This window comes from Pleurodeles waltl, chromosome 4_1, assembly GCF_031143425.1.
Source record: "Pleurodeles waltl isolate 20211129_DDA chromosome 4_1, aPleWal1.hap1.20221129, whole genome shotgun sequence".
Lineage (NCBI taxonomy): Eukaryota > Metazoa > Chordata > Amphibia > Caudata > Salamandridae > Pleurodeles > Pleurodeles waltl.
Window position 1 is genome coordinate 822,130,575 of NC_090442.1, and position 72,089 is coordinate 822,202,663.

The window sequence follows — 72,089 nt, forward strand, 5'->3', positions numbered from 1 at the left end:
TAGTTCCTCAGGTGGGTGTCTCTCCCACTGGTTCTGGAGGGGGCAACATGCCCTTTGCTTAGTCCTGGGGAGTGCAAGGCCACAGTCTCTCAGATGGGTGTCTCTCCCACTGGTTCTGAAGGGGGCAACATGTCCTATGCTTGGTCCTGGGGAGTGAAAGGCCACAGTTTCTCAGGTGGGTGTCTCTCCCACTGGTTCTGGAGGGGCCAACATGCCCTGTGCTTGGTCCCGGGGAGTGCAAGGCCACAGTTTCTGGAGTGGGTGACTTGCCCACTGGTTCTGGAGGGGGCAGCATGCCCTGTTCTTGGTCCTCAGGAGTACAAGGCCACAGTCTCTCAGATGGGTGACTTGTCTACTGGTTCTGGAGGGGCAACAAGCCCTGTGCTTGGTCCTGGGGATTGCAAGGCCACAGTCTCTCAGGTGGGTGTCTCTCCCACTGGTTCTGGAGGGGGCAACATGCCCTTTGCTTTGTCTTGGAGAGTGCAAGGCCACAGTCTCTTAGGTGGGTGGCTTGCCCACTGGTTCTGGTGGGGGCAGGCCGCACAGCAGCCCATGGAGGCTGGATCATATGGCGTCCGCCGGCGTTGACGTCAGCACAGTGGTGGTAATAATGGGAGGCTCTTGCTCAGCCCCTGCACCCTCCGATGGCTGCACTGTGGTGGTGATGGTTGTGGGAGGCTCCTGCTCAGCCCATGCACCCTTGATGGCTGTATGTGGTGGTGGTAGTGGGAGGCTCCTGCTCAGCACCTGCACTCTCCGATGGCTGCACTGTGGTGGTGGTGGTTGTGGGAGGCTCCTGCTCAGCCCCTGCACCCTCTGGTGGCTGCACGGTGGTGGTGGTAGTGGAAAGCTCATGCTCAGCCCGCACCCTCCAATGGCTGCACTATGGTGGTGGTGGTTGTGGGAGATTCCTGCTCAGCCCCTGTACCCTCCGATGTCTGCACTGTGGTGGTGGGGGTTGTGGGACGCTTCTGCATAGCCACTGCACCCTGCAATGGCTGCAATGTGGCGGTGGTGGTTGTGGGAGGCTCCTGCTCAGCCCCTGCACCCTCTGAAGGCTGCACTGCAGTGGTGGTGGTTGTGAGAGCTTCCTGCTCAGTCCCTGCACCCTCTGATGTCTGCACTGTGGTGGTGGTGGTTGTGGGAGGCTCCTGCTCCGCCCCTGCACTCACTGATGGCTGCAAAACCATGACTGGTGGTGGGGGCTTTGTGACAGCTGCTGGTGCAGGGTCTTTTCCCTTTTTGCTGGCTGGTGCAGGCTCCTTCCCCTTCTTGCTGGCTGGTGCAGAATCCTTCCCCTTCTTTCTGCTGGTGCAGGCTCCTTCCACATCTTGCTGGCTGGTGCAGGCTCCTTCCCCTTTTGCTGGCCGGTGCAGGCACCTTCCCATTTTTGCTGGCTGGTGTAGGCTCCTTCCACTTTGTGCTGGCTGGTGCAGGTTCCTTCCCCTTCTTGCTGGCTGGTACAGGCTCCTTCCCCTTCAGTATTTGTGGCCTGGAATCCTTTCCATCATGAGTAGGTGCTGATGAAACTGGGCCCATGGACTGTTTGGCTGAGGTGCTTGGCTGGGTTCTTCCTACCCTGGCCATATGTGCAGGACAGGGGAGGGGTAGGGAAGAGGTCAATGGTGGAAAGGAAAAGCTTTTTAGGGACATTGGGGTGGGAAGAGGGAGAAGAAATGGGAGTGGAGGATGAGGGAGTGGTTGTTGGAGGTGCTTGTCTGCTGGATTTGGATGCAGGTGCATGGGTTGCATGCTGTTGTGAGGTGGATGGCTGTTGGGTGTCTGAGTGCTTGCGTTTGTGTACTTTAGGAGGGGGGGACAGACACGTTGGGAGAGGACACAAAAGACGTGTGCATGGATGTTGTGGAGGTGTCTGCCATTGAGGTATGTGTCCTGCTTGGTGTGGTGATGATGCAGGTAGTGGATGATGATGTAGTGCATGGAGGTGTGAATGTAGATGTAACTGGGTGGGTGGTGGAGGAGGTGCAGGAGTGGGAGACTGAGGAAATAGTGGATGTTGTTGTGTCTGCAACTGAATGGTGTTTGTGTGAGTGCCTGTGGGATGAAGTGTGGTGCTTGTGTCTGCCTGTGACACTCTTGGGTGTTGTCCTGTGTGCATGCTCGTCTGGATGTGTGCTTGTGATGGGTTGGGGTTGAGGAGAATGGGACTGGGAAGTGGAAGTTGGAGGGGGGACAGTTGAAACAGGGACAATGGCTGCCATCACGGAGATGGCCAGAACCTGGATCGATCACTATTGGGCCGCCAATCCTCTGTGAATGTCCTCCAGGAATGCATTAGATTGCTGCATCTGGGCTGCCAGCCCCTGGATGGCATTCACAATGGTTGACTGCCCTACAGAGATGGATCTCAGGAGGTCAATAGACTCCTCACTCAGGGCAGTAGGGCTAACTGGGGCAGGGCCTGAGGTGCCTGGGGTGAAGGAGATGCCCACCCTTCTGGGTGAGTAGGCATGGGCACCATGATGAGGGGCTGCTGGGAGGGTGGTGCTGGTACAGGAGGTGGCGGCTGTACCTGTAGCTGGGGTGGTCACAGAGTTGTCCGCCACCACCAGGGAGCTTCCATCAGAAGAGGTATCACTGTCCGAACTGTCCCCTCCAGTCTCTGCCATGGTGCTCCCCTCGCCCTCCGTCCCACTGGTGCCCTCAGCGTCGGTGGACTCTGCATCCAGGGTCCTGTGGGATGCATATCCCTCCATCGCCGGTGCCTCTGCTACTCTGCCAGATGATGTTAATGCACATAAGGACAGGATGACAAAACAAGAAAAGGGGGAGAGAAAGACAAAGCATACACTAGGTCAGTGACTGCCCCAACACCACCATTGGCGTACACAGCACCCTCACACACAGGGAACAGGCCTACACACTGTGCATTGCACTACCAGTGATATTGCTAGCCACGAAGGCATGAGAAGGAGAACACATCGCCAACTGCAGCACACCTGGGATCCACCCAACCCTGACCAGTAGTGGATGCTTACAAGCTAGGTAAGCAGTATTTCCCCTTCAGACCCTTAGCCAACAGAGGATCTACACTGCTATGTCTGGCCTGGCCTAGGGGCACCCACTGACATACACCCACCACCTGGATACCACCCCTCCAGCCATTTCCCTCAATGATGGCCACTGTACTCACCCCCTTGTGGCTGCTGTGATGCCCTCAAGTGCCCTTTCCAGCTCTGGATAGGCCACTGCGAGTATGCCGGCCATTGGGGGGTGGCCAGGGTCCAACGGGCACCCCTTCCTCGTTGGGAGGCCATCCCCAGCTGGTCCTCTGCAGTCTTCTGTGCCCAGCATCTCAGGTCCTCCCACTGCTTGCGACAGTGAGTGCTCCGCCTACCATAGACCCCCAGGGCACGCCAAATACCCTTCTTTTGATGGGTACTGACCTGTAGAGGCAATACAGACAGGCGAACACCATTAGACAAACAGTCCAGCCTGTAGCACGAATGACCCACCATACCCATTTCCATCACTATTGGCACACACATAGCCCAGCACTCAACGTGTATCCAGCCAAGAGGACATCCCTCCTTCCTTTCACAATGCATTCACACACCACTCCATGCATTCATGCCCCATGCATCGGGTATGGTGTGGGCCCTAAGGGTTAGTGTGTGTCTAACAGTTGTCCCTCGATATTTGCAGGTGACTCTGGTTATCTCAACGTCTCTTGGCTACTGTCCCCTGTGGGGAATCCCAGGACAAGGGCAGAGGAACGTTATAATGAGGCACATGGGTGAACCAGAAGAATCATACAGAGCACATTCGGCCTCCTTAGGGCTAGGTTTTGTTGCCTCCATCTGATAGGTGGCTCCCTGTGCTACTCACCCAAGAAGGTCTGTCAGATCATCGTGGCATGCTGCATGTTGCACACCCTTGCCTTACGTTGCAAGGTGCTTTGTCTGCAGGAGGATGAGGTTCGAGATGGGTGTGTGGCAGCAGTGGAACATTTGGACAGTGAAAATGAGGAGACAGAGGATGAGGATGAAGACAACAGAAGTGCAATAATTTGTCAATACTTCCAATGACACACAGGTAAGACAGTGTAACTTCACTTTTAATTGACTGTTTTGTGTTTGACATTGTCACTTGCAGGCTGATTTTCCCACTTCTATGGCCACTTACTTTACCCTCTGGCATCTCTATGAGCAGATATTTGTGTCCCACTATCACTCCTGGTGTGTTGAGTGCAGCCAACTACAGGTCATTCATATGTATACAATACTGTACAGTTGTATTGCAGTGTTTAAAGCTTGTGAAACAAATACATAGTTCAATTATTTGACAGACTCCATACTTTTCAAATGCTGTTTATTTAAGTGCTAATAAGTAGAGGGTGATGTGCAATGGGCTGGGCTGATGGGGGAGGAAAGTCCAGGATAGAGTCCAGTCCATGTGGATCACAGGTGCATTGTCCAAGGGGGCATAGGAAGTGGAGCAATGGCAGTTCGAGGTGGACAGGCTGACATGGTGGGACACAAGGGTGACAATCAGGAGAGTCTTATTTCCTGGTGGGGTCTTGTCAATAGTCTCTGGCTTCGGCCTGGATCGCAGGGAACATTTGCGTGGTGGTTCTCCTTCTGCAGGTGGAGGGGTGCTGGTGGCCTGTTGGTCCTGTGGCAGGGCCTCCTGTTCACTAGCCGCAGTGGAGGTGGAGGGCTGTTCATCGGTCTGGCTAGTGGTAGGGGCCCGATGGTGTGCCACTGCCTCACTCATACTGTTGGCCATGTCTCCCAGCACCCCTGCAATGGAGACCAGGGTGGTGTTAATGGACTTCAAGTCCTCCCTGATCCCCAGGTACTGTCCCTCCTGCAGCCGCTGGTTCTCCTGCATCTTGTCCAGTATCTGGTCCATTATCTCCTGAGAATGGTGTTATGCCCTCAGGATCTTGGTGAGTGCCTCCTGGAGAGTTGGTTCCCTGGGCCTGTCCTCCTCCATCGCACAGCAGTCCTCCCAGCTTCCCTCTTGTCCTGTGCCTCTGTCCCCTGAACCGTGTGTCCACTGCCACTGACCCCAGGTTACCGATCGTCCTGTGTTTGTGGGGTGGCCTGGGGTCCCTGTAATGGTGGACACACTGCTGATTGACGTGTCCTGGGGACAGAGGTATGGGCCTGCTGGGTGGGTGCTGTGCTGGTGTTTCCTGAGGGGGGAGGCTCTGTGGTGGTATGGGACTGTGCCTAGGTAACCCACCATCCGGAGATCCCTGATGGGCCAAGTTGGTCATCCAGATCCAGGCATCCAGAGCTGCTGTCATCACTGTGGGCCTCTTCTGAGGGGGTCTGGATGTTGCTGGCACCTGCTCTCCGGTGACGTTGGCTGGGGGACCTGTGGGGATGTAAATGCAGTGTTATTGTTTCTGCGTGTGACATCTTGTGCATGGGTGTGTTGCCCACTAGGGTTGTTATTGCCCTGGTAGCTTTGCCTTGTGTGAGTAGTTATTTAGTGGGCTTGCTGTTTCACTCTAGTGTGCATGCTTTAGTGATGGGTGTCCATGCAGGTATGTGATGGGGGTCCATGCATTGGTAGAGCATGCAGGACTTGGTATTGGGAGGGCTGTGTTGTGATGATGGGGTGTTTGGGAGGTGGTGGAGTGATGGGAGTGAGGGTAAGGGTGGGGGTATGTGATGGGATGCAGGTGGGGGGTGATAGTAATAGAGATTTGACTTACCAGAGTCCAGTCCTCCTCCAACTCCTGCCAGGCCCTCAGGATGCATGATTGCCAAGATTGCTCTTCCCATGTTGTTAGTTGTGGGGGAGGAGGTGGGGGTCGACCACCAGGCCTCTGTACAGCTATTTGGTGTCTTGCTGCCATGGAACGCACCTTCCCCCATAGATCGTTCCACCTCTTTCTGGTGTCATCCCTTTTTCTGGGGTGCTGTCCCATGGTGTTGACCCTGTCCGCGATTCTCCGCCATAGCTCCATCTTCCTAGCAATGGATGTCTGCTGCACCTGTGATCCGAATAGCTGTGGCTCTACCCAGATGATTTGCTCCACCATGACCCTTAGTTCCTCCTCTGAGTACCTGGGGTGTTGTTGTGGTGCCATGGGTGTAGTGTGAGTGGTGTGGGTGAGGATGTGTGGGGTGATGTGTTGGGGTGTGTGATGTAAGATGCTTGGATGGTGTTTAGGTGATGGTGGTATGTGGCTGTGGTCTTATCTGTGGTCTTGCTATCTCTCTTGTGGCACTTTTTTGTAAAGGGTTGTGAGTAATGTGGGTGTGTGTTTTACAGTGGTGTGGGTGTGGTGTGTGTATGGGTGTCAGGTGTGTGTTATTTGAATTTTCCTATGTAGTGTTGTTTTGTGTGTGTGTGTATTTTGAGCCTAGCAGTATGTAGCACCAATGGTTTACCACCATTGAGTGTCCGCAGCAGTGATTCGTGGGTCATAATGTTTTGGGCGTAGCTCTGTTGGCAGAACGGTGTGGGTTTTGCTACCACCAGTTTATCACTGACCTTTGGGCTGGCGGACTTGTGTGTGTGGCTGTATAGTGACGGATTGCTATGTGTGTGTTATAATATGGGTAGCGGTAATTCGCTGCGGCGGCAGTATGTTGGCGGCAGTCAGCATGGCGGTAAGCAATACTTGCCACCAATGTCATAATGATTGTCATAATTAGAAGAGGATGCACCTATGGCACAGTACAATGAGGATAGTTTTTCATCACATAATCAGCATGCATGCTAATTTTGTTGAAAAGGGCACTTTATGCTGAGATTCTAATGGAAGGAACTGCTGTGAGCTGTGACTGAGATGCAGTCCTGCTGATCCCAACTGTTATCCTGAGAAGGAAGATATCCTTGCTGAGAGAAGTGCAGGCTTGCCCATTTAAACGGGTGCATTCATTAATGCACTGAGGCCGGCTTCCTGACACATAATACCAATATATGGGGGTTAGATCATTTCAAGAGGTCTGGAGATGACTACTCCTGCTATGCTCTCTCTAGTATAGATGTAATAGCAAAAGATAGGAGTAATATTAGGAACAATTAACATGGTTCGATTGTTTCACCATTCTACTAATGCTTATTACAATGGGTCTCAACTGTCTAAAAATCACAGCTCATATTTTATTTACAAGAATAAGATATTTTTAAATAAATATTTGAAAAAGGATTTTCGTATCTTTTCTTGTGACACCTTGTAAAAGAAACAAATTAAAAGGATAGATCTGTTTCCATACATTTCTTTGGAATTGGAGTGGTCATGTTAGAGGTTACCAACAGCATGTATTACCCTGAGAGGTTAGGGCTTTAGATGTGGTCTTGTGAGCTAGCCTAAGAAACCAACATTGACTGATGATATAATTAGAATTCTGCCCTGATTTAGACGGGTTACTCTGTCATAATGGTGGCAGATAGCCTGTCCACCGAAATCGAAATTCCATAATGTTCTATGGGATTCAGATTTAGACAAGATATCTGTCACCGTTGTGACTGAGTAACCCGTCTGCGAATATCCAAATCAGGCCCTAAGTCTCTAAATTGTGAAGTTTTTATTGACATAACACACAGTTCTATTAAATTGCTAGGAACAGTATACCACACCCACTAAACGCAATTAAACATCTTCTTGGAATTTAGTGAGAGGTTGTTTTTGTTGTTATTATCATTACAGACTTTCCACATTATGTGCATATTGTTGCTTGATGAAAACCTTCCTTCAAATTCAACTTGTGGGGGGGGGGTGAGATGTGCTTTGGTCCTTTTTAGCCTGTTGCTGAGAACGTTGGCTAAAACTTTTACATTAGAACTGAATAGAAATATTGGACAATACCCTGAGCATGCCGGGGCGGAATTCTTCCTGGTTTTGGGAAGTAGACTAATGATTGCCTTGTTATGGATCCTGCTTCCTGAATAATTCATGAGAATGAATACCTTTTGAGCAATCTTAGGCCCATATTTATACTTTTTAGCGCCATATTTGTACCACTTTCTGACTCAAAAACGGCGCAAACTTACAAAATGTAATTGTATTTTGCAAGTTTGCGCCTCTTTTGCGTCAAAAAAATGACTCAAATGTGGCGCTAAAAAAGTATAAATATGGACCTTAATTTCTTAAAAGTCGATTGGACCCTGATTTCCTATTTGTGATTTCTTCTATAACGGTGAGGATTTCATTGAGAGTTATCTCCCCTTTCAGTTCATTGCAGATATCATCAGGCAAACGTGGTAGCTCTAACCACAGGATAAGATCTGGTTCTCTAACTACTGGGTACCTGCTTGTTGAGATCACATAAGGTCCCAAAATCATATGATAAATCAGATGGGTGTGAACATAATAAACCATCTTCCTTTCTTAATGCAGAGATGGCCGATAGTGATTCTCTTTTTCTGAGGCATCCAGCCTTTTCCCTATGTTCATAGTGACTTCGCCATATGCATGTCCAAACTTGCTCAGTCTGGGTTGTAAAGAACATCATTAAGTCATACTTGCCCATTGAAAGTTTGACCAGTGTTAATGTTGTATCATGCCAAAAAGTCTCTATCCATAGTCTCTAATTCTCCCTGTTTTCCCTCCTCTGTTTCTGAAGTATTGCAGACTTACACATGTGGAAACTCTTAACACTACCTTTAAAGCTGCCCTCTGTACCTCATTAGAGGCTACATACTCAGTAGACTGCGTAGTTCCACTTATCTTCAGGTTGCCTATATCTATATGAGTTCATCAGCCAGAATCTTTGAGGGTGGAGAACTATCATGCCAAAGGAGAAGTATGAAACCACAGAAATATATGTTATAAAAAATTGCTATAATTGAGATCAATATAGACCCAAGCCGCACAGTAAAACATGGGCGTGGAACCTTTCAGGCAGTATAAACTGGTGAATGAAAATTGTCTTGCAATATTTAATTATGTGATTTCCAAAATCTTCATGTTTCGTGAAATTCTTTGATGCTGCCTGATTTGAATACAATTTATATTTTATCACTTCCAATGCATTTCAGACATGTCCTTCATCAGGGGTATATATTCAAGTGACATCCAGAAAGTAACATATATATTTTTTTTATTTTATCTTTGCGGAAACAAAGAAAAAGGTTACGGGGCTAAAAAACATAGTCCATCATCTTCATGCAGTAATACAGAATTAGCAGTTCATGAGCCCTAACTTAAAAGTCGAAAATAGAAGAAGAGAGGGGTCTCATGCTTTACATTTGTACCACCAAGAAATCTTGTTAGTTCCAAAAATCCTAATGGAACAAATGTACACAGTGCCCATATTTACGTGGTGCAGATTTGGAGGTATTTGACCAGATCAAATGTATAAAGAGACCATATACAAACCTAGCTCACAAAAACTCCATGGAATGAATGTACATCAACAATGCAAAAGTAAGACCTCAGCAGGACATGAAAAAAAATAAAGAGCTTTCGTATAGTTTGGTAGATTGCATTTTACCCATTTGAACAAAAAAAGTAAATGAAGAAGAAAATGTGGCCATCTTTAAACTTGCTTTGACAAACATTCAAAATTTAACAACTGTTTATCATTCGACATGTGCATAGAAATGATCATGTGAAACCTGTTAAGATAAAAAGGGAAGAAAAACATTGTGCCACATACTGTAAAAAAACAAACACTATCCATTAGCACACAAAATTAGGACTAAACATAAATGTTCATTAACAATGCTCTATTTACTTATCATTCAGGTAACAAGACATCTCCATACGGTCACTCAGAGCTTTAGGTTGGAGTGTATTTTATATTTTAATCCATATAATTCCGTTTGGAGAAGTCTTTTCTTGCAGTCAAATTCTGGATTATAATCTACTTTCTCTATGATTTGGAACTTGAGCCGAGATGTATTATGCTTAAATGCCTTGAAATGGGTAATCATTGAGGATTTTTCTGAATTTTTCTGAATGGTGATGTATGTTACTTTTATTCTCTCTGATACACAGTTATATTTTCCTTTCAGTCATGCTGATATACAGTAGCCTCGAAGGGCACTTCAAGGACTAAATACAGTTATTAGTGTTACACTCACGCGTATATTTCAGTTTTATTCTCAGCTTGTGAGGATGGAAAACAACCGGAGCGGTAAACAGGTTGTTACAATCCACTCAGTTATGACATAGAAAAGTGCCAGGTTTTGAAACAGTTTTGCTTGGTCTATTTTTTGGAGTAATTAGGCCCATATTTATACTTTTTGATGCAAACCAGCACCAGCGCTGGTTTGCGTAAAAATTTTACCTCCGGCTAACGCCATTCCTACGCACCATGCGGGCACCTTATGTGAGGATTGACGTTAGCCGGTGCTGCAAGCTGGTCAGAGTAAAAAAAAAAAGACTCAAAAAGGGGAAAATGGGGGTTGTGCGTCTAAAAATGGTGCAAGTCAGGTTTGAGGCAAAAATCATGGCTCAAACGGGACATGCACCATTTTTTGACGCACAACCCCCATTGAATTGACTCCTGTCTTAGCAAAGACAGGAGTCATGCCTCTCTGCCCAATGGCCATGCCTAGGGGACTTCTGTCTCCTGGGCATGGTCATTGGGCACAGTGGCATGTAGGGGGGCCCAAATTAGGCCCCCCTATGCCACTTAAAGAAAAAAAATACATCAACTTACCTGTACTTACCTGGGATGAGTCCCACCATCCATGGGTGTCCTCCAGGGGTGGGCGAGAGTGGCGTGGGGTGTCCCTGGGGGCAGAGAAGGGCACCTCTGGACTGCTTCCATGGTCAGAGACCATGGAAGTGAGCCCACAGGTCCCTTAATGCCTGCCCTCACCCAGGCATTAAAAAACGGCGCACATCAGGCTGGGTGCAGTTTTTTAAGGCCCGCCCCCTCTTGTGCATCAAAATGACACAGGAGTATAAATAAGGTGCACTGGCCTTAAAGTCATTTTTTGGACAGGAACGCCTACCTTGCATGTCATTAATGCAAGGCGGTTTCCCGCATCCAAAAAATGACACACACAGAGGATTTTTGACGTCCGCGGGGTCGGGTGTCAAAGTATAAATATTGGACAAGGTTTGCACCGAATGTGCTTCAACATTTTTTACGCACATTCTGCGCAAACAGAGTATAAATATGCCCCTTAGTTCCTAGAGATTTTTTTTTCTTTTGTATGCAAACAATGGTAACTCGCAGAATGTCTCATCTATTTTTTATGATGTGTTTTATGGCCATATTTTTGGTAGAGTAGGTGGATGCAAATGTCATTATGTTAATTGGTGATTTAGTAGTAGTTGGTCTATTGGGAGTCATTTGACTCTTTGCAATGATTCTTGAAGAACTGGTTGAGTACAACCTCTCTGTGAAAAACGTATGGTTTGTTCAACCATTCCTGTTTTTAAGGCATAAGGATCACAAACTATTCTTTTAATCTGAGTTAATTGAGATAATGGTAGATGATGTTAAAGCGGTTCCCTACACTCACTCCTCAAACTAATTCTTATTCATTCATTTTCAGTTACCCAAACTCTCACTTGTAGTCACTCACTCATTTTCAGTCTGATTCACTTGCACTCACTGACAGACAATCATTTATTCTCACTGAATGAGACTCTCTCCCTCACTTTCAATTAAGCACATACACATGTTCACATATACAAATGTTCACATACACATGCTCTCTCTCACACAAACCCACTTTCAGCAGCAGGCATGCAAACAACATACATGTAAAAAAAAATGGCTCTTCAGCAATATCAGAAAAATAAACTGAACACTTTCGGTTCAAAGTTTGTAAAACCATGGTCAACACTGATCTAACATTTATGCCCTGAATAGGATAGCTGGTTCTTTATTTGAGGTCAGGAAAGAATGACCATGCTCTATTGCCACTTGTATAGGATTCTACTAGGTTCACTTGAACATTAATACATATCCATAGTGTTGGCAGTGGAGGGACAAAGGCATGCTAGCATATGAGTCCCAACATTGACTGCAAATTGAGCATCTACATTTTGCAACCAGTGTTTAATTTTGAGAATTGACCTATGTGCCCATAGGTCAGTTCATAAAATAAGGGATCACAAGTAATTGCAGAACGACATGCCTTATAAATATGCATTAGTCTGGTGGACTTTGGCAACCCATTGGTAATTGGGTGCAATGACAAGGATGGTGTCCTGCAATTTCCTTACTTAAAAAAAAAGTTCTCTATCTTGAAAAGGTTCATTGAGAGTTGAAGCAACCCTCTAAGTCACTCACTACTTCTCACTAAGTTGGTAACTTGATTCCCAAGGGAGGATTGGTCCAAAGTGCATCCCTTTCCTTTTTTGAATGAGTTGCCAAATTAATGTATGAGGCGTACAGATAACTAATTAATGGCTGGTGCCTGGAATTATGGTTGCCTATTATTATTACATAAATTGCCAATTTACAATTATGAAGGAAAACCAAGAACATGCCCCTTCTAAATTATGCATTGGCAATCATTGCTGCTGCAATTTCGAGGCCTTCCTCCACCCGCAGGCTCCCACCTGTGCCTCATCCCTGGTGGTCAGTGGTGAGCCATAAGTATTGTCTGTCTGTTTGCCTCTGTGTATGTTTTTAGTGTTTTCTTTTTCTGTTTTTCTGTTGTTCTCTGTGCATTTTTGTGCCTTTTTGTTGGCTTTTTCTTTGTTTACTGCATTCCCCTGCCAGTTTCAGCCTCTCCCCGTGGTTTCCTGCTGCAGCGTCCCCTGTGGCCCCACCCCCTCATACACTCATTCGCGCTTCCCTCCTGCCTCCCAGCTGCTCCTCACTCCCACCTCCCCCTTTGAATGGCGGCTGCTGCGTGGTTGTGCAGCAGGAGCACCCAGTGGGTGCACCAGAGGCAAGCCCATCTGCAGCTGTCCGGCCAGGACCGCGCCCAGCGCCAGACCCCCTGGCCCCCGCAACCCCACCAGCACCCAATGCCACTACGACGCCAACGCCCACCACGCCCTCAACACCGCCTGATCTACCGCCTGCTTCCAGATCTCACCAAAGCTCACCTACGGACCCTTCTCCTGCCAGAGCTTCAGCTTCTCCACCCCCTGAGCCATACCTCACCCGCCAGACCTGGACACAACCACCTCAGATGCATCCTTCTTAACACCCGCTCAGTCCACAAGCACGCCATCAAAATCTGGGACCTTCTCAAGTCCTCCTCCCAGGACATCACCTTACTGATGGAGACCTCAATGAACCCTTCCTCAGCACCCGACATCGCCAAAGCCATCCCAGACGGTTACAAGATCACCCGCAGAGACCACACCAACAGACCGGGATGAGGGATCGCCATTGTCCACAGGAACACCATCAGAATCTCAACCAACACCGAAGACACACTCAGCACCGCCAAACACATGCACTTCCAAATCTACATCGATCCCAAGACCACCCTCAGAGACACCCTCCTCTATAGACCCCCTGGAACTCAACCTCAGTTCAGTGACTCCATCGCCAACGTCATCAGCACTCAAGCCCTTGTGTCTACAGACTACATCCTCCTCGGAGACCTGAGCTTCCACCTTGAAAACACCAATGACAGCAACTCCACCACCCTGCTCAACAACCTCGCCAACCTCGGTCTCAAACAGCTTGTCACGACTCCCACCCACTCCGCCCGACACCCGCTCGACCCCATCTTCTCTGCCAGCAGCCACATCGCCTTCAGCCACACCACCAAACTCCACTGGACCGACCACCACTGCATCCACTTCAACATTGATAAACCCACCACCCGCAACCGATCCCCCGCTGCAGCTGGAACAAGGTCACCAACGACCAGCTAATCTCCGCCCTCGCCTGAGCCCCACCAGCTGACACCACCGACGCTGACCCAGCCGCCCGCAACCTCAGGCAATGGATCGACGACTGCGCCAACGCTCTCACCCTGATCAAGAAAGCCTCCTACAACCGCGCCGTCAGAAAGGCCACCTGGTTCACCACCGGCCTACAGACCTCCAAACAGGGCTGCCGAAAACTCGAGAGGAAGTGGCGCTAGGAACAGACACTAGCCACCCACATGGCCCTTAAGAACGCCATCTGCAAGCACCACCAGCTCATCTGGACTACCAAGAGATCCTCCTTCAAGGAACGCATCAACATCAAAGCGCACAATAGCAAAGAGCTCTTCAACATCGTGAAGGAACTCTCCAACCCCGGCTCCAAAACCAACGAAATCCCACCTTCAAAAGACCTCTGCAACTCCCTCCCCACTTTCTTTCATCGTCCAGACATCCACAACAGCTTCAACACCAAGACCACACCAGCAGTCGCCAACACCTCCAACTCACCGCCCCCCAACCACACCAACCTCCTGCTCTCGTAGACACACGTCAACGACGATGACACCACCAAAGTAATGAACACCATTCATTCCGGCTCTCCATCTGACCCCTACCCGCACTACATCTACAACAGAGCGAGCTCCATCATCCCCCCCCAAATCCGTATGATCATCAATAGCTCCTTCGAGACCTCCACCTTCCCGGAAAGCTGGAAGCACACCGAGATCAATGCCTTACTCAAGAAACCCAAGGGGGACCCTAAGGACCTCAAAACTACCGGCCCATCTCCCTGCATCCGTTCCCAGCGAAGGTTATCGAGAAGATAGTCAACAGACAACTGACCCACCACCTGGAGGAAGACAACACTCTGCACCAAGACTGACCTCATTGCTGCCATCGACGACATCAGGACCTTCCTGGACGAAGGCGAAACCGCAGCCCTCATCCTCCCTGACCTCTCGGCCGCCTTTGACACCATCTGCCACCACACCCTGCGCACACACCTCCACGATGCAGGGATCTGCAACAAAGCCCTGGACTGGATCACCTCCTTTCTCTCTGACAGAACAAATAGAGTCCGCCTCCCTCCATTCCGATCTGAAGCCACCAAGACCATCTGCGGCGTACCACAGGGATCCTCCCTCAGCCCGACACTCTTCAACATCTACATGGCGTTGCTCATCAAATCATCCAATCTCACAACCGCAACATCGTCTCATATGCCGACAACACCCAGCTGATCCTCTCTCTCACCAAGGACCTCGCCACCACCAAAACCAACCTCCACAGAGGTATGACGGCTGTCGCCAACTGGATGAAGAACAGTCACCTAAAGCTGAACTCAGATAAGACAGAGGTCCTCATCCTCAGCCCCACCCCCTCCACCTGGGACACCTCCTGGTGGCCGCCCGCACTGGGAGCCGCACCAACGCCCACCAACCACACCCGCAACCTGGGTTTCATCCTTGACTCATCGCTCTCCATGACCTACCAAGTCTACGCGGTCTCATCCTCCTGCTTCAACACCCTCCGCATGCTCCAAACAATCTACAGGTGGATCCCTAATGAAACCAGAAGGTCGGTCACCCAGGCCCTTGTCAGCAGCAGATTAGACAACGGCAACGCTCTCAACGCAGGAACCAAGGCCGCTCTCCAGAAAAGACTGCAACGGATACAGAATGCATCCACACGCCTCATCCTCGACATCCCCCGCCACAGCCACATCACAGCCCACCTGAGAGACCCACAGTGGCTCTCCATCAACAAAAGGATCACATTCAAACTCCTAACCCATGCCCACAAACCACTCCACAACGCAAACCAGCATACCTCAATGATCATCTCACCTTCTACACCCCAAACCGTCAGCTCCGTTCCGCCGACCTGGCTCTCGCCAATGTCCCACGCATCCACAGGTCAACAACTGCTGGCAGATCTTTCTCATACCTCGCTGCCAAGACCTGGAACACTCTCCCCATCCACCTACGTCAGACCAAGGACCTACTGACCTTCAGGTGACCCCTCAAGACCTGGCTGTTTGAGTCGTAGCAGCACACACCCCCTCAAGCGCCTTTAGACCCTCACGGTGATTAGCACACTCTACTTGGTTGATTGATTGATTGATTGCCTGCATTTTGATCTTTTGTTTCACTCACTTCCCTTTTTCACACTACACATTGCTGCATGTGATTTGCCATTGCATATGAGTAAGAACAAAAGCCCTAACAACTGGTGGAGCTGTGCAGTTGCATTTTTCAGGGTTTACATTTTCATGGAAAAATGATAATGGCGAATAAGGATGTTTTTTTATGTGAGATCTAATAACCAAATGCTGAGTTTATATTATTACAGTTGAAAAGATTTGCTGCAATCAGGGTATGTAAGTGTGTTAACATGATTGTGAGAAAGTAGCCTCTTTCTAGCCTTGTTACCCCCACTTTTGGCCTGTTTGTGAGTGTATGTCAGGGTGTTTTCACTGTCTCACTGGGATCCTGCTAGCCAGGGCCTAGTGCTCATAGTGAAAACCCTATGTTTTCAGTATGTTTGTTATGTGTCACTGGGACCCTGCTAGTCAGGACCCCAGTGCTCATAAGTTTGTGACCTGTATGTATGTGTTCCCTGTGTGATGCCTAACTGTCTCACTTAGGCTCTGCTAACCAGAACCTCAGTGGTTATGCTCTCTCTTTACAAATTGTCACTAACAGGCTAGTGACCAATTTCACCAATTCACATTGGCATACTGGAACACCCTTATAATTCCCTAGTATATGGTACTGAGGTACCCAGGGTATTGGGGTTCCAGGAGATCCCTATGGCTGCAGCATTTCTTTTGCCACCCATAGGGAGCTCTGACAATTCTTACACAGGCCTGCCACTGCAGCCTGAGTGAAATAACGTCCACGTTATTTCACAGCCATTTACCACTGCACTTAAGTAACTTATAAGTCACCTATATGTCTAACCTTTACCTGGTAAAGGTTGGGTGCTAAGTTCCTTAGTGTGTGGGCACCCTGGCACTAGCCAAGGTGCCCCCACATTGTTCAGGGCAAATTCCCCGGACTTTGTGAGTGCGGGGACACCATTACACGCGTGCACTATACATATGTCACGACATACGTATAGCGTCACAATGGTAACTCCGAACATGGCCATGTAACATGTCTAAGATCATCGAATTGTCACCCCAATGCCATTCTGGCATTGGGGAGACAATTCCATGATCCCCCGAGTCTCTAGCAAAGACCCGGGTACTGCCAAACTACCTTTCCCGGGGTTTCACTGCAGCTGCTGCTGCTGCCAACCCCTCAGACAGGTTTCTGCCCTCCTGGGGTCCAGCCAGGCTTGGCCCAGGAAGGCAGAACAAAGGACTTCCTCAGAGAGAGGGTGTTACACCCTCTCCCTTTGGAAAAAGGTGTCAGGGCTGGGGAGGAGTAGCCATCTCCCAGCCTCTGGAAATGCTTTCATGGGCACAGATGGTGCCCATTTCTGCATAAGCCAGTCTACACCGGTTCAGGGATCCCCCAGCCCTGCTCTGGCATGAAACTGGACAAAGGAAAAGGGAGTGACCACTCCCCTGACCTGCACCTCCCAGGGGAGGTGCCCAGAGCTCCTCCAGTGTGCTCCAGACCTCTGCCATCTTGGAAACAGAGGTGCTGCTGGCACACTGGACTGCTCTGAGTGGCCAGTGCCAGCAGGTGACGTCAGAGACTCCTTTTGGTTGGCTCGTCCAGGTGTTGCTAGCCTGTCCTCTCTCTTAGGTAGCCAAACCTCCTTTTCTGGCTATTTAGGGTCTCTGCTTTGGGGAATTCTTTAGATAACGAATCCAAGAGCTCATCAGAGTTCCTCTGCATCTCTCTCTTCACCTTCTGCCAAGGAATCAACCGCTGACTGCTCTGGAAGCCTGCAAAACTGCAACAAAGTAGCAAAGACTACTACTGCGACCTTGTAACACTGATCGGGCCGCCTTCTCGACTGTTTTCCTGGTGGTGCATGATGTGGGGGTAGTCTGCCTCCTCTCTGCACTAGAAGCTCCGAAGAAATCTCCCGTGGGTCGACGGAATCTTCCCCCTGCAACCGCAGGCACCAAAAGACTGCATCACCGGTCCTCTGGGTCTCCTCTCAGCATGACGAGCGAGGTCCCTTGAACTCAGCAACTCTGTCCAAGTGACTCCCACAGTCCAGTGACTCTTCGGTCCAGGTTTGGTGGAGGTAAGTCCTTGCCTTCCCACGCTAGACTGCATTGCTGGGTACCGTGTGATTTGCAGCTGCTCCGGCTCCTGTGCACTCTTCCAGGATTTCCTTCGTGCACAGCCAAGCCTGGGTCCCCGGCACTCTAACCTGCAGTGCACGACCTCCTGAGTTGCCCTGCGGCGACGTGGGACCTTCTTTTGTGACTTCGGGTGAGCTTCAGTTCACTCTTCTTTTAGTGCCTTTTCCAGCACTTCTGCAGGTGCTGCTTGCTTCTGAGTGGGCTCTTTGTCTTGCTGGATGCCCCCTCTGTCTCCTCACACAATTGGCGACATCCTGGTCCCTCCTGGGCCACAGCAGCATCCAAAAACCCTAACCGCGACCCTTGTAGCTAGCAAGGCTTGTTTGTGGTCTTTCTGCACGGAAACACCTCTGCAAGCTTCTTCACGACGTGGGACATCCATCATCCAAAGGGGAAGTTTTAGCCCTCTTCGTTCTTGCAGAATCCACAGCTTCTATCATCTGGTGGCAGCTTCTTTGCATCAACAGCTGGCATTTCCTGGGCATCTGCCCACTCCCGACTTGATCATGACTCTTGGACTTGGTCCCCTTGTTCCACAGGTACTCTCGTCTGGAAATCCATTGTTGTTGCATTGCTGGTGTTTGTCTTCCTGGCAGAATTCCCCTATCACGACTTCTGTGCTCTCTGGGGAACTTAGGTGCACTTTGCACCCACTTTTCAGGGTCTTGGGGTGGGCTATTTTTCTAACCCTCACTGTTTTCTTACAGTCCCAGCGATCCTCTACAAGCTCACATAGGCTTGGGGTCCATTTGTGGTTCGCATTCCACTTCTAGAGTATATGGTTTGTGTTGCCCCTATACCTATGTGCTCCCATTGCATTCTATTGTGACTATACATTGCTTGCACTGTTTTCTATTGCTATTACTGCATATTTGTGTATAGTGTACATATATCTTGTGTATATTTGCTATCCTCATACTGAGGGTACTCACTGAGATACTTTGGCATATTGTCATAAAAATAAAGTACCTTTATTTTTAGTATATCTGTGTATTGTTTTCTTATGATATTGTGCATATGACACCAGTGGTATAGTAGGAGCTTCACACGTCTCCTAGTTCAGCCTAAGCTGCTCTGCTAAGCTACCTTTTCTATCAGCCTAAGCTGCTAGACGCCTCTTCTACACTAATAAGGGATACCTGGACCTGGTGCAGAGTGTAAGTACCCCTTGGTATCCCCTACAAACCAGGCCAGCCTCCTACAATGATTTAGTTATGCTACATTTTTACACAAAACTCTATCTTGGATAAAATGGATGCTGTTCTGATACTTTTTTAACTCCTGTATTTAGCCCCCTCCATCTGGTCCCTCAGAACATCTTCTCTTCCCACAGTTCTGCAGAATGCAGACAAGTTGAAATGATTTTCCTGTTGTGCTCTGAATTACCTTTCTAGTTTTCCTAACTGTCACATTTTTCCCAGGCCCTTCCACTGCAGTTCCGTAATTGAACCTAGGCTTCTTAATCAGTGTAAAGCTTCAATGTCTGAATGTCTTATATTATTTTAAATATTGCTACACAGCAATAAAATAGAAGATGCTTAATGCTTGCTTAAAAGTGGGATAGAGTTTATGAACTTGGGTAGTGAGGTAGACTATTCTGATTTGCCAAGAAAGTTCGTATTTGCAATTCTGCCACAATGGGTCTTCTGTTTTACTAATTTGTTATGAAAGAACTGAGTGTAAGAACCCCTGAATTTTGGGGTAAGAGAGAAGACTTTCCATTATACTGCTGGAAATGCTGTCCAATTTTCTTGTAATTCTGTACAACTTGAGTTTGAGAATTGTGTAATACAACCCTGTAACTTTGCCAATCTAGAACTGAATTATTGAGTGGTCCCAATTCATTTTTTGCTACTCTGCTGAATTAGTTTTGGGGAGGGTGCCCTTTTTGCAGAAGATCAACCTCGAGTAAAATGGCCAGAGGTCAAATTTAGGGTGATCTGAATTCGGGGATGTCCTAAATTTTGGGATATAGAGCTCTGCTTCCACAGTAGTACCATCCTCACTAATTTGCTTTGCTCTTGTAGTTTCCATTGTCTTCTTGTTTTTGAACAACTGTTTGCCTGGTTCCTGATTTTCAGGAACCAATCAAACTGCAAACTGATGCTCCTTAGAGACTCCTTGAGGATGGTGAAACCCTACATTAAACTTGTTGCCCTGTAATTTTAAAGGGTAGTCCCACTTGACATCCTCTGCTAAAACCATGACTACTTGCACATTCAAGGAATGGAAGTTCTTTGATTGCGGTAGAACTGTTCACTTGTGCATGGTGGGAACAAGATACTATGTGTGTCAACTGTTGCTCCAACCACATGTCGTAGTTCACCCAAAGCATGAAATTCTCCCTTAACTTTGGCCAAATCGTGTTGACATGGAAACTGGATTTAGCTGTTGATGTTACTCATCAAGGAAGCAAGGACTTCTTGTAGCACACCACTGATGGTTGTTTGGAGCATGCCCCCAGATACTGCAACAGTGTCTTGAAAAGTGCCAATGGCCACAAAAACAGTACTGCCATGAGTTTCACTATTGGTGTTATGGCTCCTTGATTCCTATTGTGAGGCAGCAGATCAGGCTCCAACTACTGACACAAATCCAGGAAAGTTTGCCTCTTTAGCCAACATTGCTTGATGACCTATCTTTCCTCCTTGGTGGGAAGGTCTGGAAAGGGATGGCACACCTGAGGCCACCGCCTCCTACTCATGGCTGGGTTCAGAGATCTGTATGTATGTAAAAGAAAACATCAGCTGAAAGGCCACACCATACTTTTAACGTCAACATACATCTGAAGTCTTGGTAACATTAGGAATGCCATTGGGTAATACATGTACACACATTGACATTACATTTTTGCACTTAAAAAAAAAAAAACGTTTTTCTTTTTATTTTTTTTATCATGTCCAAATAATACATTTGAAGTGTATTATTTGCACATATATTTTTTATTATATTTTTTTAAATACCGTCAATGGAGGTATTATTTCCCCCGTGGCACTATCAATGTCAAACACAGTCACAAATCACATTCTTCCATTAACCATCGAGAAGACTATGCTCTGCTTCTCTTTCACTTGCCCATACTCCACACATCTACTGAAGCAGAAGTGGAGGACGCTTCTTCTCTCACATCGCAGCAAAAACCTGGAACGGCCTCCCCACTTACCTGCTGACCATCACCTCACTTTCAGAATTCCAAAGGCCCTCAAGACCTGGCTCTTCAAAGAAGCCTCTGGGACTTGTAAGCGCCTGGAAACCTTATATGGTGATTAGCTGAGCTCTATAAACCCTGATTAATTGATTTTATTGGATTGTATCTTACAAAATCTGTGTCATTTGTATCTGACATTTAGAAACACACTAGCCTCCCTTTTGGGTGCTGGTGATGGACAATTGAAAAGTGCACAAATTCACACCTTAAAATGGCCGCTGCCTGACCTTGCCTTCGGAGGAAGTTGATCATGTAGGAGGTTGTATCCTCCATGATGGTCGTTGCCATAGGTTAGAGTGTGTGACGGCTATGCACAAAAGCCAATGTCTGTATTTCCGTCATGGATCATGTCCTCTGTGTACTTGTACACAGCACCGTGAAAATAGCTCACTTGCCTCCTCACCATATAGACAACAAGACCTCCTCAATTTTTTTCTGCTTTTACCAGCTTCTTGGATCCAAGATGCCTGACAAAGCAGGTGACACAGCCCCTGCTTTCTGCAGGGGCTGGCTGGCCAGAACAACCAGATGCTGGCTTCCATGGATGGCATTCACGGTGCCCTGTCTGGCCTACAGCGGTTATCCCAGGGTCTGGCCTCCTCTCTGGGTACAGCCTCCTACCCACCCCAATCCCGTGCCCAGACTCCCACCCCTTCCCTTCCAAAATCCCTCCAACCAGCCCTATATGAAGCACAAGAAAGCATTTTCACACAAACAGTACAACAACCTCAAGCAGCACGTCCTCATACTGACACAGCAAAGAATACAGATACAGACATACACATGCAGACAGCACACACCCCACCACCACTTCCACAACCATACCCACAGGCATCACACCTACCACCACACAAACACACCGCCTACCACCAGCAAACCCACAGACACAAAACTCACCACTACACCAAAACTCACGCACATCATTAGCACACCCTTCAGTGAGCACATCCACCACTACACCAACAACCGCACACACCAAAAGCACACCCCCAGTCAGCACAATTACCACTGCACAAAACCACTCTACTCATTTACCTAAGGAGGACCTACTTTTTCCCTAGTTCTGACACCTTCAAAATCTAAACCCACCCCTCACAAACCTCTTTTCACCCCTTCCAAATCCCAACCTACCCCCACCAAGCCCACTCCTCCCACACCAGAACCCACCCCTCTCTACCCAAAGACTCCCCCCATCACCGTGAGATCTTTGAGGTGCCTGCTCACTGCCCCAAAAATGCCCCTTACAGAGGAGGTTTATTTTGTCAGTGACATTATGTGGCAAGTTGTGGGCATGCACACAGACAGGCTTAGTGTCTTATTATTCTTATGTACTGTTTATATACTTTTTTATGAGAGAACTATTTCTGGTAATGTGTGTGCCATGCACTTACTCTCATTTGTGACAGTGACCAACACAGTTTGTGTATTGTAGTTCATTTTAAAAATTGCATACATTAGTGTTGTACCTTTGTGATGGACATATTCATTTTGGTGCAAGCATTCATGTTGTTGCTGTACACTTACACCAACATTAAATATGCTTCTGTTATTGTGACTGGAGAATGCATGTGTGCTTACTTTGTCCTGAGGTATCCATGATGTGCACATATGCATTACAGAGACAACCTGGCACTTTACAGTTAGGTGACATTGAATGTTTGTGATTTATTGCACACACTAAGGGGACATGTGACCTTCATATATTTATGCCATGTTTGCAGTTTGGGGTAAGCTTGGTATTACATTCTGTGTACACCCACATGCAGCATGCTGTAGTGTAATTGCTACATTATCATGGGTTTGTTTGGTTCAGATTGGGTATACTGTTTCAGTTGATGGTTTTGATATTTTGGGGGGATATTGCACACACCTGTGCAGACACATTCCTCTCTGTGACTGCTGTGACCTTTTGTGTAGATGTCCATTTCCATGAAAGCAGTTTGTACCAGATTGGTGGGTGCTACTCATATCCCGAGGTCTGTTCTGATACATTTTCTAACTACAGCATTACACGCTTAAGCATTGCATATATTTATGGTGTTGTTTGCAAACAATTATTACCCATTAATGAGTACAGTACTACTATGAAGCAACAACAGAGAGGATAACAGGAATGACTGTCATTTACCTTCTGTTCTGGCAGTGACAGGGTTGATTTCCATCCTGGACCTGGCCCAGGAGCGTCGGCTGGACTGGTAGAAGCAGGTTCAAGGTGGCAGAAATTGTGAAAAAGCATAAAAAGTAGACTTTTGAGCTATGTAGCTCCCAATCCGCTAACTCAGGTGTGTAGTTTTAGATGGCACAGCTGTATCAGCGGGAATGAACATAGTGATTGGTGCTGTTGACCCAGGTGGTGATTCTTGGTGGTGACGGCCAACCATCAGGGATCTTTATCCCTCCATTCCTGCTAACATCTAAATAGGGCGGGTGGACCCTCATGGTGGCAGGCAGGTTTTCAGTCAAAACCTTGATGTTGGGACCGTCACCACCAACATCGAAATCAGGCCCAGTCTCCTTTTTTTAAATCAATCAAGATTTTTAAAGCACAGCTAATCATCAAATAAGGTATCCAGGCGCTTACTAGTGCTAGATGCTCATTCAAACAGCCAGATCTTGAGGGCCCTTCAAAATTCTGGAAGTGAGAAGAATAGTGCATTTATTTCTGTGAGAAAATAGAAGACAGCTTACCATTTGATGTGGACTTTCAGAAATAATGAATTTACTCATTGCTGTCAAACATCAATATTTGGTGAAGTTAGAATTCCACATTATGCTATGCTTCAGGTCCTATAGGATTAACAATCATTTTGAGGCAAAGGCTATTCTGCATCAGGCAGGACATTTGTATAGCAAATTTGATTTCTTTAATTTGAATGACATTATATATATAATAGCAGTTTACAGATTAGGGCAAACAAGTATTTCAACATTAGGGTTGTATTAGGAATTACTGAGCCTGCACTTTCTGCTCCACATTTAGATTCTTTTATTCTACCCACTGACAGGTCATTTCTTGAAGCAGTGTTCCCCATAAATGTCACTTTCTATATATAAAAGTATGTGTCATTGATCAACTGCCAGTTTAATTTAATGAGGAGTACAGAGTGAAGAGCAGCAGCAAACGGAGCATTTAATGTAGAAATCAAAATAAAAAAGAGGAAAGGGAGCCCCTGATGCACTTGAGAGGTCCTGATAATGTAATATTATACATTATGATATAATATAATATAATGTAATATAATATTTTATTAAAACTGAAAAGCTAACTTACCAAGAGATAATCAGTGTTTACTGCCTTATGGATTACATATTACAATTACTTTACACATGGAAACCGCTCACCTTTTCAATGTGATTTTACCTTACTGTACAAATATAACTACTTGCATCTTGGGTTTGAGTAATTGTTTTCCTAAAGAAAGAATCCTGAAAAATGTTGTGGCATAAAACATATGTGCAGATACCCAGAAGTAAGTTTGTTGCTGGGGTGGGGGGGTGGGTGCTTGTGGCCCCTCATTAACCAAAAGTGAAAAAGCACCCTAGGGTAAACCATTCCCACTTCTCCAGCACTTCCTGTGTGCCCTCCGGCAAACAATCATGCAGTGCAACTCTCCACCTAAATCCAAGATGGTGAAACCCTTCACCCCTTGTGAAGGATCTGTGTGCCCACCCCAGAGGAGTGGCCAGGAGAATGAGCAACCCCTTTCTCTGTGGTCATTCTAAACCATTTCTGTAGGCAACTCTTCTTCTACTGGGATTGGTGCTGTGGTGAAGCAGAATAGGGCTCAACCACTTCCTTCATTTTAGAATGCACAGTTTAACTTTGCAAATATTTTCGGATGGCTACCTTTTACACAACTTTTACTCATGCAATAATGTACTGGAAATTCACTGCACACACAGCTTGCTTCCTGCAAGCTTTGCTGCCATCCAGTCTTGGCACACAGAAGGTGATGCCCTAGTACTGTGATTGTCTGTGGAGACAGCCCTTTACTTGCAGACATTTCATCACATCAGCAATACATTTATGACAGAGTGTGATATATGAACGGGTGCTTGCATTATAAAAACTGTCTCTGCTACACTTTCAGCAGAGGAGTATTTCAGTTAGGATTATCCTGGAATGTGGCACACAGTGGCCAAGAGAATTCTGACCTCTACCCTCCACAGGACAATAGCTTGCATTACACCAGGCCGACTTCCTGGCTTCCCAATACAGCTTACTTAAGATTCGGGGTTAGAATATCCCAATTGATCTGGCAGAGGTAACTACCACTATGCTCTTTCTCATCCTTTTTGTAATGCTGATTACCATTCTTTTGCTTGTTTGCCTAATAATCCTAGCCCTTTTTTATGCAAGAATAGGATTGTTGCAATAAATGTTTGAAATTATATTTCATCTATTACATCTTTCTTGTGCCTCATCTTGGTTACTCACTGTGACAGATAAAGTGTAGATCTGTTTCCACAATTTCCTTGGGAATCTGAGCAGTCATGTTTGAGTTTGCAAATATGGTACCCTGTTATGGTTAGGGGATCCGGTGGGGCATGCCGAACTAGCTTGGAACCTGTCAACATTTTCTGCTGGTATAGTCGAACTATGGTCCTAAACATTGATGTTTATGTTGACCAAATATACAGTCCTACTTGATTTTTAGAAAGGGTATGACTGTACCTGCCTAACTGGGGTACACGGAGATCCATGCCCAGCTGTCAGCTAACAGTGGAGTGGGACAGAGTAGGCCTCCTTGAAGTTAATCAAGTTCCTGGGAACAGCTCAGATGGTCATCCTGCTAAAGGAACAGAACAACCCCCCTTCACACCCAAGACCTTTGTCAGCTCCAACTTCATCAGTGAATTGGGCTTGTGATAAATATTTTAAAAGGTAAAAGAATGGACTGTGTAAGTGTTTCCTAATCAGAGAAAACATTAACAATTAGTTAATATTGTTTCCTCATTTTTGTATGCAACAGCTAATCCTGTTACAACAAAAATAGCTTTTGGGGCCTTTTCACTGCAAGGACATTTTTAGCATTAAACTACTTTTAAATACCTTACACCCTGCCTTATGGATAGCAAGGCCTACTTAGCTGTGATTTATTAATATTTAAAATGAAGATTTAGGCTTGTTAAAATGGGTTATTTTCACTAGTAGAATTAGTAATTTTACAAATTGCCTGTCCAGGCCACAGATGGGAGACCTGTAATGATGGTTACACTGGCACTGTAGTGAATGACTGATTTGTGCTTTATTTCACTTATGACATTTAGGCCCTCATTACAACCCTGGCGGTCAGAGTTAAAGCGGCGATGATACCGCAAACAGGCTGGCGGAAAAAAAATGGGATTACGACAGCGACGGAAACCACCAACATAGACAGCCACTTTAACAATCCGACCGCCACAGTGGTAGAAACAAACAGCGCGGCAGACACCACCAACAGACAGGCGGAAGACAAAGTACCGCCCACTCTATTACAAGAGACCTATCCGCCACCTTTTCTGGGGCGGAACCAACGCTATCAAAAGCACGGCGGAAACAGTACACAGAAGTGAAAACACTCACCTCTCAACACCCAACGAGGAACCAGGATGCCATGGAACCCGAACTTCAGGTGCTACCCATGTTGGTTTACCTCATCTTCTACCAGGAGTACGAACAGCGGCGGTGGCGACCACGGTGAGTACTGCACCTACAACGCAGGGGAGGGGGGAGGAAAGAGAGTGACACACACACGCAACACTCAACACCCCCACCCTCACCCTCAAACACAACAACATACACACAAATACATGCAGCAACATTACATATACACCCTCCCACACCCCCTGGAAGAACGCAAGGACCAAAGGAAATGATTGTAACTATTGTAATCATTAAAAATCTATTAGTCAAAACTCCAAATTCAGTATATACAAATATGTACACCAACTACACAAGTCTGGATAGTGTACTAATCATTGTCCGTGGACCACTGGGCCCAAAATGCATGGGCGAGGCCCACACATGATACCTGACTCGAAACGGAGAGAACACTGCTGGGGCATCAGATCGAAAATACACAGACACCTCAGGGGGAGGGGGGTGCTTGTGTGAGTGCCTGTGGGATATGTGGTGCTTATGTTTGCCATGTCCACTCTTGTGTGTTGATGAGTGTGCATGCTGGTCTGATGGTGTGCTTGGGATAGGCTGAGGTACAGGGGATTGGGTCTGGGTGGAGGAAGTTGGAGGGGGGGCTGGACACAGGGACAATGGCTGCCATCAGTGCTAAGGTCAGAGCTTGAAATGCTCTCTGGTGGGCTGCCTGCCCAGAATTAATGCCCTCCAGGTACGCATTTGTTTGTTTCAAATGCCTCTCTGCACCCTGGATGGCATTCACAATGGTAGATTGCCCAACAGTGAGGGATCTCAGGAGGTCAGTAGCCTCCTCACTGAGGGCAGCAGGGCTGACTGGGGCAGGGCCTGAGGGGCCTGGGGCGAAGGAGATGCCCACCCTCCTGGGTGAGCGGGCACGGTACACACACTGAAGGGCTGCTGGGAGGGCGGTGCTGGTAGGGGGGTGGCGCCTGTAGAATAGAATATCATCTATATACCGACCCCAAAAAATTATAATATTGATCAGATTGTCCATCTTGTCACTCCACAACCAATGCCTCTCCACTTCTCCCATTAAAATACAGGCATACAGTGGAGCAAAGCGAGCTCCCATCTCAGTCCCTTGTAGCTGGAGATAATATTCGCCTTTAAACAATTAGAAATTATTTTTTAGACAAAAGATGAGCATGTCAAGGATCATTTAGTTTCAGTCAAGAAAGTGTACTGAACGAGTGGACAGACATTTTTGAACCGCTTTAATACCATCTTTACGTTTGATTGAAGTATATAAGGTAACCACATCAATTGTCACAAGTATATACTCCAGTTGCCAGTCAATGTTCTGTAATTCTTGAAGTATGTCTTTAGTGTCTTGAATGAAAGATGGCAGAGTTTGCAAAAAAGGTTGTAATTCAAGATCAATAAAGTTGCCTAAAGATCTACCATCTTTCATTCTTCCCTATGATTATAATATATAGTATAGGGACACAAGCACACAACTTGTTGATCATGTTGCAATTCTTATATGGGCAATGAAGGGAATGCTCTAAAGAGTACTCAGGGGACTGGTGTGCAATCAGAGCTGGTTTATTTTTGACCATCCACTTCACTGACTGCTTGCAGAACATGACTTCACTAATTTACTGATTTCTTGTATAAAGACTATGGGGGTCATTCTGACCTCGGCGGTAAAAGGCGCTTTCCGCCGGTCAGAAGACCGCCATAACACCGCCGCGGGCACGGTAAACCGCCACGGTCATTCTGACCCGCAACTGGCGAACCGCCAAAAACCCGACATCCACAAAAGTCCGCCACACCAACGGCCAGTGAAAAACTGGCGATGACCAAACCTCCACCGCCACGCCAACAGAAATACGCCCATGCCATTACGACCCACGAATCCCCGCAGCGGTCTTTCAACCGCGGTATTCCATTGGCGGTACACACTGCCGTGGTCAAAATACACACACCTTTACAAAACACTACCACATTGGACAATTTGAAAGACACACACCTGAGACACATACACACTCCACTCCCACACACCCAATACAATATAAAACACACACCCACATCACCCACAATCCCCTACGACCAAAAAATCCAACAGAAGGCCAGAGAGAGACAGCACAGAATAGAGAACACCATCACAAAGAGGCAAACCACACCATCACCCACACAATATCCACGCACAAAACACCACACACCACCACACTCACCACACTCTACAACACATACACCACCCCACACCTCATCCACACCACCCCATGGCACCCCAAAGACACCCCCAGTTTTCAGACGCTGAACTCCGGGTCATGGTGGAGGAAATACTTCGGGTAGAGCCCCAGCTCTTCGGGACACAGGTGCAGCACACCACCATTGCCAGGAAGATGGAGCTATGGCAAATAATAGTGGACAGGGTCAACGCTGTGGGACAGCATCCACAAAATCGGGACGACATCAGGAAGCGGTGGAACGACCTACGGGGGAAGGTGCGTTCCATGGTATCAAGGCACAACATCGCGGTGCAGAAGACTAGCGGCAGACCCCCACCTACTCCCCCAGAATTTACAGCATGGGAGGAGGAAGTCTTGCACATCTTGCATCCTGAGGGCCTCGCAGGAGTAGCTGGAGGAATGGACTCTGGTAAGTCAACCCTTCACCACTTCCCCCCACCCCACCTGCATGCCAAATCATACCCCCATCCTCACCCCCAGCCCCATCCCCACCCCCATCACACCAACTCCTTGCAAATGGCTCACCATCACAACCCACCCATCCCAACACCTAGCCCTGCATGCGTCCACAAAGCATGGACACCCATCACCAAAGCATGCCCACTGCACATACCCATCTCCCCCACAAGCCACCGTCACAAAAGCCCCCACAAGGGAATTCCAGCACTGGGGTACACGGGCACCCACCCATTGCACACTATGGCACACACAGAAGCAATAACCATACTCTTATACCCCTGCAGGACCCGAACGCCACCACACCGCCCAGGAGGGTCCAGAAATGTCCATCCCACCCCCAGAAGAGGCCCCCAGTGATGACAGCAGCTCTGTCTTCCTGGACCCAGATGACCAGCCCGGCCCATCGGAGACCTCGGGACAGTTGGTTCCCCTCACACAGCCACAGGCCACAGCAGACCTAACCCCCTCTGGGAACACCAGCACAGCTCCCACCCAGCGGGCCCATGCCTCTGTCTCCAGGACACGTCAATCAGCAGTGTGTCCACCACTACAGGGCACCCAGGTTAACCCACCACCCCAACAACAACAGGGACCTGGGGGCAGTGGTAGTGGGCACACGGTCCAGGGGATAGAGGCCCAGGGAAACAAGGGAACTGGGAGGGCTGCTGTGCGACAGGGGGGGGACAGGCCCAGGGAACCCACTCTCCACGAGGCCCTCTCCTCCATCATGGGAGCATACCACCACTCCCAGGAGACGATGGCGACGGTACTGGCCAGGTTCCAGGAGATCCAGGTACTGCAGGAGGAACAGTACATGGGGTTCAGGGAAGAACTCCGAACCATTAGTTCCGCAATGGGGACCATTGTCGTGGCTCTCAACCAGATTGTCACCACATTGCGGGACCATGTGGCACCACAAAGGGCCCCTGTCACCAGCATGGACCAAGAACAGCCTACCACCTCCGCCGGCGCTAGTGGACAGGAGGCCCCCACACAACAACAGGCCACCAGAACCCCACCTCCTGCAGAAGAAGAACCACACCGCAAACGGGGCCTGAGATCTCGGAAAAAGACAGAGTAGGATGGCAAGACCCCCGCCAGCAAAGGATACCCCCTGATGTCATCCCACTGTCCCACATTGTCACCCTGTCCAATCTTAAACTGCCCCTGCTCCATCCTTCCACAGGCATATGGACAATGCACCTGTGAGACTGAAAATCTGGACTCTCCTGGACATTCCTCCACCATCACCCATCACCGATTTTCAACCATGTCCCTAAATTTAGCTCTTAAATAAATTAACTTATTGCACAAAAATAATCTGGAGTCTGCTTGTATTTGGAAATGTATTAGACATAACGGTGCCAAAATGTTCAGTTACATTATGCTGACAACATACCACTGTCACACAGCTGTAGTCCATGGGGAAACAAAGCAGAGGTCACGCAGTGGGGCCCACATCTCTGAAATCGGAAGGGAAAGTCACAACTCAGTTAACATACACTGGGGGGAAACTCAGACAGTAGAGAGGCAGGAGACTGTAAGTAATTGTAAAATGTTGGTGTTGATTCTTACCTGTGTGTTATTGAAAATACTGTTGTATCACTGTGTTCCTGTTGTCTGTGTCATCCCCATCGTCTTCCTCCTCTTTACTCTCCACAGGCTCCACAGCTGCCACAACACCACCATCTGGACCATCCTCCTGCAGGAAAGGCACCTGGCGTCGCAAAGCCAGGTTGTGAAGCATACAGCAGGCCACGATGATCTGGCACACCTTCTTTGGTGAGTACATTAGGGACCCACCTGTCATATGCAGGCACCTAAACTTGGCCTTCAGGAGGCCGAAGGTCCGCTCGATCACCCTCCTAGTATGCCCATGGGCCTCATTGTACCGTTCCTCTGCCCTTGTCCTGGGATTCCTAACTGGGGTCAGTAGCCAGGACAGGTTGGGGTAACCAGAGTCACCAATTAGCCACAAATGGTATCTCTGTAGCTGTTCCATCACATAAGGGATGCTGCTATTTCGCATGATGTAGGCGTCATGCACTGACCCAGGGAACTTGGCATTTACATGGGAGATGTACTGGTCAGCCAAACAGACCACCTGGACATTCATCGAATGATAACTTTTTCTGTTCCTGTACACCTGTTCACTTTCTCTGGGGGGTACCAAAGCCACATGGGTCCCATCAATGGCACCAATGATGTTGGGAATATGTCCAAGGGCATAGAAATCACCCTTCACTGTAGCCAAATCGCCCACCTCAGGGAAAACAATGTAGCTCCGCATGTATTTCATCAGGGCAGACAACACTCTGGACAACACCTTTGAAAACATAGGCTGAGACATCCCTGATGACATGGCCACTGTTGATTGAAATGACCCACTTGCCAAAAAATGGAGTACTGACAGAACCTGCACTAGATGGGGAATCCCTGTGGGTTGGCGGATGGGTGACATCAGGTCTGGCTCCAGCTGGGCACACAGTTCCTGTATAGTGGCTCTATCAAGTCTGTATGTCGGTATGACATGTCTTTCTTCCATTGTCGACAGGGCCACCAGCGGTCTGTACATGGGAAGATTCCTCCATCTCCTCGCAAGTCCCAGCGGACGGTGCCTAGGAAGGACAACATGGAGCACAGAGTCAATCAACCCACAGGTACGTTCCCACAGCTTGCACAGTACACGATTCTCAATGCATTGAATGGCTTGTATGAGTGGCAATGCAAGGCCTAGGCCTGTGTGAAGCAGTAGAAATTAAGCCATGTGGGCCCTTGAAATGGCGGCTGCCAGACCTGTGAAGTGTGACAATGGGATGTGAGGTCAATGCGCTGGCGTGGCACACCGTGGCGGTAGGCGGTCGAACACCGCGGTGCAAAGCCGCATTGGTTAACATTGAACCCTATGGGTTTCAGGAGCCAATGACGATGTGTGCTGGCGGTCGCGGTACGCACCGCCGCGGTACGCACCGCCGCGGGCGTGACCGCCATTTTCTATCTACTTAATCACTCGAGACCTGATCATCCACAGGAGAGGACCTATACTGCAAGTGCTGCTGTGACCTCGGTCTGGAAGAGACAATGGCTGCTGCGACTGGGGAAAGGGCCCCTGCCTTCACTTCAGAAGAATTGGAGAAACTCGTTGATGGGGTTCTCCCCCAGTATGCGCTACTCTACAGTCCTCCAGACCAACAGGTAAGTCCACTGGGAGCATGCTTTGTGGCCAATGCCTGGGTTGAGTGGGGTGAATGAACAATGCTGGGGAGGGGAGCGAATGAGGCATGCATCAAACGACAGATGAGAGCATGTGCCACATGGCAAAGGTGGGGATGGGGGGCCACTCACATCGAGCATGCAGAAAATGATGATATTTTATTTTCTCTCCCTGTACATGTCACATAGGTCAGCGCCCATCAGAAAGTCAACATTTGACATGCCATCGCCAAGGACGTCCGGACCCTGAGGGTCCACAACAGACGGGCCACTGCCACAAGAGGTGGGAGGACATCCGCCGCGGGAGCAGAAAGACCGCAGAGGCTCTGCTGGGGATGGCCTCCCAACGTAGGAGGGGTGCCACTCGTTAATTGACCCCCCTGATGTCTCGGATCCTGGCGGTGGCCTACCCAGATTTGGATGGGCACGTGAGGACATCACAGCAGACACAAGGGGGTGAGTACAAGCACATTCTGCTATCTTAGCGCGCAGTGGAGGTGTCTGGGTGGGGGAGGAGGGCTGTGGGTATCCCTAGGCCAGGGCACTTTCTATAGGCTAGTCCCACCCGTAAGGCATGGCCCTGTGCCCCCGCCCTCCACCTCTGTAGGGTGCCAAGTACAGCTAGCCATGGCCCTGTGTCACCTATGTGTACAGTTGTCGTCCATTGGCTTGTAGGCCAAGTCTCATTGATTGAGTAGTGTACCCCAAGTGCGCGGCGTAGTGCAGGGGGCTTCTGTGTCTGTCCTCTCCTGCAACTGTGTTGCCAATGCATGCACTCAACATGTCTTTATGTTCCCCCCCCTTTTTTTGTCTGCTCTTCCTGTTCATGTGTGCATTAGCATCATCTGGCGGAGGAGAAGTGGCATTGGAGCATGAGGGAGCTGCATCTCACATGGCCCCGGAGGGCCATGCAACGGACTCTGATTTCACCAGTGAGACGGAGGGCAAGGGGGGCTCCACAACGGGGACCCGTGGAGACATCAGCGACACCGACACGTCCTCGGAAGGGAGCTCCCTTGTGGTGGCGGCAACATCCGTGCCCACCGCTACAACAGGTACAGCCGCCACCCAGCGCACCAGCTCCGCCCTCCAAGCAGCCCCTCAGCGTCCGCCCCGTGCCCGCTCGCACACCAAGCAGGGCATCTCCTTCGCCCCAGGCACCTCAGGCCCTGCCCCAGTTACCCCTGCTGCCCTCAGTGAGGAGGTCATTGACCTCCTCCGGATGCTCATTGTTGGGCAGTCTACCCTTTTGAATGCCATCCAGGGGGTAGAAAGGGAGGTGCACCGGAGCAATGCATACCTGGAGGACATTCATTCGGGTCAGGCTGCCCATCAGCGATCGTTCAACGCTCTGGCCTCAGCACTGACGGCAGCCATTGTCCCTGTCTCCAGCCTCCCTCCTCCAACTCCCTCCACCCAGTCCCACTCCCCTGTTCCTCTGCCTATCCCAGACACACCTACAGACCAGCCTGCACACACCTCAACACCCAAGGGCAGCTCATCCAGACATAAGCACCACACATCCCACAAGCATTCACACAAGCAACAGCCACATGCGGACATACCAACAGCCACTGCCTCCTCTGTGTCCCCCTCCTCCTCGTCTCCCTCCTCCCTCCCTGTGACGTCTCCACTCACACTTGCATGCACAACATCATCAGCCACTACGTCCATCACCAGCACACCCACCAGAACACTCCGCACACATGCAGTCACCACCCCCACTGCCATTTACACGTCCCCTGTGTCCTCTCCCACTGTGTCTGTCACCCCCTCATCCAAACCACACAAACGCAGGCAGCCACCCACCCAACAGCCATCCACCTCACGACAGCCTCCGTCACAAGCACCTGCACCCAAAGACAGCACACTTGACTCTCCTACAACCACATCCTCTTCCTCCACTCCCATACCCACTGCACCTACCCTTCCCATTGCTCCAAAAAAGTTTTTCCTATCCAAAATTAACCTCTTTCCATCACCTGACCCACCCCCTCCATCTCGTAAAAGTCCAATCAGCCACCACAACCCCTGGACCTACAAGGACCATAGTCCAGGGATATTGGAGTCCACCACCTTCGAGGGCAGGTACATCGGCCAGCAGTAAAAGGACAGCCAGCCCACCCCCTGGAAAAAAATCCAAAAAAGGCAAGGCCCAGCGCGAGAGGACAGAGACGGCAGCCTCCACAGGCACTAGCCTGGCACAGTCAGGAAGTGGGATGCCACCTGGCACATCTACAAAGGGAGGCAAGGGCCACAGAGACTCACGCAAGGATGGCAAGGGCAGCACGGTCGACAAGTCCGGCAGCAGGCGAGCTGCCCAGGAGGGCCCAACCAGCCCCATTCCGGGTGTGAAGGAGGACACCCACGGGCATGGGATACCAGCACAGGAGGGCCCCGCAAGCGAGAAGTCGGATGGCGAGTGAACACCATATATTGGACGGATCTGGTGCCCTGGAGACACATGTCAAGCACCGCTGAACAGGGCCCTTCAAGACAAGAACCGCTGAACAGGGCCCTTCAAGACAAGAACCGCTGAACAGGGCACCGCCGTCTCAAGAACCGCTGAACAGGGCACCGCCGTCTCAAGAATCGCTGAACAGGGCCCTTCAAGACAAGAACCGCTGAACAGGGCACCGCCGTCTCAAGAACCGCTAAACAGGGCCCTTCAAGACAAGAACCGCTGAACAGGGCCCTTCAAAACAAGAACCGCTGAACAGGGCACTTCAAGACAAGAACAGCTGAACAGGGCCCTTCAAGACAAGAACCGCTGAACAGGGCACCGCCGTCTCAAGAACAGCTGAACAGGGCCCTTCAAGACAAGAACTGCTGAACAGGGCCCTTCAAGACAAGAACCACTGAACAGGGCACCACCATCTCTGCACTGCTCCGCTGGGCACCGCAGTCTCTGCACCGCTCCGCTGGGCACCGCCGTCTCTGCACCGCTCCGCTGGGCCCTTCCTCTCAAGCACCGCTCCACTGGGCCCTTCCTCTCAAGCACCGCTTCGCTGGGCACCGCCGTCTCTGCACCGCTCCGCTGGGCCCTTCCTCTCAAGCACCGCTCCACTGGGCCCTTCCTCTCAAGCACCGCTCCGCTGGGCACCGCCGTCTCTGCACCGCTCCGCTGGGCACCGCCGTCTCTGCACCGCTCCGCTGGGCCCCTCCTCTCAAGCACCGCTCCGTTGGGCCCATCCTCTCAAGCACCGCTCCACTGGGCCCTTCCTCTCAAGCACCGCTCCGCTGGGCACCGCCGTCTCTGCACCGCTCCGCTGGGCACCGCCGTCTCTGCACCGCTCCGCTGGGCCCTTCCTCTCAAGCACCGCTCCACTGGGCCCTTCCTCTCAAGCACCGCTCCGCTGGGCACCGCCGTCTCTGCACCGCTCCGCTGGGCACCACCGTCTCTGCACCGCTCCGCTGGGCCCTTCCTCTCAAGCACAGCTCCGCTGGGCCCTTCCTCTCAAGCACCGCTCCGCTGGGCACCGCCATCTCTGCACCGCTCCGCTGGGCACCACCGTCTCTGCACCGCTCCGCTGGGCCCTTCCTCTCAAGCACCACTCCGCTAGGCCCTTCCTCTCAAGCACCGCTCCGCTGGGCCCTTCCTCTCAAGCACCGCTCCGCTGGGCACCGCCGTCTCTGCACCGCTCCGCTGGGCACCGCCGTCTCTGCACCGCTCCGCTGGGCCTTTCCTCTCAAGCACCGCTCCGCTGGACCCTTCCTCTCAAGCACCGCTCAGCTGGGCACCGCCGTCTCTGCACCGCTCCGCTGGGCACCGCCGTCTCTGCACCGCTCCACTGGGCCCTTCATCTCAAGCACCGCTCCGCTGGGCCCTTCCTCTCAAGCACTGCTGGACCATTGGCAGAAGGGGCAGGCCCGGATCAGTGTCGGCCAGAGCTGCACGAAACACTCTGGGCACCAAGACTCCTCCAGAACCAGTGGAGTCTGTCATTCACTTGTGAGACTGTGGCTTTGCACTCCCCAGGATGGCACAGTGGGCAAGCCACCCACTGTAGAGACTTGAGAGACTGTGACTTTGCACTCCCCAGGATGGCACAGTGGGCAAGCCACCCACTGTAGAGACTTGTGAGACTGTGGCTTTGCACTCCCCAGGATGGCACAGTGGGCAAACCACCCACTGTAGAGACTTGTGAGACTGTGGCTTTGCACTCCCCAGGATGGCACAGTTGGCAAGCCACCCACTGTAGAGACTTGAGAGACTGTGGCTTTGCACTCCCCAGGATGGCACAGTGGGCAAGCCACCCACTGTAGAGACTTGAGAGACTGTGGCTTTGCACTCCCCTGGATGGCACAGTGGGCAACCCACCCACTGTAGAGACTTGAGAGACTGTGGCTTTGCACTCCCCAGTATTGTACAGTGGCCATGGAGGCCCCTCGTGGATCTGGCGTCGTTGACTCATGTGGCTGAGGTGCCCCCCCTTCCCTTCCCCCTGAGGTGCCTGTAGTTTTCCTATCTGATGCCCCTGCAGTGTTCTCTCCAATGGATTCGGGTCTCCTGTGTGGGCTTTGCCCATGTGTTGAGGACCCTTGGCCCACGTACAATGACTGGAAGCCAATTTTGACCGGACAATTTACATTAGTGTATATAGTTATAAGATGTTCGAATTAATTCTTTACTTAGCCTTACAATATATTTGAATTTCATGATCATATTATTTTGTCTTTGCATTCTTCCGAGAGGTTTGGGGGGTGTCACTCTGAGTTGTTGCTCTGCATTGATGTGTAGGTAGTTGTGGGGGGGGGTGTCGCGTATGGGTGTGCCCGTAATATTTTCTCCTCCCCCCTCCCCTGTGTCATAGGTGCAGTACTCACCGATGTCTTCTGTGCCGGCGTTCGTGCTCCTGGTAGAGGAGCAGGTAGACAATAGCTGGTAGGATGTGTAATTCGGGTTCCATGCTGTCCAGATTCCTCGTGGAGTGTGTAGAGGTGAGCATTTTCCCGTTCGTAGTCTGTTTCCGCCATGTTTTTATCGGCGGGGCTCCCGCCCTGGAAAAGGTGGCAGATTGGTGAGTTGTGATAGGGTGGGCGGTACATTGTCTGCCGCCTGTCTGTGCGCGGTGACCGCCACGCTGTTTGTTTGTCCGCCGTGGCGGTCGGAGTGTTAAAGTGGCGGTCTGTGTTGGCGGTTCCCGCCAGGGTCAGAATTCAATTTTTTTGACCTCCTGCCTGTTGGCGGGTTGGCCGCCGCTTTAACACCGACCGCCAGGGTTGGAATGACCCCCTATGTACCTCTCCTGAAATGTTTATAAGTTTATCAGTATCACTGTGTGATGACAAAGGGAAGGAGACTGCACACCCTACATGATTGTCTGTACAGCAAGGTCCATGTGTCTTTTTGGCATCCATAACTGAAAGATTAAGAAATGAGATCTGAGAACACCAGTGTCTGTGGCTGTGGTTATCCAGTCTTTCTGTGCTGGTTTCTTACAAAGAAACACAATTATTAAGACTGAAATTACAGAGCCCTATTTGAAGCTTATTTTGTGTTTAGGACTTGTCTGTGGTCACAATTCCAAAGAGCGTTTTGTATTTTTCTATATTAATTTACATGAAAAATACTGTGGGAAAGTGCCCCTTTATGTATGGTCACCCCAATGCTAATGAGTATGGCTCTGTTAATGCACTGAAAACATGCTAACCAGGCCCCAGTGCCTCTGCTCTCTTCCTAAATTGTTATGTTGACTTGGTAATTACCTGATTGGTAAGAATTTACCCCCTTATAAGGCCGTAGTACATAATACCCAGGTTACTCGGGCATAGGTGGTAAAGGGGTTCCCAGGGCTGCAGCACAAGTTTGTGCCACCTTGGGTGACCTTCCCAAAGTATTGGTGGCAGACCTGACATTGCAGACTGCCAAAGTGTTGCAAACTGCCCGATGTTCAAATGTGCCATCACCAAGAGTGACACAGTCCCATGCACTGTCTTATATGTTTGTCAGACACCTCTAAGGTAGCCCTATGCAACCAAGGAGGCAGGGTGCATTATGTTTAAGGTGCAGATGTGTAAGCACAAGCTTCTGTGTTTTTATAGCATCCTTTCTATTAAGGTACACTGTAACTTGAGGCTGTTCCATAGGATAACATAGGACTTAAGCCCCATTTGACATGGGCTACTAGCTCCATTATGGTGTCACCTAGACATGTTGGGTTTGGTGTTAAACAACGTGCCTTTTCTACCCTAAGAAGAATCTCATGTTGAGGAACTGCTGGCATGCACCCAAGTGGCACAATAGAGGTTGCCTACACGTTTGCTGCCCCTCTTTGTGCTGCTGCTGATCATCCTCCACTTTTTTCCATGCTTGTTGCCACCAAGACAGTTTTCTGACATCCTCCCAGGCAGCCTGGGTGCTCTCAGAGGTCAGTAAGAAAAGGTTGACGCAAGGAGAAGATCACACCTCCCACCCCCCAGCCAGGCTAGTGAATAGAGCCATCAGGGCAGTGAGCTTTAAAGATTTCACCGCCCATGATAACCATCAGGGCTGTCCTTAAGGGAGGAAACAGCCCTTCACATGCCCCCAGGCACATTTGATTGTGGACAGGCAGGAAATTAGGTATGCAAGACTGTGCACACCCTCAGCAGGCTGACTACACCTCTAGGGTGAGCAGCCTGGTCTGTGCACTAAATTTCTATTTCTGCCATCTTAGGAGTGGCAGAATAGAAGGTTCTGGGTAGATAAAGGAGATCCGTCCCACTGGATATGTTCACCTCAGGGGCAGATAAGCTGTAGAAGTTATCAGTCCATTGGCCATTAGTCTCCACACCCTTACCTCCCCTAAATCCAGGATTTAAGGGACACCCCTGACACTAGAACCTCAGATCTAATCAACCAACTTTAAAGAAAGAGCATCATTGCTGCTGATGAGAGGGACAACTGTGGAAGTTAGAAAGACCTTCAGTCTCCCTTCGACTAGTGGCACTAGTCTCCTGCAAACTACAGGGAAAAAAAAGCACAGATTCCAAATCTTCTCCAGCCATCAAGCCTGCCGTTGGATCATCGAAGACAGGTGGACCTGTCTCTTCTTGGAGTCAGAGTCCACCCTCCTCCAAGTTTCAGGCCACTACGCTGCTCCCTGAGACCCCAAGCCTGCACCTTTACCATTGCAGAAGCAGTTTGTGCAAAGGCTGGAGCCATGTTAGCAGTGGAGTTGGTGTTTCACGTGGTGGCACAGAATAAATAGCACCATCCATCTGTGTCTAAGTAGTATCAAATCGATCAGTTTTTTCTGTATTATTTGTTGTTAGTTGAACCAATGCAAGATCATTTTCCACCCTCCCCAAGCTCGGAGAGATGTTGGTGTTGCTGCTTACAACTTGTAAAGGAACTTCTTGCCCAGTAGTTAGAGGAATTCGGGAACTACTGGCTGTTCCTTTTGGTCGGCTGTGCAGGATCGGCCACATGGTGTAGTTTGACATTGTCGATGGATACAAAACGATTGTCTTTGGCACCTGCCAACGGCGGTAGAATGACAGTTCTGGTACTGTGTATTCCGAAGACTGGGGCTGGTGCACGGTTAGAAGGACCAAATTCCATTTTCTCATACTAGATTCCCCCACTCTAGGAATCCAGCTGGTAGGAGTTACAGTACATCCTTAATTCATATGGAGGCAGCACTGGTAGAAGAGTTGTCATCAAGGAGCTGTTGTAATCCCTTGTAAGACAGTGACATGTTCATTTATGTCAAAAGGTGTTTTTGCCACCTCCACGCCAGGAACATGAAGATCTTGAACATACATTTGAGTTCCAAACAGACACTCATATGAAGTAGGACCTCCCAGGGACCTTCTAGGCAGTGCTCTCTGGACTCACTACAGGTGATTAAGCTAACTACAACCTGTACCTAAGACTCTGACTGTTAAGGATTGCTTTAAAGCATGGTTTAATCGCTCCACAACATTATTTCTCTCTGGATCAAATGGAGACAAGTACCTGAGTTGGACCCCCAATGAAGCCATGGCGTCCCTGAAAGCCCTTGAGGCGAAAGCAGGGCCCTCGTCTGAGTTGAAAGCCGCAACTGCTTATGTACTGATAAAGACTCGCAAATCTTTAATAGCACTCCAAGCATCATCCGAGCGTTGTGGCCACACCCATAGAAACTGGAGCAGGAGTCAACAGCGTCTAAGATGTATTTGTATGCACTGTCTGCTGTTAGGGGACCACTATGGTTCAAGTACACACATTGTAATGGTTTATTAGAAATTAAAAGGGGTGTCTGCGGCGGGCGTTTATCAGTGGAAACTTTCATTTGTTGGCAGATGTCACAACCAAAGACATACTGCTTGGCCTCTTTGTATAGGCCTGGCCACCAATAGCGGGCTTGCAACAATGATATTGTAGCCGCCACACCAGCATGGGCAGATGCTAGCCCCTCATGCGCTGCTTTAATCAACTCTGGTCTTATATCTTTGTTGGGAATATCTCGCACCCCTACGCCTGTTGCCTTAACTTCAGCATTTAGGCAGCCTCCCAAAAATGTAGTCTACATCAGTGGCTGTCAAAGACGTGGCACATTGTATCCAACGTGGATGTAATGCTTTTGCGTTAGGAACTCTGGCTTTTGTGACAGCCTCTAGGGCTGGGATTGGAGAAATGACAATGATGTGTTTGCTCTGGGCTAGAGGTCTTTCTTTAATGAAGCCATCTGAACAGCAGTGAGGATATTTTCAGTGGGAGCAAAGCATTGTTCTCCTGCTGAGTACAAATGTGATTTGTATGCTATCGGGACGTTCTCACCCTCATTAAATTTCACATAGGGGAAACCAATGGCACCAGCAATTACTCTGATGACCAAGTGTGTTTTGTTGTCCCTTTTGTGTAGATGTTGTGCTGCAAGCATGTCTGTCTGCAGATCTCTGAGAACACATGTGTGTTTGACTGTGCAAAATGTACTTGAAAAGTCAGGACATATTAAATCATATAAGAGTTTTATAAGTGGCCTATAATCTCGAATGTAAATTCTGCCAAAATTTAGGAAACCCAATAGAGATTAGAGTTTTTAAAATCATATTTGGAGGTTGTAATTGTGCGCATTTTACTAAGAATTGTGGCGCTAGGCTCTTTCCTTCCCTCAATAGTTCATATCCCAGAAACAGGGCGCTGAGGAAGGCTATTTTAGTTTTTTTGAAGTTGAATTTGTGGCCAAATTCTGAAAATCCCACAAGAATGCAGGATACCTGTCTTAAATGTTGTAGTAATTAATCATCCTTAAGATAGATATCATCTACATAGGACAATGCTTCAGGGTCAATGTTGTGCAAATTTGCCATCACACGAGCTGTGAACAGTCCTGGGCTGTTCTTGTACCACTGAGGTAAAGAACAGAATTTTTTTGAGAGCCTAGTGTGCTAAAAAATGTTAAATCTCCACTATCAGGTGCTATATTCTGGCATAAGAAACCACTGGAAATAAGCAGAGTTGTTTTGTATTGTTTGCGCACTATTTTGTTCATCAGTGCTGTGCTATGTGAGTTTTGTATAGCATATGTGCGTATATGATTGTTTACATTTCTGTAGTCTAAGACTATTCTGTATGAATGGTCCGGTTTAGCTACTGGGAATAAAGGATTATTCATTGGGGAGACACAGGGTTCAATTACGCCCTGGTACTCTAGTTGTGTGAGGATTTCTCTCATGGGTGCTTTTGCATCACGTTTTATTGGATACTGTGGTTGAGGTTCATTTTTAATAGGTATTACGTGGCAGGGAGATTCTTTATCCCACCCTACATGGTTGCGATATAATGCGGGGTCTCTGCATCAATGTCCAATCGATGGCATAGGATTCAGCGAGTTCCTCCGGAACAAGGGGCGAGAAAGAAGGTTTAATAACCTCTTCCACATATGGGCAGGTACGGACAAATTCAGATGGCCAATCTTGTTCGGCCAACAAGATATCATATGTATTTACCACTCGGTCCCAAAGGATTGCGTCTATTGTGCGTTCAATGTCTCCTCCTAACTATAGGGTTACTTTATACACCCTATCAGGAGTGGAGACTCGCATGTGCGCAGTTTCTACTTGTAGAAAGTCATCAGTTGCTTTCACCTCCAGATGCTCTAGAAGACTCCGGTGAACTATTGTGACCTCTACCACGCTTTCTTGAAAAGGGCCCTCTTTTTGAGCAGCATGTTGTGTTGCAACTGCTGCCACCTTTTTCTTTTTAAATTGAGGTTTTTGTTGGGGAGGTTTCTCTTCCTTTTTAACAGAAACCTCCAATGAGCGTTGTGATTCCTGTCTCGGTTTCACGTACTCTATTCTTTGTTCTGATCACCCACCTCTCTCACTGCATTTTTCTGATGAGTCCTGAAAGGAACGAGATTGGCATGTATCAGTATACTGATGTCTATCAGGCGTTTTATATCATCTCTATTTCAGAGATTATGTCCCTCATTACAACACTGGCAGTAAATCCTGCTTTCTGCTGTGCAGAAGACTGCCAACATACCGTTGCGGCAGCGGAATGCCGCTACAGGTATTATGACTCACAGCTCGGAATCCGCCACAATACAGACACCAACACAAGTCCGCCACACCAAAGGTCAGTGATAAACTGGTGATACCAAAACCTACGCCGTCACGCCAACAGGAATACGCCCATAGTATCACGACCCACAAATCAACGCAGCGGTCTTTCAACCGCGGTATTCCATTGGCAGTAGACACCGCTGCGCTCAAAATACATACGCATTTACAAAACACAACCACATTGGACAATTCAAAATACATACACCTGACACACATACACACACCACAGCCACACACCCAATCCAATATAAAGCACAGAGCCACATCACCCACAATCCCTTACAACCAAAATTCTGAAAGAAGGCCAGAGAGAGAGACTACCTAACACAACACCAGCATCCACAGACATACAACACCATCACTCATACAACATCCACGCACCTCAAACAACACACACCAACACATCCCCTCACACTTCACAACAGACACCACCTCACACATCACCCACACCACATCATGGCACCTCAAAGACTCCCCAGGTTCTCTGAGGAGGAGCTCAGGGTCATGGTGGAGGAAATCGTCCGGGTAGAGCCACCGCTATTCCGATCGAAGGTGCAGCAGACCCCCATTGTAAGGAAGATGGAGCTATGGCGGAGAATTGTCGACAGGATCAGCGCTGTGGGACAACATCCAAGAACACGGGATGACATCAGAAAGAGTTGGAACGACCTACAGGGGAAGGTACGTTCCGTGGTATCTAGACACCAGATTGCTGTAAAGAGGTCTGGTGGTGGACCCCCAACTCCTCCCCCACAACTAACAACATGGGAGGAGCAAGTCTTGGCGATCATGCTTCCTGGGGGCCTCACAAGAGTAGCAGGAGGACTGCACTCTGGTAAGGAAAATCTTTACTACTTCATCCCCCCACCACACCTGCATGCCACCACATACTCCCACCCTCACCCTCACATCCATCACCCCAACAAGCCACAGATACCCCACTAACACAACCCACACATCCCAAAATCAAGCCCTGCATGTAACACCAATGCATGGACACCCATCACCAAAGCATGTCCAATAGAGAGACTCACTCATGCCCCAAAATCACCAATCACACAAGGGCCACGGCAATAATGCAAGCACAGGAGTAGAGGGTAACTCAGTCATTGCACAAGATGGCACACACAGATACAATAACTATGCATTTACACCCCAACAGGACCCCTACTCAACGTCACCAGACAGGAGGTAGCCCACAGTGACGACAGCATCTCTGCACGCCTGGATCAAGATGACCAGCCCGGTCCATCAGGGATCACTGGACAGTCGGTTCCCCTGACACAGTCACAAACCACCACTAAACCTCCCCCTCAGGAAACACCCCCACAGCACCCACCCAGCGGGCCCATCCCTCTGTCCCCAGGACACATCAATCAGCAGTGTGTCCACCACTACAGGGAACCCAGGCAACCCCACTAACACAGGACGATCAGGGACCTGGGGGCAGTGGCAGTGGGCACACGGTTCAGGGGACAGAGGCACAGGATAATAGGGAAGCTGGGAGGACTGCTGTGCGGCAGGGGGAGGACAGGCCCAAGGAACCCACTCTACATGAGGCACTCTCCAACATCATGGGAGCTTACCACCATTCCCAGGAGACCATGACAACGGTACTGGCCAAGTTTCAGGAGACCCAGTGGCTGCAGGAGGAACACTGCCTCGGGATCAGGGAGGACTTGAAGTCCATCAACACCACCCTGGTCACCATTGCAGGAGTGCTGGCAGACCTTCTCAACACCAGGAGGGACACAGTTGCACAGCAACGGGCCCCTGACACTAGCCTGGACGATGAACAGTCCTCCACCTCTGCCGGCGCTAGTAGACAGGAGGCACTGCCACAGGAACAACAGGCCACCAGCACCCCACCCCCTGCAGATAGAGAACCACCCCGCAAACGGTCCCTGAGATACAGGAACAAGACAGAGAACATTGCCAAGACCCCCACAAGGAAATAGCCCCCCCTGAATTTCACCCTTCTGTCCCACTTTGTCACCCTGTCCACCTTAAACTGCCATTGCTCCAGTCCCTATGCCCCATTGGGCAATGCACCTGTGAAACAAATAGACTGTAATCTGCCATGGACATTCCTCCACCATCACCCCAGCCCATTTCACACACACCTCCACTTATTTGCACAGAAATAAACACACTTGAATCACAAAACAATCTGGAGTCTGTCTGTGCTTTCACTAATGTGTAATTGCAAAACCTATGGAATATAGCAATGTCAATGTACCTGTTCACATACCAATATAACACAGCTGTAGGCCAGCAGTAAACATAGCAGAGGGCACAAAGTGGGACCCAGATCTGTGAAATGGAAAGGCAAAGTAACAAGTCAGGGTCCATACACTGAGTGAAAATGACAGGCTTATGCTAGCTTTAACAGTAGTATGAGATGTGGGAAGCAGTTACATCTTCTTACCTGTGTCTCACTGGAAATATTGCATGATGATTTTGTTTCGGTTGTCGACATCTTCTTCTTCTGCCTCCTCTTCTTCACTGTCCACAGGCTCCACAGCTGCCACAAGACCACCATCTGGCCCATCTTCCTGCAGAAAAGGCACCTGGTGTCGCAAAGCCAGGTTGTGCAGCATACAGCAGGCCACGATTATCTGGCACACCTTCTTCAGTGAGTAGTATAGGAAGCCACCTGTCAGATGGAGGCACCGGAATCTGGCCTTCAGGAGGCCGAAGAAGTGTTCTATAATCCTCCTAGTTCGCCCATGTGCCTTATTGTAGCATTCCTCTGCCCTTGTCCTGGGTTTATTCACTCGGGTCAGTAGCCATGACAGGTTGGGGTAACCAGAGTCACCTGCAAATGTCGAGGGACAACTGTTAGACACACACTAACCCTTAGGGACAAGCCCATACCCAGACACCTATGTCAACTGTGTTTGGACCTTGGCCTCACCTGTTAGCCACACACAATGCCTCTGGAGTTGCCCCATCACATAAGGGATGCTGCTATTCCTCAAAATGTAAGGTCATGCACTGAGCCAGGATACCTGGCATTCACATGGGAGATGTACTGGTCTGCCAAACACACCATCTGCACATTCATCGAATGGTAGCTTTTCCGGTTTTTATACACCTGTTCATTCCTGCGGGGGGGGGGACAAATGCCACATGTGTACCATCAATGGCAACAATGATGTTGGGTATATGTCCCAGGGTATGGAAGTCACCTTTCACTGTGGGCAAATCCTCCACTTGAGGGAAAACGATGTAGCTGCGTATTTGTTTCAGCAGGGCAGATAACACTCTGGACAACATGTTAGAGAATATTGGCTGGGACATCCCTGATGCCATGGCCACTGTTGTTTGAAAAGACCCACTGGCCAGGAAATGGAGTACAGACGGAACCTGCACTAGAGGGGGGATTCCTGTGGCATGGCGGATAGCTGAAATCAGGTCTGCCTCCAACTGGGCACACCATGCCATGATTGTTGCACGATCAAATCTGTATGTGATAATGATGTGCCTCTCTTCCATTGTCGACAGGTCCACCAGGAGTCTGTACACCAGAGGATGCTGCCATCTCATCATCTGCCCCAGAATACGTGCCCTATGGAGGATAACAGCGAGCAGTTAGGTACACTTAGGTATCACAATGTGTTATTTGCTAAAACGTAGAAAAATTGCAATGTGTCAGTATCTGTCTGTATTCCAGGCCTAGATAGGTGTGACACCGTTTTTTTCATCCCATGTGGCCCCCTGAAATGGCAGCTGCCTGACCTGTGAGGTGGGACAAGAGGAAATGAGGTAACTTTGCTGGCATTGTACACCCCCGCTGTGGGCGATTGAAGACCGCTGTGCAATTCAGCATTGGTTAACATTGGGCCCTGTGGGTCCCAGAAGCCAATGACGATGTATGCCGGCGGTGACGGTACGCACCGCCACGGACGTGACCGCCATTTTCTTACTGTTCACTCACTTGATACCTGACCTTCAACAGGAGAGGACCTACACTACAAGCTGCTGCTGTGACCTGTGTCTGGAAGCGACGATGTCTACAGTGTCTGGGGAAAGGGCCCCATGCCTTCACTTCGGAGGAGTTGGAGAAACTATTGGATGGGGTCCTCCCCTAGTACACGCAACTGTACGGTCCTCCAGACAAACAGGTGAGTATACTGTGAGCATGGTGGATGGCACCTGAGTGTATGGAGTGTCGTGGATGGAAAAGGGTGGGGAGGGGGACAGGCCAGCATGTTAGGATTGTGTGTGTATGTATGGCAGGGCCAGGGTGGGAGGTGTTTGGCAATGCGTGAGATTAAATGTACGGGCTAGAATCATCCATTTTTACTTCCCTTTTCCTCTAGGTCAGCGCCCACCAGAAGAAGGGTATTTGGCGTGCCATCGCCAAGGACGTCCGGACCCTGGGGGTCTACCATAGACGGAGCACCCACTGCCGTAAAAGATGGGAGGACCTGCGCCGCTGGAGCAAGAAGACAGCGGAGGCCCAGCTGGGGATGGCCTCCCAACGTGGAAGGGGTGCCCGTCGTACCATGACCCCCCTGATGTACCAGATCCTGGCGGTGGCCTATCAAGAGTTGGATGGGTGCTTGAGGGCATCACAGCAGCCACAAGGGGGTGAGTACACTCTAATTCAGCTGACATGCATTACGAGGTGTCTGCGTGGGGAGGTGGGCTGTGGGTTCCCCTAGGCCAGGGCGAACTTTGTAGGCGAAGTCCCTTGTTAGGCAGGCTTTGTGGCACCCCAACCCCACTACTGGTAATAGCCATCTACACCTAGTCAGGCTCCTGTGGCTTCCAGGTGTGCAGCAATGGGGCTTAGACCTCGTCCCCCATGGTCATGTGAATTTGCTAGGAACTGTTCGTGCATGGCTTAGTGCGGAGGGCTGCTCCCTGTGTGTTGCGTCCGCCAACGGTAGTGGTGTTGCAGGCACTGAACATGTGTTTCTTCTGTCCTTCCCTCCCTTTTTGTTTTGTCTACATGTTCTTGCGTGCAATAGCATCATCTGTCGGAGGAGCAGTGGCACCGGAGCTGGAGGGAGCTGCAACCCACTTGGCCCTGGAGGGTGAAGCAACGGAGTCGGAAGCCATCAGTGGGACGGAGGGCAAGGGAAGCTCCACGACGGGGACAGGAGCATACACCAGCAAAAGCGACTTCTCCTCTGATGGAGCTCCCTTGCGGTGGCGGGCACCTCTGTGTCTACCGCATCAACAGGTACAGCCAACATCCCCCTACCAGAACCGCCCTCCCAGCAGCTTGCTGTGCCCGCTCACCCAGGACGGTGGGCATCTCCTTCGCCCCAGGCACCTCAGGCCCTGCCCCAGTCAGCCATGCTGCCCTCAGTGAGGAGGCTATTGACCTCCTGAGATCCCTCAATGTTGGGCAATCTACCATTTTGAATGCCATCCAGGGTGTTGAAAGGTATTTGCAACAAACAAATGCATACCTGGAGGGCATTCATTCTGGGCAGGTGGCCCAAGAGAGAGCATTTCAGGCTCTGGCCTCAGCACTGATGGCAGCCATTGTCCCTGTGTCCAGCCCCCCCTCCAACTTCCTCCACTCCAATCCCCTGTACCTCAGCCTATCCCAAGCACACCATCAAACCAGCATGCACACTCATCAACACACAAGAGTGGAAATAAGCACCGCACATCCCACAAGCACTCACACAAGCACCATCCCCATGCAGTCACAGCAACATCCACTGCCTCCTCTGTGTCCCCCTCCTCCACGTCATCCTCCTCCCTCCCTGCCTCATCTCCACTCACACCTGCATGCACTACATCCTCAGCCACTACCTCCATCACCAGCAAGCCCATCACCACACACCGCTCACGTGCAATCACCACCCGTCCCAGAGTGTCTAAAAAACTTTTCCTGGCAAACTTTGACCTCTTCCCTTCACCTCCCCCCCGTCCTTCCCCTAGGACCAGGCTTTCCAGGTTCCAGCCCAGCACCTCAGCCACCAAAGCCCCCGGCACAGTGGTGCCAGTAACTGCGGGGTCATCGAGTGCGCCACCCATCAGGGCTGCCAGTGTGCCACCTTGCAAGGCCAAGGACATTCTGCCACCTGCCAACGTGAAGAAGGTGCCCGCATCCCGGAGGGAGAAGCCGCACCTGCCAGCCACCAAGGGCTCCGCCAAAACAAAAGGGGACAGTGGCAAGACACCTGCGACACCATCAAAGGTGGGGAAGGGACAAAAGCAGAAGAGTAGGTCAGTACAGGGCACGGTGGCACCGATTGAGGGACTAGTGTCACCCCTTCTGTCAATGACTACACCAACCTGTACGGTGGCGAACACCGCAACCTGCCCCGCCACCAGCACCGCCACCTGCACTGCCACCAGCACCGCCACCAACACTGCTACCTGCACCGCTACCAGCACCGCCACCTGCACAGCCACCTGCACTGCCCCCTGCACATCTGCAGCCTCAGCAACAGTCCCCAGCATCTTCCCCAGTGGGCAGCCGTCCGAGGTTGCAGGAAACGTCCTGCTGTGTCCCTGAACAGGTGCTGACACATGCACCACCGCCAGCACCGCTGCCACAGACACCGCCACCAGCCCCGCAACGTGCTCGGACAGTGGCACCACCGCTGACATAGCTACCATTGTCAGTGGCTGGCGTCCAAGGCTGGAGAGGACTTCCTGGACCCTGCCTAGCTTCCATGAGGCATGACTTTCATCACTGTTTGCACATGCAGGTGGAAGGCAAAGCAGCAGCAGGGTGGGGTATGTCTCTGCCTCCATGACGTATCATGCTACCTGTTCCTAGGCAATCTCGTGGCACATATACCCAGGTGAGGGAATGGGACCGGCCACACTGCATGTGGAGCACTCTAGGCACAATGGCCCCTCCAGAACCAGTGGAGAAAGGCATCCACTACCTCAATCCTTGGCAGAATGAAGCACTCTGGGCACAAGGCCCCCTCCAGAACCAGTGGAGAATCACATCCACTACCTCAGTCCTTGGCAGTGTTGCGTGGGCTCTCATTATCCTAAATGAGACTACTGGATTTCTAGGCAGCAGGATCTTTCACGGTGTGGGGGACTGAGTCTGACCCACTTGGAAGGACCTCTGTCACCCTAAATCCGGGTTTGCTCCGGCTAACTAGCAGTGCCTCATTTCTCCCAAAGGGAAGAGATGATTGGGCAGCCGAGCGCATGACATCTTTGGAACTTCTCAGGGAAGTCGTGGTCACTCAGATCCAAACCAACTCTCTCATTTACAGTATGATCTCATATACAAATGACAAAGGCAGTATAAGTTTTATATAATGTTTTAATAAAATGACTGCATTTTAGATAATAAGGCGTGAGCCGCAATAACCAGAACCATACAACACAGTAGGATTGAAATAGTCACCAGGAGAGTAAAACATAAGAACAACACTATCATGGTGTTTAATAATTTCTACTCTCCCTCTGCTAGCTCTATTTCGAGCACAGCATGTAACGCTTCTAACTTGCCTTTCTGAATCCCTCGGGAGACATCAGCCCTCATACCTGAGCAAAGGCCTGTGATCTGCAACGAGGCAGTCAGCATCTAGTTGTGGTTCCCTAGTCGGAATCTCCCTCTTGCATGTATTGGGGCATGGAAGTGTTTTTATAACTAACATGTCAGCGTGATCACAAAATGCCCCTACGCAGGAATGCCAAAGACTAAACTCCTACCACGTCTATCGGCATCGTACCAGACTGTATCCTTGACAGAAGCACAGAGTGAACAAGAATGTGTTATGGAGAACTCCAGTGCTGAAGTAGGCTAAACAGTGTGATATGAAATATAAAACAAGACTGTAGAACTGGCTATTTGAAAAATAACAGTACAAAGCCTAATAAAAAGCATCTAGAGCAAAGTGCACAGAGGCTCTAAGCTGCAAGCAAAGGAATAAAATACATCCAGGGCAAAATGCACAAAGGCCTAAAGCCTGAAGCTAATGTGCAAAGGATACGTAAAACTGACCACACTACACCCGCCCCTTGTCAGTAGCAAGTGGTTCTAAAGAATAAAAATATACCCCAGATATAAACAAAACAGAACAAGATACATTTCGACAAGGTCAGAAGACAACAAAGTAATAAATTTGGGAAGCATGTGACGATAAAGCCAAATTTAATGTAATGTCAATTTCTGCTTCATTGAGAAGAAAAAAATCCAATTGTCAAACAGAAGCAATAGAAAGCAGGAGTTCCTCCACTTCGATATATGTCAAAATTGGAAGATCCACGCCAAAAAGTACCATGGAGCAGGTGTGTTCCAAAGCCCCAAAACCATTCAGGGCGGCACCCCGTGCAGGGCCTATGAATGAGACAATACCATCTTCCTCCAGGAAGGGAATCTCATAAACTGCCTCACGAAGCAAACGCAACCGTAGTGCACAAGTCTGGGAATGAGCCCTAATCGGGAACATCAACAGATCAGCATCGACCACTGGAGGGCGCTGCAGTGAGAGACAGAGAGCCAGTGCATGTTCAAACGAGCACCAGAGGCACCGAAACACGGGCTGCACACAATCCAAAACCGGCCGGAATGTCAGAGACCAGTCACACTCCAAATGTCCCAGGAGTGTTGCTCCAAAATGCTGCATCATGCGTACACGACACAGCTACGCTGACGGGAGCATCAATATGGGATCTAGTCGTGGCGGGACATTCATTGCGGAAGAACAACAGCAATAGCAAGAATCCAGCCAATAAAGCCAAAGTAATCGGGAAACCCCCAAAAATGCTTCCGAAAATAGAGTGTATAGCCGAAGGGATTAAACCGAATATGGAAGAGAAGGTGTGAGCAAAACCAACACCAATGGCTTTGAAAAAATGTGCAATTCCAGCAGTGCTGGACGCATTAAATATACGTCCCACAAGTTCACCAAAGTGACTCGGAAAGTTAGTATTCAAAAGGGACTGTATTTCCGCCGATGACCTTGCCACCTGAAGTGCATAGGTCTCGCTAGCAGATGTAAGGGCCACATGCTTTTGAAACAATAGAGCCTTTTATCGACTCAACTTGTCGAAATTTACTTTGGAAGTAGCAATATGAGGCCAGATGTCTGCTACCTTCCTAATTTGAGTGGGGGGAAACAACACATTCCCGCAGCACGTAATGGCCTTGGTGACAACGACTACGTAAACTATTCCGGCACGCATGCCACAACAGTGTTCGCTGTTAAGAAGAATGTAACTGCCGTTAGAAAGCACCTGGAAAGTGTTTTTAATAACTGGGACTGGAACTCCCTTCAGATAACAACTAAGTTAGCAATCGAAGCATTACACGCCCTGTGCAAGGACAGCTGTTTACAAATCATGGAATGGCTGACAGAAGTTTCGCATTCGCTACCGCTAAGAAAAACCTCCCTCAAACCATAAATACATCTGTATAGAAAGGGAAGCTCCCACACCTTGTGTATGTAACTGTCTCCCAACCGTTCGTATCTACCCACCGGAATGTGCTTCAAACAAGAAGTAAATTGCAGAGTGGAGATAGGCAGATTAATAACCCCATGAATCAACCACTCAGCTGACGGAATCTCAGCAACCGTAAAAGGCAGTTTCTCCAATTTTTCAATATTTAACATAACATACATCGCTTCCTTTTTAGCCATCAGCTGTTGTTGTCGAGTCAAATTAAAGGAAACAAAGATCTCCCTGGCACGAACGTACTGCCACGGGACGCGACCTGCCTTTAAGGTCTGTAGAGTCTAACCCAGCTGCATGATAGACCGCGTCTGACTCTGCCCATGATATAAAGAAGACGTATCTGATTTAATAATGTCTATAGCAGAGGAAACAATGTTGTCAATTGTGTAAACACGGTCTGAAAGGGTATGTATCCCATTATCCACAACAGACAAAGCCTGTATCAGATTTTCCTGATCAATTTGTCTCAACCAGGCCGCCGCCTCCTGTTGTGAAAGCTTCCAAATCTCATTATATACTTCATATAAAAAACGTTTCTTCCGTGGCATCTTTGGTCCTGACAAAAAATCTTGCAAGTCAGTATCATTAGACAGCAACGTGAGATGTGATTTAACTGCATCCAGCGTGGATGATTTTAACCATTGCTGACAAAGCTTTCCCACGCTGTATATAGTTATGATATCAGCATGTTCTGGTGATATGTAGCGAGGGTCTGTCCTACTAGTCCTGAACCCCCCTGAAGAGGTGACAAAACGTTAATGACACTTATTAGTGTCTATGGGCCATAAGAACCACCCGCCCGGATGTATCAATGAAGTGTTAAGCGTACCATTCTGGAACCAGTGTGTAAACTCACTAAACGTGGCATTTACGTATCGCTGCCAATTGTTCAATTTGGAAGGAACAGGTATACCAGGCAAATTAAACTCTCTAATCGTTGCTAAGCCCAAACAGCTAGTCTGTTGTACCGTGTTGTTGAGGAAAATCATCTGCACAGGGATAATACATGCCCTAAATAATGTGTCCCTGCCTTGCATTTGCCAATTTTTCGTTCCCGAGACACTTTTTAAATCAACAGTCTTAAACCAATATTCATACCCCTCAACCGAAAGTTTAGATACAAATAAATTTGAATACAGTAATTTAGTATCGGTCAATAACATTTGCTTATTAGCATACGGAGTAACTTTAAAATAGTAGGACTTAGCATTCTGTTGATTATGCCCAGAAAAATACGCAAATTTATCATAATCCGTTTTAGAACTCCCCTGTGGAGGAGTCGGGCAATGTTCCCATTGCACATAATCAAATATCGACTTAGGGCTACTTGCTTTATGAATAAAGTGGTGTCCATAATAATTGTAGCAAAACATGTCACCATGATTATCTCTAAACAGATAATCATCTTCATCATCGTAGACAGTATAATATTGTAAATCTGTCAGCATAGAATCTACTGTCTTCACATCCCAATCATCAGAAACAATGCCTGGTATAACAATATCATTTAGCGATAACTTGAGAACATATGGTATTTGAATCAATTCAGGGGACCATATATATCAAACATCACTTTATCCCACACAATCCCATCCGGAATCGGTATTGCAGAAATGTTCACATTGGACAAGTCTCTTCGAACCATATGAGATGAAAAATGTGGTTTCAACACAGTCTCCACGTGCTCAATGTCAGACCATTCAGGAAGAAAATGACTATGTATTACTAAAAAAAAAGTAACCACAAATCCCAACCACAAAAAAAGAGTCATTACAGCCATAAAAAGCCACAAATAGTTCCAGGAAAAACAAAATATGTGGGTTTAAGCCAACACAGCAGCTTACGTGGACCTCAGATTGAAGATAGTGAGATGAGGAGTTTGACACGGCATCATCAGTGTCGTTGAAGCACCCAGAGGCAGTTCTTGCAAAAGGTGCCACCGTGAACAAGGAAGCAGATGGAGGCTCTCGCCTTGGCACACTGTAAACCACATGTTCAGAAATATCAGTAGAACGTACAGCAACTTGATCAAAAGATTCCAAATTAATCGTCGTCTGTGGAACAATCGCAAGATCAGCTGCCACTCTCCCCAAGCTCGGAGAGGAAACAACATCAGTGCAAATCACCTGCAGCAGGACTTCTTCCCCAGTAGTGAGAGGGATTCCGGAACTACTGGGTGTCCCTCTTGGTCTGCTGTGCAGAATCGGCCACATGTTGTAACTTGACATTATCAATGGAAACAAAGCGATTACCTTTGGCCCCGTGCAGCGGCGGTAAAATCACAGTTCTCGTGCCGCTAACCCCTAACACAGGGACTGGAGCTCGATAAGAAGGACCAAATTCTTTCTTTACTGCGACCTTTTCACGCACTAGATCCCCAATCCTGGGTATCCAACCAGTAGGCGTTACTGGCTCATCCTTAATTCCTGTGGAGGCAGCACTTGCAGAAGAGTTATGTTCACGGAATTGTTGTAAATCCTGCAAAACAGTGACACAATAATTTATGTCAAAGGGCGTATCTGCCGCCTCCACACCAGGACCATCTAGATCAGGAACATTCATTCGTGTTCCAAACAGGCACTCATATGAAGTACGACCCCCCAGGGACCTTCTAGGCAAGTTATTAAGGCCCTCATTCTGACCTTGGCGGGCGGCGGAGGCCGCCCGCCAAAGTCCCGCCGTCAGATTACCGTTCCGCGGTCGAAAGACCGCGGCGGTAATTCTGACTTTCCCGCTGGGCTGGCGGGCGGTCGCCTTCAGACCGCCCGCCAGCCCAGCGGGAAAGAGGCTTCCACGATGAAGCCGGCTCGGAATCGAGCCGGCGGAGTGGAAGCTGTGCGACGGGTGCAGTTGCACCCGTCGCGTATTTCACTGTCTGCGCAGCAGACAGTGAAATACATGTAGGGGCCCTCTTACGGGGGCCCCTGCAATGCCCATGCCAGTGGCATGGGCACTGCAGGGGCCCCCAGGGGCCCCGCGACCCCCCCTACCGCCATCCGGATCCCGGCGGTCGGACCGCCGGGATCTGGATGGCGGTAGGGGGGGTCGGAATCCCCGCGGCGGTGCAGCAAGCTGCGCCGCCGTGGAGGATTCAATGGGGCGGCGGTACACTGGCGGGAGCCCGCCAGTGGTGCCAGTCCGACCGCGGCTTTACCGCCGCGGTCGGAATCCCCATTGGAGCACCGCCGGCCTGTCGGCGGTGCTCCCGCGGTCCTCCGCCCTGGCGGTCAAAGACCGCCAGGGTCAGAATGACCACCTAAGTGCTCTCTGTACTCCATACAGGTGGGCTAGCCAACTACGACCCGTACCTATAACTCTGGCCGTTAAGGATTGCTTTAAATCACGATTTAAACGCTCCACAACAGAATTTCCCTCGGGATGAAATGGAGACGAGAATTGGAGTTGGACCCCCAACGAAGTCATGGTGTCCCTGAATGCCTTAGAGGCAAAAGCAGGGCCCTGGTCCGAATGAATAGCCGCAACTGCAAATGTATCGACAAAGATGTGCAAATCTTTAATAACAGTCCGAGCGTCAGCCGAGCGCTGTGGCCAGACCCACACAAATCTGGAGCACGAATCTACAGCAGCCAAAATATATTTGTATGCACTATCTGGCGTCAGCGGACCACAGTGATCCAAGTACAAATCAGAAGGGGCGTCTGCTGCGGGCGTCTAGCTGTCGAAGCTTTAATTTGCTGACAGACGTCACAACAAAGGACATACTGCTTTGTCTCCTTATAGAGACCAGGCCACCAGTAACAAGCCTGTAAAAGTGAAATCGTGGCAGCCACACCAGCATGTGCAGATGCCGCCCCCTCATATGCTGCAAAAATTATTCGAGGTCTCTCAATTTTATTGGGCATTTCACATACACCAATGCCTGGAATTTTAACAACAGCATTTAGCGTACTACCCAAGCAGTAACTATAGTTAGAAGGGAATCCTTTAGGAAATGGCGTGCCATCAGCCGTAGCCTTCATGGCAGCCGAAATCTCTGTGTCTGGTTTGGAACTCGAACGAGTCACTGCGGCCACAGTGGCAACAGCCACTGCCGACTTCGCGGCTTCATCAGCCAAAGTGTTCCCAGCAACGTGTATTCCAACGTGCTGGTGTCCAAGTGTGTGTACAACATGGACCTTAGGAAGCATTTCTTTCAGATCCGCAACCTTACCCCACAGCAATTTGTGTTTAATGGTGTTACCCTTGGAATCTCTGAACCCACTCAACCTCCAGTAGTGCAGATATTCATTGAAAGGCTAAACACAGTAGTAGGAGTCACAGACCAGCAAGGTTAGAGTCACCGGATCCGCGTGTTCCAATGCTAACAATAGAGCTTTTAGCTCAGCCAGCTGTGCCGTACAATCTCCCAAGGTTTGTGTATAAGTATGTCGGGGGCAGAACACTTCCCCCTCCATAGTGCCGCTCACCACCGCACATGCAGCAGAATACTGTTGTTTAGTCCCAACTGGTTGTGCAGAGCCATCGGTATACATGACCACCTGATATTGGTCAATAGGCAATGTGCGAGCGGGAACTGGGTACTCCATTTCATATTGAAGAAATCCTTGAGTCTGCAGTTTAGGGTCAAATATGTAATCTACATCAGTGGCTGTCAAAGACGTAGCCCATTGTATCCATCGCGGGTGTAAAGCTTCAAATTAGGAACACTCGCTTTTGTAACAGCCTCTAAGGCCGGAATCGGGGAAACGACAACAATGCGTTGGCCCTGGGCAAGAGGTCTTTCTTTAATCACAGCCATCTGTACTGCAGTGAGAATTTTCTCAGTTTGTGCAAATCGTTGTTCTGCAGCAGAATACAAGTGGGACTTGTATGCTATCAGGACTGTCTCACCCTCATTAAAGGTGACATATGTAAACCCAACAGCCCCAGGTATCACCCTGATGACTAAATGCATTTTATTGTCCTGTGTGTGTAAATGTGTAACTGCTAAGAGATCAGTTTGCAAATCTCGTAGTATATGTGTATGCTCAATCGTCCAAAATCTACTTGAAAAATTCGGGCGAATCAACTTGTATAAGGGTTTTATACGCGTAGCATAATCAGGAATGTAAGTTCTGCCAAAATTCAGAAACCCCAACAATGACTGGAGCTTCCGAACCGTATTAGGAGGCTGCAATTGAGCACATTTCTCCAAAAAATGTGGCGCCAAGCTCTTGCCCTCACTCGACAACTCATATCCCAGGAAAATGACGCTGAGGAAGGCAATCTTTGATTTCTTAAAATTAAACTTATAGCCAATTTCAGCAAACCCCACAACAATGCGTGCTACCCGCCTTAGATGTTGCAGAATCTCATCATCTGTCAAATATATATCATCAACATATGATAACGCCTCAGAGTCCAACTCGTGCAGAATTTCAGTTACACGAGCCGAAAATAGTCCTGGGCTATTCTTATACCCCTGAGGCAAACGACAAAACTTCTTTTGAGAGCCAAAAGCAATAAAACTGGTATAGTCCCGACTCTCGGGCGCTATATTCTGGCAGAAAATTCCATTCGAGATATCTAACGTTGTTTTGTATTTTTTACGCACTATATTATTCAGAAGCGCTGCGCTGTGTGAATTCTGAATTGCATATGTGCGTGTATGTCCATTTAAGTGTCTGTAATCCACCACTATCCTATATGAATGGTCCGGTTTAGCAACTGGAAATAAGGGATTATTCATCGGCGAGACACAGGGTTCAATTACACCCTGGTACTCCAATTGTGTAAGAATTTTCCTAACCGATGCCCTTGTCTCAAATTTGATAGGATACTGCGGCTGCGGCTGAGGTTCGCCCTTTATAGGAATTACATGATAAGGTGATTGTCTATCCCACCCCACATTATTTCTATATAGTGCGGGGGCCTGTGCCAGAGCCCATGATTTACTATAGGACTCCGCTAGTTCTCTCGGAACAAGTAGTGAAAATTAAGGTGTAATAACCTCCTCCCCAACTGGACAGTCGCGAACAAAGTCAGGTGGCCAATCTTGTTCGGCCAGCAGAACGTCATATGATTTTACCACATGGTCCCAAAAGATGGCGTGTACAATGCGGTCAATGTCCCCTTCTAATTTCAGAGTTACTTTATATACTCTATCAGGATCAGAGACTCGCATATCTGCCGTTTCGACTTGTATGAAATCATCAGTTGCTTTCACCTCCAGATGCTCTAGAAGACTCCGGCGAACTATTGTGACCTCTGCCGCGCTGTCTAACAGTGCCAACGCCCATGTCTTGTTCGTCAAGAGAACTCTCTTCTTCAGTGGCATGTCTAACTGAGACTGCTGCCACCTTCTTCTTTTTAAATTGTTGCTTTTGTTGGAGTGGTTTCTCTTCCTGTTTAATAGTAACCTCAGTTGAGCGTTGTGATTCCTGTCTCAGTTTCACGTACTCAGTTCTCCGCTCTGACCGTCCACCTCTCTCACTTCTCTTGTCTGAGGAGTCCTGAAAGGAACGAGATTGGCGTGTATCAGTATATTGATATCTATCAGGCATCTTCAAATTATCCCTATTCCTGAGATTATACCTATTAAGCGGGGTCTCCGGTTGCGGAGACTGTCCCCCACCTTTCTCAGGTGTTTGCTGTTTCTTTTCCCAGCGCTTTTTAGTACCCTCAGGTTGCTGTTGTTTAGCATTTTCTTTATTATTTTTACCCTGTAATTGGGGTTTTTGTGGTCTAGCCCCTAGGCTATCACAACCAATACTGGAATATGTTTCTGCTATTATTCTCGGGAGTTCCCGTTCTTGATTAATATGCGGAACGTCCCGAAGACTCATTCGCACTGCTAGTGCTACTGCCTCTCCCTTGAAATTACTCAAAATAATAGAAGAAACTGCGGCAAAATTGCCCATCAACTGCATGCCTAAATCTAAGGCGGGGGCAGCCCCATATTCATCTTGAATTTGTTTAAGCACTTCCGGTAAATTAGCTAATGTTGGTGTACCGTGTGCTGTAGTGTAGAGCCCAGCAAACACCGTGCCCCAGGTATTACAAAGGTCCACCGGAGGAACCATTCCATACGGCAAACACATCGTCAATATCCTATGTTTATCCTGAGGTCCCGTATGGGGAAATACTGCTTCCAGCGTATTAATTTTGTGCGCCAGCCAAAATGGAGTTTCCTCACGTTTAGCCGGTACCTTACCCATAACTGAGTGTACAGTGGCCGGATTGATACCCGGAACCACTGCCTGTGGGTGCGCCAGAGCAGCACGCCCTGCATTAGTATTTAATGCCTGCATTACAAACTGAACCAGTCTTCTGTATGTAGTTGCTAAGTCTATATATAAAAGACGCACGTCAGCCACTGCCAAAGTAGCAACCGCAGGATATGGTGTGTAAGTAGCCAATAGAGGCCAGGTCGGACCATCATTACTCAGTGGACCTAACCTTACTTGTGGTACTGTGTGTGGGAGGGCACCATCAATCCAATTATGTTGTTCTTGATAAGATAAAGGTATCTCTAAGTGTGCACAAGCCCTGTACTGTCCAGGGACATTCGCAACAGTGTATTTATGAAAAGTGTTTGTACCCCCATCAACTGCTGGAAATACAACCCAAGAATAAAAAAGTTCAGTTCTATAGGCTGCATGGGCGTCCACCACAAAAGTGACCGGACCCCCCTGGACCGTCAGGCCATGTGCTAATAGATGTCCTGTGAGCGGTTGGCGCATATTAAGCGCTACGTCCACCACTAGAGGATTCACCATCTATAGTAAAACAGCACCTGGGCAGAGAAGGCACACCAATAACGGGGTTTTTCCTTTCAAAGTTCAAGCTTGAACAACCGACCACTAAGTAATAGGATGCACCTATCCCGTGGCGGCAGAAACCCTCAGCCCCACGGACGTCTCAGCTTATGGAACCGAGCAGTCAAAATATATATGAGACCGAGAGAGTCAGCCGGACCCAAAAATTAGAACCTGACCAATCGTTGGCGGCGCCATGTCGCGTGGGCTCTCATTATCCTAAATGAGACTACTGGATTTCTAGGCAGCAGGATCTTTCACGGTGTGGGGGACTGAGTCTGACCCACTTGGAAGGACCTCTGTCACCCTAAATCCAGGTTTGCTCCAGCTAACTAGCAGTGCCTCATTTCTCCCAAAGGGAAGAGATGATTGGGCAGCCGAGCGCATGACATCTTTGGAACTTCTCAGGGAAGTCGTGGTCACTCAGATCCAAACCAACTCTCTCATTTACAGTATGATCTCATATACAAATGACAAAGGCAGTATAAGTTTTATATAATGTTTTAATAAAATGACTGCATTTTAGATAATAAGGCGTGAGCCGCAATAACCAGAACCATACAACACAGTAGGATTGAAATAGTCACCAGGAGAGTAAAACATAAGAACAACGCTATCATGGTGTTTAATAATTTCTACTCTCCCTCTGCTAGTTCTATTTCGAGCACAGCATGTTAAGCTTCTAACTTGCCTTTCTGAATCCCTCGGGAGACATCAGCCCTCATACCTGAGCAAAGGCCTGTGATCTGGTTCAGCATCTGCAACGAGGCAGTCAGCGTCTAGTTGTGGTTCCCTGGTCGGAATCTCCCTCTTGCGTGTATTGGGACAAGGAAGTGTTTTTATAACTAACATGTCAGTGTGATCACAAAATGCCCCTACGCAGGAATGCCAAAGACTAAACTCCTACCATGTATATCGGCAATGTACCAGACTGTATCCTTGACAGAAGCACAGAGTGAACAAGAATGTGTTATGGAGAACTTCAGTGCTGAAGTAGGCTAAACAGTGTGATATGAAATATAAAACAAGACCGTAGAACTGGCTATTTGAAAAATAACAGTACGAAGCCTAATAAAAAGCATCTAGAGCAAAGTGCACAGAGGCTCTAAGCTGCGAGCAAAGGAATAAAATACATCCAGGGCAAAATGCACAAAGGCCTAAAGCATGAAGCTAATGCGCAAAGGATACGTAAAACTGACCACACTACAGCAGGATGAAGCACTCTGGGCACAAGGCCCCCTCCAGAACCAGTGGAGAATCACATCCACTACCTCAGTCCTTGAAAGGATGAAGCACTCTGGGCACAAAGCACCCTCCAGAACCAGTGGAGAAAGGCATCTACTACCTCAGTCGTTGGCAGGATGAAGCACTCTGGGCACAAGGCCCCCACCAGAACCAGTGGAGAAAGGCATCCACTACCTCAGTCCTTGGCAGGATAAAGCACTCTGGGCACAAGGCCCGCTCCAGAACCAGTGGAGACTGTTATCCACTTGAGATACTGTGGCTTTGCACTCCCCAGGATACAGCAGTGGGCAAACCACCCACTGGAAAGACTTGAGAGACTATGGCTTTGCACTCCCCAGGATACAGCAGTGGGCAAACCACCCACTGGAAAGACTTGAGAGACTGTGGCTTTGCACTCCCCAGGATAGAGCAGTGGGCAAACCACCCACTGAAAAGACTTGAGAGACTGTGTCTTTGCACTCCCCAGGATAGAACAGTGGGCAAACCACCCACTGGAAGGACTTGAGAGACTGTGGCTTTGCACTCCCCAGGATACAGCAATGGGCATGGAGCCCCCTCGTGCAGTAGTGGTGTCGTGCGTTCATCCGGCTGAGGTGGCCCCCTCCCTTTCCCCCTGAGGTGCCTGTTTAATTTCAATCTGATGCCCCTGCAGTGTTCTCTCTGTTTCGAGTCAGGTATCTTGTGTGGGCTTCGCCTATGCATTTTGGGGCCACTGGTCCACGGACAATGATTGGTACACTATCCGGACTTGTGTAGTTGGTGTACATATTTGTAGATGCTGATTTTTGAACTTTCACTATCTGATTTTTCATGATTACAATCGTTACAATCATTTAATTTTGTCCTTTCATTCTTCCAGGGGGTGGGGAGGTGTATATTTAATGTTGCTGCATGTATTTGTGTGTATGGTGTTGTGGGTGAGGGTGGGGGTGGGGGTATTGCGTGTTGCGTGTGTGTGTCACTCTCTTTTCCCTCCCCCCTCCCTTGTGTTGTGGGTGCAGTACTCACCATGGTCGTTGACGCCATCTGTCCTGCTCCTGATACAGCAGGAGGAAGACCAGCATGGGCAGTACGTGTAACTCGGACTCCATGGCGTCCTGGCTCCTTGTTGGGTGTCAAGAGGTGAGTGGTTTCCCTTTTGTGTACTGTTTCCGTTGTGCTTTTGATAGTGTTGGTTCCACCCTGGAAAAGGTGGTGGATAGGCCTGTTGTTATACAGTGGGTGGTACTTTGTCCTCCGCCTGTCTGTTGGCAGTTACCGCTGCGATGTTTGTTTCTACTGCCGTGGCAGTCTATGTTGGCAGTTTCCGCCATGGTCGTGATTCCATTTTTTTTCCGCCGGCCTGTTGGCGGTATTATTGCTGCTTTAACACCAACCGCCAGGGTTGTAATGAGGGCTATATCTATTCTAAGGGGGTCTCCGTACGCGGAGATTCTCCCCTTTCTTTTTTAGGAGTTTGTTGTTTTTTATCCCAGCATTTCTTGTTACCCTGAAGCTTGCTTGGAAAAATCTTTAGTAGATTTACCCTGAAATTTAGCTTAGCTGATCTGGCCCCTAGACTATCTCGACCAATACCAGAATAGGTCTCTGTCATAATCTTTGGCAGCTCACGTTCCTGATCCTGTTGAGAAACATCACGGAGCCGCATGCGCACTGTTAGTGTGACTGCCTCCCCTTTAAGATTACTTTAAATAATTGAGGATACTGTGGCAAAATTGCTCATTAATTGCATCCCCAAGTCTGGGACAGCCCAATATTCACCCTGAATTTGTTTCAACACTTCCAGCAAGTTGGCAAGTGTTGCTGTACTGTGTATGGTAGTATAGAGCGCGGCAAACACCGTGCCCCATGTATTACAGTTATCCTCTGTAGGGACCATCCCAAATAGCAAGCACATTGTTAGAATTGTATGTTTATCCTGAGGTCTTGTATGGGGAAATACTGCTTCCAGCGCATTTATTTTTTGGGCTAACCAAAACGGGGTTTCCTCCCATTTGGTGGGTACTTTACCCATGATCGAATGTACAGTTGCAGGGTTAATACCTGGCTTCACTACACGTGGTTGCTCTGGAGCAGCACATGCTGGGTCAGTATTCAATGTTTGCATTACAAACTGTACTAATCGTCTATATATTGCCATCAGTTCGGTATATGAGCAACAAACTTCAGCTACTGCTAAATTCGCTACTGCAGGGTGAGGTGTATAAGTGGCCAATAAAGGCCAGGTAGGACCATCATTACTTAGAGGACCTAACCTAACTGGTAAAATCGGGTGGGGTAGGGCGCCATCAAGCCAATTATTATGTTCTTGATTAGGTAAAGGTATTTCTAAATATGCATATACCCTGTATTGTCCAGGTACGTTTGCAAGTGTATAGTGATGAAATTTGTTTGTGTTCCCATCAACTGCTGGAAATGTGACCCAGGAATAAAAAGGTTCTGTTCTATAAGCTGGATGGGCGTCCACCACAAATGTGACTCAACCCCCCAGGGCTGTTAGGCCGTTTGCTAATAAATGTGCAGTCAGAGGTTGTCTCATATTGACTGCAATTGCTACCTGTTACGGGTTCACCATAATAGATGGTAAATTTGTTCAGAGAAGGCACGCCAAATAGGAATATTTCTTTTAGAGTTCAAGCTTGAACAACCTCCAGCATCAGATAGGGTGTCCTACTTAGCTGAGGAGGAAATCTTCAATACCACGGACGTCTCCATAAATAGAGTACTGAGGTATCTTTGTAGATAATGAGACAGAGATACTCAGGAGGACCTGAAAATTAGAGCCTGACCAAACGTTGGCGGCGCCATGTCGCGTAGGATCTCATTATTCTAATGAGACTACTGGATTTCGAGCGGCAGAATCACCTGCATTGTGAAAGACTGAGACCGATCCACTAGAGGTGACGCCTGTCGCTCCAATCTGGGTTCTGCTCCGGCTAACTAGAAGTGCCTCATCTCTACCCAAGGGCAGGGATGATTCGGCAGCCGAGCGCATTACATAACTGGTTTCTCAGGGAAGCCGTGGTCACTCAGGTCTTATCCGTTTCTCTCAGTTACATTAGTCCCATATACACAATGACAACAGAGGCAGTATATGTTTCAATACATTTTAATGAAGCAACTGCATCTTAGATACCAAAGTGTGGGCTGCAATAACCAAGACGAGACAGCATAACAAGATTAATTTTGTGAAAAGGAGAGTGAAGCATAGAAATAACGCTACCATATTATCGCTATAGTCAATAGACTAGTTCCCACCTAGGCTATAATAGAACACAGCGTCTTAAGCTCTAATTCTGGGAAGACATCATCCCCTATACCTGAGCAAAGGCCTGAAATATGCAAAGGCAGCTGTAGCATAGCATTCAGCAATCAGCATACAGTCGTGGTTCTCTGGCTGGAATCTCCCTCTAACGTGTAAGGGTCAGGGAAGTGTTTTTATAATAAAACAGCTGATGTTCTGAGAAAATGTCCCTAAGTAAGGATGTGTATTTACTATGAATGTCAGGGATTAAACTTATACCACATTCACCCTCAACCTATCTTTCTGCAGCCTTGGAAGAAGCACAGAGTGAGCAAGAATGTCTTGTTTAAGAACAGAGTGCTGGCCTAGGCAAAAACAGTAAGATAGAAGGAAATAGAACAAGATCGTAAAAGTGGCTACTGTAACAATAATAAAGCAAAGCCAAATAAAATATATCTAGGTTAAAGTGCACAGCGGTTGGCCTAGTATGCTAAAATAACGTGCATGGAGCTATAGCTAAAATTGCTACACAACAGGATGGTGTCCTAGGTAGTTTTGGCTGGGTCTTTAGGCCTGTGAGGGATCCCCTGTTTGGGCCATTGTATTCAATGTAGCCTCATGGACTTGCAGATTTGTTGGCTTGGTATCGTCTCTCATTGGTTCACTTAACAAAGTGTATCAGAGTAGTGGGGCAGGATGGGAATGTAGTGTACTGTAGGCTCATGCCTATCAGTCAGGGGCACTTTCATAAGATGTGTTGTGTCTGCTGAGGGTTAGTGCCTGAGCTGGGTGAGCATGTATGTTTCCCAACATGTACATATTTCCTAGAATTGACATATTTCTTTCTTGTTTAGTCGCCACCGTGCTCTTGCGTCCTTGTGTACATTCACATCATTTGGCGAGGGAGCTGATGCACCAGCGAGTGGGGATGCTGCAGCCCAAGGGACCCATGTGGGAGAGTGCACCGTCAAGGGGACCAGTGGGTTGGTGGGTGAGGGGAGTACCACGGGGGGAGGCAACTACCACTGGAGTCAGCGACTCCGATACCTACTCCGATGGCGGCTCCCTGGTGGTGGCGGACCCTACTAGGCCCACCCATTCTTTGCCTTCTTTGGCAACCCCCCATACCATCACCTCCCTCAAAGAAGCTCCTCAATTAGTTGCCCGTACCTGCTCACCCTGGAGGGTGGGCGTCTCCTTCACCCCAGACACCTCATCCCTTGCCCCAGTCACCCCTGCTGCTCTCATGGAGGATGCTATTGACCTCCTGAGAACCATCTCTGTAGGGGAGACAACCATCAGGAATGCCATCCAGGGGCTAGCATCTCAGATGCAGCAATGCAATGCATACCAGGAAGGTATTCACGGTGCCATGTCTGGTGTACAGAGATCTTTTTAGGCTCTGGCCTCCTCTTTGACGGCAGCCAGTGTCCCTGGTCCTTCCGACCTCCCTCCCGCCACCTCTACCTCTTCCAGCACCCCACCCCCCTCACCTATACAGCACACATACAGACAGCCATGCACACAGAACAACACACAGCAAGCACACGGAGAAACACAAGCACCACGCTTCCCACCACAGGCAGGCACACACCCAACATACCAAAAGCACACACAACAACATCCACATCCCCACTGTGTCAACCTCCCCTGCCTTCCAGCACACCTACACCTTGTACCACCACTCCCTCAACCTCCACTCCCAGACTTGGCTTCAAAACCCTCCAACTGCACCTAAGAAGCTTTTCCTCTCCCGTGTTGACCTGTTTGAACCCACTGGCCCACCCCTTTTTTGCCCCTAAATGTTCCCATGCCCTAGCCCAAAGTCCTAAACAGTCCGCCATTCCCATTCCTGTGCCCCTTCCCCAGGGAGTAAGAAGCCTCATCTGCCACCCCCAGTCCAGGCCCAATCCCCCTCCTTCCAGGGGAAAGCCCAAACCCTGTCCACCTCCGCCTCCTCAACCTAAGGCCAAGGCCCCCCCCTTCAAACCATGATTCACCACCACCGCCAGTCACTGCCCCTGATCCCTGAGGTGCCTGGCTGCCCCATAGATGCCCCTTCTCATTGGAGTTTCCTTTGCCATTGTAGGAGTCAAGTGTAGCCTATATTGCCCTTCCAGGACTTGTACATATGCACTGGTCTATGGCCTTGTTTGTACATTCGTTTTTAATCCAGTTGAAGTACATTTTAGTGCCCAGCAGTCCTGTTGGTACAACAATGAGCCTTTGTGCAGCGTGTCACTGTGGGGGTGTGGTGTGCACAGGGGTGTGCATTAGTGCATGTATTTGTTTGCTTGTGTATGGTAAGTACATCTTGTTATGGTATTTATGGCTTGGGATGATGGAAGGGGTTAAGAGTGTGTTGCGGTGTGGGTGAGGTGGGTGGGTGTGTAACTGTGTCCTTTCCTCCCATGGGTACTAAGCTGCGGTGCTTACCATCGTCGTCTTCATCGTCGGTCACGGTCATGGAGAAATATGGCAAGGAGAAGCACTGGGATCATTTCCAACTCTCGCTCCATGTCAGCATCGGCCTGTTCTGTGTGCCTCCGGTGAGTGTTTCCCTTTATATGGGTCGTTTCTGCCAAGCTTTGCGTGGCGGTGGTTCCCGCCCCTGAACTGATGGCGGTGTGGTGTTTCATTATTTGGTGGGCGGGTAGGGCTTTCTGCCGGGCTGAGGATGGCCTCCCTGGTCATCAGTGGGACTACCAAAATGCCGGTGGGTGGATGGCCCGCTGCCTGTTTCTCATGTGCTTCATTATTTGGCGGACCGGACCGCCAGCCAGTTGGCAGTAGTTACTGCTGCCGCCGGCAGTGCGGTGTTTACAGCCATGTTCATAATGACCACCATAGTCATGCACCCATTTGTATACTTGTGTACTTGCTCAGCTACGTATACAGCCCCTCACACACCCGCTGTCAAAAAATAACATTTCAGGGATGTTATAGCAAGGAAATACAATTAAAAAATGTAGAAATTCACTGAAAAAATAAAGGTTACAGAGACGCTATAGTTAGACTGAGATGTCATTAGTGATGACACTCACCAAGTCATGAGTGCTGTGACATGTGAGGTCATAAATAGTGCATTACAGGGGCTCAAGTTATAGTTAGCTCAGGTAACAATAACTGCTGAATTTCTATTGTTTTGTGAGTAAATTCAGAATCTAATGATAAAGTCTCTATAACCTTTGTTTTTTTCAATGTTTTTCCAAAATTCTATTTCTTAACTGTAACGTCCCTGTAACTTTTGGTGTTTTCAGTGAATATGGTTTCTGTATTATCAGGGCACTTGCCCCTTGATTATGCCTTAATTGACATTAGATGTCCCTCTCCTCTATGGGTGCCTGACAGCTGTCAGGCAGCTTTATAACAAAACTCCTCCCCCTTTGTGCTGTCCTCTATTCCTTTTAATTTTGGTGCAGATGGTAGGTGTATTTTTGCATTTGAAACATTTTTACCACATTATACATGGGGCTCTGTGTGCTCCCTGACATTTATATTCAGATTTTGTGAAGACTCAAATCCCAGCCCATTATAACTGATATACTTAATATGAGTGAAAAGGAATGCTAGATGTTTTTCATTTTAACCATGATAATGTTTTCTTTGATTTTGATTTTGTACCTGCAATGATTGGCCCTACTCACTAAGATCACCAATGGACATGAGCTAAACATAGTCTCCAGAAACCCAACTGATCCTCTCCTTGTCTGAGGACTCTGCGCAAGCCAAGAGGAATTTCCACAGCAGGATGAGAGCAGTCGCCACCTGGAGGGAGCCAGCTGCCTCAAGCATAACTTGGACAAGACGAAGATCCTCATGATCGGCCCCACCCCTTCTGCCTGTGAAAACTGCTGGTGTCCCGCCGCTCTGGGTAACACCCCCACCCCCACTTATCATGCGCACAACCTGGGCATCATCCTGGACTCCTCTCTATCAATGACCCGCCAAATTAACGCCGTCACCTCATCTAGCTTCCACACCCTTCATCTCCTGCGAGAGAGTTTTGATTGGATTCCCCCGACACAAGGAAGACTGTCACCTGGGCACTCATCACCAGCAAACTGAAATATGGCAACACACTCTATGCCGGCATTACCAAGAAACTTCAATCAAGGCTACAAAGATTCCAGAAAGCAGGAGCCAGACTCACCCTGGACGTCCTCTGTCACCGTCGAATCTCCTCCCACCTCACAGACCTACACTGGCTCCCAGTCAACAAGCACATCAAATACAAACTCCTGATCCACACCTTCAAGGCACTGCACAACATAGGACCGGCACGCCCCAACCACTGCCTCCACTTCTACGTATCTGTTGGAAATGGCCTTTCTGCCGGGTCACCCCTAAACGTTTTTTTATTTTTTTTATTTATGCTTTTAAACACTTTCACATACAGTAAAGAAAAAAGCAATTGCATCCATTCACAATTTATTATGACCACAGTCATACAGTACAGTTCCAATAGTACCCAAACAACTCTAACAGGAGCTCTCCACATTGCTATAAATGCAAATCTCCAAGCCCACATCACCACACCTTTGGTCCTTCCCACCCTTATAAGTACTATCTCACACGCCATCTGGATCACCAGTCTCGTTACCAACTAGATATTGTTTATAGATGTCCCAGTGCTTCACTGGCCTACTAGTTGGTGGGAGCAGTTTGCTATAGACATCTGTTTGCGTGTTACAATACACCATATCTCTATGCCATTCTTCCACTGTTGGCACTGGACCACGATCCCAACGCATGGCAATTCGATGCTTGGCCAGCAGCAGCCACCAACTGTCTGATTGATATTGGTAAGTCTCTATCCCAACCTAGAAGCGCCAATATCGGTTTGTGACTAAGCCGCTGTCCACCTATCTCCTCCAGTACTCTGAAAACTGACCCGCAGAAACGCTGCACCCCGGCACAGGCCCAGGACATATGAAGAAAACCCGCCTGGTCTTCGCCGCACCTGGGACAGGTCGCACTAGTGTGCAATCCATATCTATAAAGTCTAAAGGGAGTGTAGTATGCTCTGTTTAGGTATTTAAAATGTATCAGACGATAGCGGCCGTTCAGTGAGATAGTGCGAGTCAAAGAGCAGCAATAATGCCACTGATCATCAATTAGCTGTAACCCCCATATCTCCATGCCTTCATATTCAGAGGCTCCTGCATATCCTCCCCCAAGAGTGCTGCCATAGCGGGTCTTACCCTGTAATACTGGTATCAGAGCAATGCGGTCGGCCCAGTAACCCGCTCTTCCAACATTTCCCAAGTTTTCATAACACACAACTCAAACAAATCCCTCATAGTGATGATATTCAGGGTACCCATAGCCCGTATTAAACTTTTATTACGCCACAACTCAAACCAAGCACACCACCCCACCCAAAGGGCACATGTGGAAAGTACAGCAAAGCTAGTCCCTGTCTATGCAGCTAACCATGCTAGGCGCGCAACAGAGTTCAGAGATGCAAACTCACCATAGCGTCTATTTGGAGCATGGAATATCTTACTCTGCAATGGCGCCGGGGATGCCAGCTCATGCTCTATTTTAAGGAACGGGATGTCACAGGACCCGTGGACCCAAGCATGGGCGACCGCAGCGGGCCAACCAAATAATAGGCCTCCAAATCTGGTGCCCCCAGGCCATCCAGCTCATAGGGGAGAGTCAGGGTGTGCCATTGTACCCGTGGCTGTTTACCTGCCCATGCTAATTTAATAAGTAAACCTCTCAAAGCTGCAAAGTATGCCTTCGGTAGTAACATAGGGATATTCTGAAAAAGGAACAGAAACAGAGGAAACACTACTATTTTCATAAGAGCTATGTGGCCCATCAATGAGAGTGGGAGCCTAATCCACCTCTCCACGTCACCTGCCAGTGCACCAAGAGCAACCTCATAATTATCAGTCGCCACCACTTTGGGATCCGTATGGACTCTAATGTCCAGGTATCGGACCGAGCCTGCCTCCCACTTGAGGGGGAACCCTACATCTACTTGTACCTTCACCGGTGTCAGAGGGAACATGATGGATTTACTCCAGTTCACCTTAAGTCTTGAGAATGTGCCATACCGCGCGATTTCCCGGGTCACCCCCAAACTGCTTTCCTCCTTTTCTTTTTCTGACATCATTTTTGCTGGCTTTAGGACCACTGCTAATCAGTGCTAAAGTGCATATGCTATCTCCTTAAAACATGGTGACATTGGGTCAAACCCAATTGGCTTATTCAATTTACTTGTAAGTCCCTAGTCAAGTGCACTACATGTGCCCTGGGCCTGTACATTTAATGCTACTAGTGGGTTGCAGCACTGGTTGTGCCACCCACATAAGTAGCACCCTAACCATGTCTCAGGCCTGCCTCTGCAGTGCCTGAGTGTGCAGTTTTACTTTGATTTGGCTTTTAAAGTACTTCACAAGCCTTAAACTCCCCTTTTCCTATATTTAAGTCACCCCTATGGTAGGCCCTAGGTAGCCCGTAGGGCAGGGTGCTATGTAGGTAAAAGGCAGGACATGAACATGTGTGTTATATAGGTCCTGGTAGTGTAAAACTCCTAAACTCATTTTTACACTGCTGTGAGGCCTGCTCCTTTCATTAGGATAGCATTAGGGCTACCCTCATATTCTGTGTTAGTGGTAGATCCTGATCTGAAAGGAGTAGCCAGGTCATATTTAGTTTGGCCAGAATGGTGATACAAAATCCTGCTTAATGGTGAAGTTGGATTTTATATTACTATTTTGGAAATGCTACTTTTAGAAAGTGAGCCTTTCTCCACACTTAAATCCTTCAGTGCCTTCCAATCCATGTCTGGCTAGGTTTAGTTGACAGCTCCCTTGTGCATCCACTCAGACAACAGGTCCTCAGTCACACTTGCACACATCTGCATATTGCATGGGTCTTCCTGGGCTGGGAGGGTGGAGGGCTTGACACTTACATGTCAAAAGACAGTAGCCTGCCCTCACACAAAGGACTGCTACACCACCTACTGGGACCCTGGCAGACAGGATGGAACTGGAAGGGGATCTTGTGCACTTCTAAGCCACTCGTTGTAGTCTCCCCCACATCAAAGGCACATTTGGGTATTTAAGCAGGGTCTCTGACCCTACCAACTCAGACACTTCCTGGAGAGGAGAACCTGAACCAGAACCTGCAATCTGCCAAGAAGAACTGCATGACTGCCCAAAGGACTCACCTGACTG